This window comes from Spinacia oleracea, chromosome 3, assembly GCF_020520425.1.
Source record: "Spinacia oleracea cultivar Varoflay chromosome 3, BTI_SOV_V1, whole genome shotgun sequence".
NCBI classification, from domain to species: Eukaryota; Viridiplantae; Streptophyta; class Magnoliopsida; order Caryophyllales; family Amaranthaceae; genus Spinacia; species Spinacia oleracea.
The window spans coordinates 9,549,315-9,621,090 of record NC_079489.1 but is presented as its reverse complement, the minus strand read 5'-3'; the positions used below and the strand labels follow the sequence as shown (position 1 = coordinate 9,621,090).

Genomic DNA, 71,776 nt, shown 5'->3' with positions numbered 1-71,776 from the left:
ACTGAGGTCGATGCATACTCCAGATCAATAACTGCTGGTTCATTCTGTCCTTCCATTGTACCCTTAAATTTGGCCTTGGAAAGTTACTTCAAACCTTCAATGTCACCCTGAAAAGCAAGACGAGTGAAAGGAGGTGGATTATATTTAAAAACATTTTGTGACCCACTGCCATACTGAACGCATATTGAGCAAAGGAATGCACTACTTTGTTGATTTTGAGTTCTATCCATATTAATATGGTTGTTTTGAGGACAATTTAATGATATATTTACTTATTCTAATAGTTACATATTGACATCATATATTTATGTTTTTTTGATGTTGACATCAACAACCTTATGCGTAAGACTGTCTGGAGACCTACTCGTGATATAATATGACCATTACGATATAAAAATGAATTTTTTTTCCTAAAACTAATATTGTAGGTGATTTATACTAAATTAGATACCGTAACAAAGCAACTTTTAAAGGGGTACAAAAATGGTTTTGAGCAAGAAAATTTTCTTCGAGAAGCTAAAACGTGTTTAAACATGATGCTTGGCGGCTGTCAAAAGTTGATCAGATCCGAACGACATTCAACAAAAATCGAAGTGTGTCGGAAAAAAAAAAGTGCATGCATATTCAATTCGTATAATACAATGATCCCAAGTAGTATGCCAAATACAACTACTAATTTTTCCTCTCACGGCTCTCCTCCCTCTCCTCCAAACCCTAGCCTGCATTGGTAATTTTTGGGGGGCTTCTGTCGGTTTTTACCGGTGGAAAGCCTAAATTACTTTAATTTCTTGTGTTCTTTCCTTTAATTTTTGTTTTTGTAGGTCTGATAATGCGTCCTCTTCCCGAGAGGAACGATTCTCCCTTGAAAGACAGGGTTTTTTCTCCTTTCTTTTCGAAAGGTTTTCTGCTTTTTTGTGGGTGTCGAGTCGAGGGGTGTTGTTTGTGTATTTCATGGTGGAAATTGTGTTGTTTCTATGATGTATGCACTTTGAAGATCAAGACCAATCCGGGATATGAAGCAGATTCAATTTTCAAGATGACTATAACGTTTATAACGAGGTCCTCCATACAACGAAAAGATGCTTTGACATCGAAGTTATTTCATGGCTATACGCCTATACATATACCATGATTCCGGAGCCGTTCTTCAGTATTTGCTCATTTAGTTATTTGGAAAAAATAATTTGTTATTGTATTTTAGATTTGTTCTTGTTCTTGTTTAGGAAAAAATTTGATTGTAGATGCCGTATGACTTTATTTTAATGAAATTTTCTATAAAAATTACAATGACCCCATATTTTTCAATTAGAACAAAACTGATTAGTTTCGACTCGTAATCGACCGATGACCTCATTTGACAGGCATCAGCTCGAGGGGGAAAAAAAAAACCAACCAGCAAACACAAATTTGTCAAATATGGAGTAAAAAATCTTGGCCCGTTATTGACCCACTTTGGTTTTGGACTTGAGTACTTGACTCCACGACCAGAGCAGCAAAAATGCAGAGGAGATCGGCCGCCGGAAGGCCGTCGGGAACTGATGGCTCTGACTATTCCTTTCGCATGGTGGTTGATTCAAGTATGCCCCCTTTCTCCAACACATTCGATTTCTTTTTGTAAAAATTTGACCCTATTTTCTGACATTTGTGTGTTCATGTTGAAATTGATAATCAAAAGGGTACACCAAAGTGGCCAAAGGGAAGGGTCGTCTCGCTTTCTTCCTCTCAATTCAGGTATTACTTCCTTTTTTTCTGTAATTTGAGCTTCACATTCATTGGTTTTAAGGATTTGGTAGAAAATTGGGGGAAAAAGAGAGTTCTGATGATGATTTTGCTATAATTTAGGGCTAGGATGAAAAATTCAATTGCATTATGGATTTATGGAATTAATTTAGTGGTATTGAGTTAATCTGAAATATATTTCTGGGAATTTCCTGCTGCAATTTGAATTGTTGAATGTTTTTGACATTAAGATGTGAGATTAAGTGTGGTTTGTATTTGGGACCTACTTAGTTCCAAGCTAGGCTAGTAGGCTTACACATTGGTTGGAAAATCAAAGTTTTAGCTCTTTGTCTGTTATTGGAAATGTAACTTGCTTCTTGCATTTGGTCATTGCATCTTTATGGAGTGTGCGGATTCCTTAAATCAATTTATAGGACTATAGGAGTAGGGGATTTACTGCCAATTGTTAAGGTTCGGGATTTCTCGTATTAGTTCTTGGCGATTAATTTGTTGCACAATAGAACCCTTATGCAAAGAATAAAGAAAGTTAGCCTGAATGTCCATCGAAATTGTTGCATTGATTTTATATTATGTTGAAGACAAGTCTTTTCTTCTGTCTCTCTTTCAATGTTGGAGTGCCATTTTTTTGTTAGGAACAATATGAATGATATCTTGGTGAAAGTGGTAATGTCATTCGTAGTTTTGTTGCTTTCTTTTATTGTTCGAGCTTTAAGCGTTAAAACTTTATTTGCATCATCTGCTGGTAGGATCCTGGTCTCAGTGTCAGATTTAGGTTGCATATCTGCTTGGAGTAGTCTATCGTTTTCAAGTTAATCGTCAAGTTTGACATTATTTTTTTGTCAACGTAGCAATTTGGTTATTCATTTGGGTTGTCTTCTGACACAAGTCTCGATTTGGTCTTGCAGGCACTCATTTTATTAGTTGGTAGTATTCTGGTATTGTTACCAGTGGTAAAAGGAGAAGAGTATGACGTGCTTAGCCTTGCATCAGTTGTTCTCGGTTTTCTTTCTCTTGTTGCTGGTGAATTAGGTCAGTATCTCTTACTGTGAGATATGTCTCGTGTCATGTTGTTTTCATGCGTCAATTGGTGTGGGGTATAACTGTATAAGTATCTTATTGGTCTTCTGTTGCTGAATTTTTTGAAGGTCGTAGGCAAAGCCGGACAACATTCTTGAAGATTTACTTGATCATGTCAATTATCGCAATGTTCATCTCAGTAGCTTGTGCAGTGAAAAGCAATGTCATATTTGAGGTAAATTTGGTTTGTTCATAAAGTAGATAAGTTCACACACATCTCCTGATTTCCAAAACCAGGCAGTAGTACATCAACTTTACTTTTACCTTAATTCCTTTACAGCTCCATCAACCAAGTCAGTCACATTGCTATTTTCTTGTTCTAGCTTCTTTTTGAAACAGAAGAAAGAGCCTGTCATTTTGTTGTTGTTGTTGTAGAAAAGGAGCAAATATCTTGGTGGACAATATAAAGCTGTCATTTTCTGTAGTTAAGGTTGATGAATGATTTGATCCCTGTTGTTAAGTTGCACTCATAAGTTATAAATCTTAACCTCTCAGGAAAACATTTCTTTTGAGCATTCACTCAGTTCTCATTTTTGTTATTGCATACGCGTCGCACCAAAATTTTGACTAATTAGAGTTTAAAATGTAGTATTTCATGGAACTGACTTTACGAATACATTACGACTGGAAATTTGGAAATATGGCAGCTCATGGATGTTTGGGAAATGACCTTTGTTGTATTGATGGAGCATCAAGCAAAGTAGTCGCTGGATAGTTATGCTCTGTCACCATTTGGTCTAGTATGGGAAATGGGATAGAATCTGTGAAGGGTATTAGAGAAGGGAAATAAAGAAAAGTACATAGAAAAGAGGATGTCTGGAAGACACACATCTGAGAGATAGGGATTAGGGAGTTTCGTACTTCTATTTTATTTTCTATGAAAAGTTTCACAAACCACGGGCTAAATAAAGGTAATATAGAACCAAAGGATAAGCAAACTTCAATCTTTTACGTTCCAAGGGATTGTAGTGCCTCTTGACATAAATCTCATTACCAGAATATTTTTTGCTGATAAGCAGTAACTAGCAAACTAGCGCTACTATACTCAGGAACTGGAAGTCTTTTCTGTAACTTCGGGTTAGGACTTGTATATCGTTGGACAAGTAGAAAACCAAGAAAATTAGGATATTCTTATGTAGACACTGTGCCCCATGCTCATTCCAAGCACCAAAACATGTCATATTCTATACACAAATCATCTATGTATAGACTTGGATACTAGCCTTCTAGCGTCAGACCACGCTTCGGACTCAGCCACTTGATGAGAGTTTTGTGTGTTTTTCATTCAAAATGTCGCGTCAAGTTTCCACATCCATGTTATTGTTTTGAGTATGCAACGTAGGTGCTAAAGTTAAAACAAAGAGTATTAGTTACATAGGGAAATTCTACAAAACTCCACTGCCTACAAGTCTAACCAACATTTCAGTGGGGCATATAGAAGACTACAAGAGGTCTGCGTTCGTAGCAAATTTAGGTTTACAAATGTGATCCCAAGGGGGGTCCAACCTCCAGAGTCAGTCAAGTTTTTGATAGGGAAGACTGCCATTTTACATAGAATTCTCAACTCTCGACCTTACTGCCAAGGGAGGGAGAACTGGAGAAGGTGACACCTTTACCACTTAAGCAGTGAGTACCGACTGTCTGAGTGTTGTTTCAGTCTTTTCGTATAAATAACATTGGGCGCTTGTAAAGAACTGATTTTTTGAGCAGAAAATTAATGGCAGAAATTATATTAATTTGCTTGATGGGTGAAGAACACAAAAGGGGATACAAAAGTAGTGACTTGAGGTCACTAATCTCCAAGTTTTGTGACTTGAGGTCACCACTCTCCAAAACCTAAGCTTTACCAAATTCTCAACATGCCCCTCATAACCTCATGTTCCCTTATTTATAACCATTCTACTACACCTACCTAATTTATCTTCTACCTAATATTATTCACTACCTATTATGCCCTTCCCTTACACTTGGTTCATTACTGCGTTTAGCACCGGCCGGGATGGCCATAGGAATTAGCGCATCATGACCTTAGTTAAAAAAGAGCGCCCAAGGCGCAAGGCTCACCTAGGCGCAGCCTTCGGTCCTTCAGCTCTCCAGTCTCACGCCTTCGTGCTCCTTTGTGCGCCTTAGGTAAGGCCAAGGCGCAACACCTTGTGCACCTCCAGTCTTTGACGTGGATCTTTTATTTACCTTTTTTTTCTTTTTTAATGATATAAACACACCCCATGTGACCTATCAACGACCATATCTCTACTACCTAAGCTTTTTGGTTAGTAGTAGTAGCATAATATGAGTTAATTTTCATATTTCCAGCTTGTAATTACCATGGAAGGTTCTAATTTTGGCACTCCATCGACAGGATCACGCAATGCTAATGAACCGGCAAGAAAATATGGCGCTCCAACATTATTATGTTGTTTTGAGTATAAATTGTGTTAATTTTGTTCTATACCGAATATTCAGGTTTATTTGGAAATTTTGTGCGCCTCGTATCCAAAAGCCTTGCGCCTGAGCCTTGCGCCTTTTTAAACTAAGATCATGTCAGTCCTGGCCAACCCCAGTGAGTAGCTAACTGTGCAAGTCAATTGAAAGAGGTAAACTGATTCCGAGAAAGCTCACCCCTCCCTTTAGACAAGAAAGCCCCACTGTAACTGACAGAAGAAAACATTCATACACCCAAGCGGCCAGTTCCATTGTGAGATTTATTGCTCGTCACTTGAACTGTTGATTAGGCAATGCACGGAAACTGTGTCTTTTATTTCGAAAAATATTAGATTGAGTCGGCAAACTGTATAGTTTTCATTTTTCACCATTGTTCCCTTCCATCTATTCTTAATTACTCCGTAGTAAACTTTATGGTTCCCAGACCAACTGCTGATTCTTCTGTTTGTGTGATGTAAAGGTAATTCAAAGCGGGTTTGCGGACTGCTGGGAAAAACAAAGATTACAGCTCATTGAAGTTCTACATGTTTTCATTGGTAAGTTCTCTTTACTTTTCTGCCCCTCTCTACTCCTCACCTAAACAACTAGATCTGGTAATTGATAATTTTCCATAATTTAAATGCTACAGAAGTGTTGGTGAAGATTTTCGCTGCTACCACCACATTATCTCTTATTCATAACATGTCCCCTCCTAAACGATCATCTTGAGCCCCCGCCTTCCTAGGCAGATTACAGTATGGTTAGAGGAGCACTCCTAGGCAATTTTCGGAATTTGTAGGAACTTTACGAACGTAAAGATCATTGATACCAAACTCCACAAGATTTCTAAAGTTCCATTAGCAAAATTTTGAATTTTTAGCTTTAAAATCTCATCATTTTGTAACTGCATAAACTGCGCTACTATAAAAGAGATACGTTAATTTTGTAAGGTTACCATTTTGATTTGTTTCTGTGAAAATGACAAGACTCCTTTTATAAACTGATTCTGAGTTTCTGAATTTCTTGAAATCCATACTTGAATGTTCTTCACTTTCTGTTTCTTTGCATATTAAAAGTTTGTGCTTTCGCCAATCAGTAAATTATCTGCTTTTATAAGATCAAAATACTGTATAGTTTTCGAATCAATCATACATTAGAGTTTTATACATTTACATAATTATAATCATGAATACTATAAAAAAAAAATTATGGAATCTTTATCTAATACTTCCTCCATTTCTTTTTACTTGCAACACTTCCCTAAAACAGAAGCATCACAATACTTGCAACACACAATGGAAAACTATTTTGTATGCAATTACATTTATACCCTCACTTTATTCTCTTTACTACCTCCCAATTTCTCACCCACCAAATAAAATAATGGAACTTTCCATTTATGCCCTCATAATAAAGAAGTTTGATTCCTTTTTTTTAAAGTATGCCAAAAAGTGTATGTTGCAACTATATAGAAACGGAGGAAGTACAATCTTAATAATTACCAAAAACCTTGCTCTTAGAACTAAAGAAAACCATCATGAATCACTCCAAACTAATTATTGAATCTTTATCTAGCTAAATACTCCAAACTAACTAATATGACACACCAAAAAAGCTTGTTCTTAGAACGAAAAAGAAAATATCAAGAATCAAACGAAAATACCGAACTAAATATGGAATGTTTATCCAGCTAATTAACCCTGCAAGGATGAAGCATAACAGTTGATCAAAGCCAAGGAATTGCTAGTAAGATGGCAAATGTTCACAATCTTCCCTCTCACAACCTTCTTTAACTTTCCATCCATGATTTTTCCATCAAATCCAGCCATACACGTGTCCGAATCCGTCAATGCAGCACTCACCCAAGTTTCTATATCATTCATCATAATCCCAACTCTGTTGCTACCTTTCATGTGACTCATCTCCTTGATAGAACCTTGAAGTTCCCTCACTGCATCTCTCAACTCTTCCAAGCGGTCCCTTAGAGCACCTGCCTCCCTAGGCCGTATCCCGGGGGCCGGGGCCCTTTGTCATTTTAGATATAAACGCGGTGGTGGTCTTGGTGGTTGCTAAGGTCACCGAGAGCGAGGCGTTTGCCAGCATTTGAGGGCTTGTTTGGATGTCACTTGCATAAGATGAAAGGGAACTGTAGCAAAGTTGAGGGTAAAGTGTTGATTTGCATGATGTTTTTAGAAAATTTGTGTAAGTTGGAGTGGTTTCTGTTGCAAAAACTGAGTTCATTTGTGAAGTAATGCAAAATATTGTAAGAAAACCAATAAAATGTGTTGAAATTTTCGTCATTTATTTTATAATTTTTGTGAGATTTTGTTTTCCCTTGGAGATTTAGTTTTGATTTTTGGGTGATAAAAAAATTGGAGCAAGTTTATATCAATTTATAGGAGAGCTAGACAGCTTACTTTAATAATTTTGGATATTAGAATTGGGATATTTTGGTATAAGGCTCAAGTGGATGGGCCCTAATTTTTTTTGGGAGACATCGATTAATTTCGATGTATATCACTATCATATACTCCGTAATAAATTCATAAGTTTTTTTTTTTTTTTTTGGAGGGAAATTAAATAAACTCAAGTCTTAACAATGAATAATAGAGCCTTTTTCTAGCAGTGAAGGAGACAAATATCGGAGCTAGAGATATTATTTAAGTAGGCTTTGTCAGTTCACATTATTTTCAATTATTTAAGGACTAAAAGGTTTACATAAGATTAGATAAAGGTTGATAAGTTTGTATACGACCTGACAATGATTATTATTTTCACTTATTTTAGGATTAGAAGGTTTACTTGAGTTCAAATAAAGGTTGATAAGTTCATATACGAGCTGATAATGGTTATCTAAATTTAGTTCATGTATTAAATAAAATCATGTACTCCAGAATACTAACTTGATTTATTCCTCCTATTGTTGAAGTATTGAAGCCAAAATTTGAAGGAGAAAGCGATTTAATTTACCCCAAGAAATTAAGTACTTACTTTCTCGTGACTTTTGAAATCTAGAAAATATCATGCACTGATTAAACATTTTGTAGGGCTAGTCTTGACTTCGAATACTCATACCGACGTAACTCCATCTTCCGAGCAGTACGTTAACATGCAAGTATAATACATTGGTACTACACTAGTATGTTTGCCGGTAGGGTCGTAGGGATGGGCATGGTCCAGGACCCGGCCCAGACCCGGTTGGATGCGACCCATTTTAAAGGGTATGGATTTAATCATTGAGACCCAATGGATTAGGGGCGGATCTGGGTCCATATGTTTAATAACGGGCCTGGGTCTAGGTCCAATATTCTCAGATCCATACCCGATCCACATTCAACCCATGGACCCGGTCAATTATTTAAATAATAAAATATATAATTTTAAAGTTTTTTTAAAAGAAAGTTCACATATGATATTAGTTTTGTACGCACAAATCACAATTTGACCAAGCTTTGTTTTTTGATGTGTTTGTGACTTTGCATTGTAATTTGTAATGCAAGTATTAAGTATTAACTTGCTAATTGTGATATTTTATGTATTGAATGAGAATATGTGATGGTAAATGACGGTCAAATTAATGGCGCGGGAATTTTTTCGAGACAAACTAAAAACGTTAAAAAAAAGAAGCACTAGACCCATTTTTAACCCGAGACTCTGGGTGTGGGTCTGAAATTTTCAGACCCAATGGATCTGAGGCTGATTTGGATCCGCCTAAAAAATATGGGTCTGGTTTAGATCTCACCAGAACCGGCCCAGATCTAACCCATACCCATCCCTATTTGCCGGTGTGTAAGGAGAAGCGTCTTACCAAGTCATACCCATCCCTATTTGCCGGTGCGTAAGGAGAAGCGTCTTACCAAGTCAAAATATAATTGTTTACGAAGTTGTACCTATAATGTAGGAGTGTTACAGTAACATATGCTAATACCACTTGCATAACTCCTTATGGCCTGGCCGGACTTGGCACTCCTGGCGGAAAATATCGTAGTGTGTTCCACCCCCTTAAATTTGAGTATATACAATTATACTATATTCCTTAATTTTTTTATTGATCATTTTATAAATATGTTTAACATCCGTCACTAGCTATTGCAAATTAAGGCCGATGCCTTTAAGTTGTGCATCTTAATTCATTAGTGTCCTCGGGGCGGATTCAGAAATTTATATATGGGAGTCCAAAAAATTTATGATTTTCTTTTCTTTTAGTGGGTTAAAGTTGAAAGTTAAATAGTCGAAATTTTATAAACGCCATAATAAAATATGTGGAGAATTTAAGAATTTTAATTTTAGGTTATCATAACAATAAAACTCAATACCTAGTCCAAATTACAACAAAAATTTGGCATGATTTCAATTTAAAATGGAAAAAAAAAGTTTTTTCATACTTTGAAGGAGATTTACTTTATTACAATATTGTCACTGAACAAATAGCACACAAAGATACTTGTGAGGCATTATAATTCTATGGGAAGTGATAAATCCAAGGAAATTTTTACTTCTTCCAAGGAAATCCATATTTTTTCAAAGATGATTTCCTTGGAAGAAGTGAATTATTCCTTGGATTTATCATTTCCCTAATTCTATATACGAAGTAATTAATTAGACCTCTAAAAAGTTCAAAGTAACATGCAATTATAAGTCTATAAAAGTGTAGTATTACATACTTCCATTACTAAAAAATCTTATGGAAATTCCAAAAACTTTTTGAAGAAAAAATAACACAATCTCTTTTTGGTGTTTTTATAAAGCAAAATCATGAAGAATTTAGAGGATCAACGAATGACAAATATAATATAAAAAACAAAAAAACGTAATATTAATCATGAAGAATTTACAAAGTGATGAAGAATTTATAAAAAAAAACGTAATATTAATCATGAAGAATTTACAAAGTGATGAAGAAAAAAACCAATTACAAAGGTAAAAACATGAAGAATTTAGAGAATCAACGAATGACAAATATAATATAAAAAACAAAAAAAATGTAATAAATGTCTCTTGTGAGAATTTGAAACGAGGTTGTTTGGGAAGAATATAAATCAACCAACCATTAAGCCAAAGGTATTTCATTGTCAATATTGTAAGTTAATTTATATATATTTTTTAACTATTTTGAGTGCAATTAATTACCTAAATATCAGTTTTAAATTTTTTTTGGAAAATAATGGGGTTTCTGAACCCCTCCGGGGTTATGTAGATCCGCCTTTGTGGCCTACTTAGCAAGTTGAATGCTTTTGTTGTTATTTTGCCTTTTGTGACCATTACGTGTCACGTTTCGCATGAATTACAAATTATCAAAACTGATATAATCTATCTATACCTAGTCTATAAAAAGGAAAACCACAATTTATTAGATGACACGTGTTATCCATTCTTTCCTCCATCAATTTGATTTTTATTTTAGTTTTTCTTTGTTGTTTGATATATTATACAACTCCAATCGATTCTTTCACTCCATCTTCCTCATACAACATCAATTCACCAATCTATTCATTCAACATTTTCCACTACATCTTTCCGATTAACACTCAATATTAATACACTATTTAATTTATGTATTAATTCAACTTTTAAAATTTACCTCCATTTAATCATATATTCTATCTAAAATGACAAGCTCAATAAAATTTGAACTTAAAAAGATAAACTAAATACAGAGTAACCACTACACAATCGCCTGCTCTTTAAACGGGCTCAAAAACTAGTTGGTTTAATTAGTTTGTTGTTTAACCTACTAAAATTCTTTCCTGATCCATACCACGTACTATTATACTTGAATAATTTCATTCATACAAGTTATTACGTATAATACTATAAGACTGAAGTCGTTTTTTTCGTCAGATAAAATCTATGTTAGAATGTACTGAAAGTCTGAAATTGATTAGACCTGATCAAAACTGATTGACCCGGTAGATAAAAAGGAATAATTAGATTAAAAATGGGAAGCAGCAAAGCTACTGACTTCCCTCATAACTGCAACAATATCGTTGTTTGAGGGCATAGCCTCATTAGTTTGACCAATAGAACCAAAATGGGCGAAGTTAGGGTCAATAAAATAATCATTAATACAGACAGGGGAGGGGCATGGAAAATACATGTCATTGATCCTATTACAATTTTTCCGCGCACTTTTTGCCAAAGAGTCAACTACTTTGTTGGAAGATCTGGCTTCAAAAACCAAGCTTATGCCTTGATTAGCTTCTACTATTTCCTTGCAAACATCAATTAGCCATTTATGCCTCGAATTACTCAACACAGGACCATTGATCTCATTAACAACAACTAGACAATATGAGGGTTAATACTCTGTATCCCATGAAAGAGCTTCTTTGATACCCAAAACCTCACCCTCGAAAGCATCATGGGCAAACACAGACCCATATCTTCCTTCAATCCAACAAGATGAACTATCTCTGGCAACTACTGTAAAACCCGAAGGGAGGAGGGGGGAAACAAAGGAAGAGTACGGGTTGAATTTGATGAAACCCGATGGTGGGGGACACCATCTGAGTGAAGATAGTAAAGTTGAAAGAGTCAATTTATAGGACATGGTTAAAGCTTATAGGAATTTATTGGAACTTCCTGACGTGATAGGACTTGATTGCAACTAGAGCTGTCAAAAATTGACCCGACCCGAAAATCGACCCGAATCCGACCCAAAAATACTAGGTCCTGAACAAGATTTTGTGACCCGTAACCCGATTTTATCCGAACCCGAGCAACCCGAAAAGGAATGGGTCAAAACCCGACCGAACCCGTTTTGGACCCGACCGATTAAAAATCATTGTATTTATAGTAATAAATGAGATAATGAGAAAATTTAAGCATAATAGACTCGTTGTTTTTACTATTGTTGAGTGTAATATGATTTTAATTTGAATTATACGCCATTTTATGGTTCAATTTGACTAAATATAAACTTTCGTAGGAAAATTTTATTAATTTGTGCCAATATTTTGTATATTTATCACCTAAATTAATGAAAATATAATCTGCGTTTTAAAATCTCTCAACCTTTGGGTCGACCCGAACCCGAAAGTTCTGGGTCTTGAACAAGCATTTGCAAACCCGAAGCCGAAAGTGACGGAACCGACGACCCGATTCAACCCCAACCCGAAAGTAATTTTTTTACAACCCGACCCGACCGACCCGTTTGACATGTCTAATTGCAACTTATCTGAACTTATAAGACATGAAGCTTATTTTTTTAAGGTGAAGAAAACACAAACTCAATACATACATACTCCATACGTCCCACATTACTTGTTACACTTTTTTTATTTTTCGTGCGTCCCACATTACTTGTTACACTTTTAAGTTAGGAATTACCCTACAATTATTATAATGTCTCTCTCTTTCCATTATAAAAAGTTTGGTCCCCACACCCTCTCTCATTCAATTAAAAAAAACATTCCACTAACTCCTATCACATCTATTTTTTCAATAAAATAACAATTGATAACCAAACAACCACTTATCACCTAAAACTTTGTGCAAAAGTAAGTGTAACGAATAATGTGGGACGGAGGGAGTATATAATTATATGTAATATACTAATATATGTTACGAAACTAAGCGTCTATCTTGCCAATATATTAGGAATAGACATTTGAGGATGATTAATAACCAACACAAGTTGTTAATTTAAAGCTCATATAAATTTATAATTGAATCCAAAAGTTTAATTTAATTTCAGTCGTATTTAAATTAATTCATGATTTTAATTTTAGTAAAATAATTAGAATAAATAAAATTTATTATAATTACAATATTCAAAATTAAAATCCAAGAAAATAATTTAAATTATTAATTTTAAAATTAATTAAAATTACGTAAACTGAAAATTTCAAATTAAAATTTCAAAACGATCTAATCGTAACGCAACAACCCCACGCAACGTACGCCCATGGGCCACACGCACACAGCCATCGCTGGCCATGTGCGCGCAGCCCATGCGCTGCGTCGCATCGCTGCTGCTGCTTTCCTTCGCAAGGCATCACGCGAGCTGGTGCTCGCTGCGCGCGCGCCAGCGCACGATGCACGCGAGCCATCGCTCGCTGCGTTCGCTCACCAGCGCTCGCTTCATGCGAGCCAGCGCTCGCTGCGCGCGCTCGCCAGCGCTCGCTACTCGCGCTCGCCAGCGCTCGCTGCTCGCGCTCGCCAGCGCTCGCTTTGTGCGGGCCATTGCTCGCTGCGCGCGCTCGCCAGCGCTTGCTGCGCGCGCTTGCCAGCGCTCGATCCTGCGAGCCATCGCTCGCTGCGCGAGGCATCGACGCTGGGCGTAGCACTCGTGGCACGCGAGCTTGCGCTCGCTGCGCGCGAGGCTCCGCACGCTTGCGCGAGGCAGTGCGCGTTGTGGCGCAGCTCGCTTGCTGCCCACACGCGACTGCTGTGCCTGCTTTCGCCCTTGCCCATTCGTCCATTGCTCACAGCCCACGACACAAGGCAGGGCTGCTGCCTTGTGCTCGTGCACCATGGCCTTGCTCATTGCATTCGTGCCGCATGGGCGACGAGCTCCCTTGCTCATCGTCACATGCCCGCACTATACAACACCCCTTAAGTGTAACACGTAACGTCCATTGCTTTGTGCGTGCAACTTATATGAGCGAATCGCATAAAATTTAAAATTTATATTTAAAATTAATGACAAATTAATAAATAATATTAATTTCATAATTTTAGGGCGAAAAATCGAAAATTTATTATTTAATGGATTTCCGATTAACATGGATTCAAGTCTAGGTCATAAAAATTTAAAATTTAACATAAATTTACAATTTTTATGGTGGTTTTTAATCATAGGTATCTAATTAAATTATAATTAATTATGAAAATCAAATTAATTCTAAATTATTCTAATTTTCAACAAATTAATCATAATTACAAATTAGATTGCATAATTAACAAGGCTATGCATTCAAACTTGTTAAACATATACAGTAGGTCAATCAAAAATTCAAGATTTATCAACAAGAATCGCAAATATTTAATTTAACATCTTAAATTTACGAAATTTTGCATTCGAAAAACTAAAACCTCCGAAAAGTCAAAGTTAGGCTTCGAATTTGAGAATTCTGGGTTCGGCAGAAAAATACTGTTTTTGTCAAAATTTTAGAATGCCTTTTACATGCGGAATTGACACAAAAATCACTCGATTTGGATGAGTAACGAAGAAACTGCCGAAAAACTGCGTACGTATAATTAAATAAACGCAATTTGCAATTAATTAACAATTACGAAAATTAATCACCCCTTTTAATTCTTGCAAATTTGTAATATTTAACCATGTTCATGCAATTTAGATTATGAAAATAATAAGAGGTTTCTGATACCACTGTTAGGTTATGATACATATGACAATTCATAAATCATGTGGAAAAACCATAAAGCCAGGAAAACATATTATTTACACATAATCATTTAGCATAGTTTAGATGCATACTCTTTGTTGCGTGCCTTCCCTAGCTGCGCCCGAACCGAACAAGAACAAGTCTTTAGGACTCCAAGTGTCGTCCCTCCGTAGATAGTCCACAGCACGTCCGGATCCGCCTTAAGATTGACCAACTAGAATCGCCCTTAAGGTACTATTATTTTCGGCACTTTATAGGCAATTGTGTAATTGAATTTTGCTCTCAAAAACTCACTTTGAATACTTGAATGCTCGATGTAAATATGTGACCCTAGGCACCTATTTATAGAGTTATGGAAAAGGATTTGGAATCCTATTAGGATACTAATTTATTTAATTATAATCCTACTAGGACTCTAATTAAATAAACTAAATCTTTTAGGATTAGATTTAATCATATGACAAATCCCGGTAGCTTTAGGATTCGAGTAGCACACAAACACACACGCACGCACAGCAGCCCACGAGGGGCGCCATGCGCGCGCGCAGCCCATGAGCTCGCAGCCCACTGCCGCAAGCCCACACGCTGCCGCAGCCTTGGCGCGCGCTGGGCCTGCCTTGCGGTGGGCCTGGCGCAGCCTTGGCTGGTGCGTTTGTGGCGCGCTGGCTTGCTGGGCGATGGCCCGGCTTCGTGCTGGGCCTTCGTCTGGCAGGCCTCGTCCGATGCTAATTCGTACGATACGCTTCCGATTAATTTCCCGATTCCGGAATTCATTTCCGATACGAACAATATTCAATATTTCCGATTCCGGAATCAATTTCCGTTTCGAACAAATATTTAATATTTCCGTTTCCGGAATTATTTTCCGATTCCGATAATATTTCCGATTCTGACAATATTTCCGTTTCCGGCAATATTTCCGATTCCGGCAATATTTCCATTTCCGAAAATATTTTCCGATACGTACCATGTTTCCGTTTCCGGCAACATCTACGACTTGGATAATATTTATATTTCCGATACGATCCATATTTCCGTTTCCGGCAATATCATCGTTTCCGGAGTATTCATTTCTTGCCTGTGACGATCTCAGCTCCCACTGAAACCAAGATCCGTCGATTCCGAATATACATAGATAGAGTATTTAATGCCATTAAATACTTGATCCGTTTACGTACTATTTGTGTGACCCTACGGGTTCAGTCAAGAGTAAGCTGTGGATTAATATCATTAATTCCACTTGAACTGAAGCGGCCTCTAGCTAGGCATTCAGCTCACTTGATCTCACTGAATTATTAACTTGTTAATTAATACTGAACCGCATTTATTAGACTTAACATTGAATGCATACTTGGACCAAGGGCATTATTTCCTTCAGTCTCCCACTTGTCCTTAGGGACAAGTGTGCATTTCCTAATTCCTTTGTCGCTCGATGCTTGCTCTTGAACATAAGGTAAGAGTTGTCATCCTTATTATGTCCAGAGGTGTTTCTCGGTTTCAGAGTTCAACTGATCAAATAAACAGATAATCATAGCCTATGATTCATCCGAGCACGGCCATGCATTTCACAGTTTCTAGCTCTCCGAGTGGCCTTGTACATCTTTTAAGCATCTCATCCCGATTTATGGGAGGACAATCCCAATCTTGCGATCTTGAGATTAGACTTCGTTTGATAGGTGATTATCTGAGCGTTGCCTTTATAGCCTCCTTTTACGGTGCGACGGTTGGTCAACGTCAAAGCAACCAGTTCTCAAACAAGTAATCTCAAATCACTCAGGTATTGAGGATTTAGTGTCTAATAATTTTAATGAAATTTACTTATGACAGATTTTCATCTCTTACAGTAAAGTTTCATAGGTCTTGTCTGATACTAGTCTTCCCAAAGTAAGTATCTATGCAAATGATTATGACATTGCCATGTCCACATAGTTCAAGAAACAGAACTACTAGTCATCTTGCATTCTAGTCGTCTAACGTTTTCTATGCGTCCAATTTTATGGAAAACTCCGACTAGGGACCATTTTCAACCTTTGACATTCAAGTTCACTTGATAGAAATTTCTTAGTCACAGGACTGGTCCTGACAGTCTATCTTCAATATATCGTCAAATTGAAGGGACTCATCATTTAATAAACCACAAATTAAATGGAAAAATGAATTCTTTTCATTTATTGTGAATGATTAACCAATAATGTTTTACAAAGATTTAAACTCTAAAACTTTAAAACATTAAACAGGGTCATCAAAGCCATTCTCCAATATGCTTGATTCCCATAGCTGCAGTGTGCGAGTTGTGCTTCGCCTGCGGCAGAGGTTTAGTTAATGGATCTGATATGTTGTCATCAGTTCCAATCTTGTTTATCTCGACTTCTTTTCTTTCAACGAACTCTCGTAGAAGGTGAAATCTACGAAGTACATGCTTGACTCTCTGGTGGTGTCTAGGCTCCTTTGCCTGTGCAATAGCTCCGTTATTATCACAATACAGGGCTATTGGTCCTTTAATGGAGGGGACTACACTTTTCCAGCTTACTGCTCCTCCGTTGAGGCAGAAGACAAACCCAGACTATGATCTGAAATCATCTTTGTCGGTTTGGAAACTTGCGTCCGTATAGCCTTTAACAATTAATTCATCATCTCCACCATAGACCAGGAAGTCATCTTTGTGCCTTTTCAGGTACTTCAGAATATTCTTGGCAGCAGTCCAATGCGCCTCTCCTGGGTCTGACTGGTATATGCTCGTAGCACTGAGTGCGTACGCAACATCCGGGCGTGTACATATCATAGCATACATTATTGAACCAATCAATGATGCATATGGAATCCCATTCATTCGTCTACGCTCATCAAGTGTTTTTGGGCACTGATTCTTGCTTAGAGTCATTCCATGAGACATGGGTAGGTAGCCTCGCTTGGAGTCCGCCATCTTGAACCTATCAAGCACCTTATTGATATAAGTGCTTTGACTAAGTCCAATCATCCTTTTAGATCTATCTCTGTAAATCTTGATGCCCAATATGTACTGTGCTTCTCCTAGATCTTTCATCGAAAAACATTTCCCAAGCCAAATCTTGACAGAGTTCAACATAGGAATGTCATTTCCGATAAGTAATATGTCGTCGACATATAATACTAGGAAAGCAATTTTGCTCCCACTAACCTTCTTGTATACACAAGATTCGTCTGCGTTCTTGATGAAACCAAAGTCACTGACTGCTTCATCAAAACGTATATTCCAGCTCCTGGATGCCTGCTTCAATCCGTAGATTGACTTCTTTAGCTTGCATACCTTTTTAGCATTCTTTGGATCCTCAAAACCTTAAGGTTGTGTCATAAACACAGTTTCTGTTAAAACGCCGTTTAAGAAAGCAGTTTTGACATCCATCTGCCATATTTCGTAATCGTAATATGCAGCGATTGCTAACATTATCCGAATAGACTTTAGCATTGCAACTGGTGAAAAGGTTTCATCGTAATCCACACCGTGGACTTGCCTGTAACCTTTTGCAACCAATCTAGCTTTGAAAACTTCAAGTTTCCCATCCTTGTCGTTTTTCAGTTTGAAAACCCATTTGCTTCCAATGGCTTGGTAGCCATCTGGCAAATCGACCAAATCCCATACTTGGTTTTCAGACATGGAGTCTAATTCAGATTGCATGGCTTCTTGCCATCGCTTGGAGCTAGGGCTCGTCATAGCTTGTTTGTAAGTCGCAGGTTCATCACTTTCAAGTAATAGAACGTCATAGCTCTCGTTCGTCAAAATACCTAAGTACCTTTCCGGTTGAGATCTATATCTTTGTGATCTACGCGGGGTAACATTTCTAGTTTGACCATAATTCTCACCAGATTCTTCTAAAGATCTCTGAGTTTCATCCTGAATGTCAACTTGAGCATTCTCTAGAGTTTGTTGTTCGACTCGAATTTCTTCGAGGTCTACTTTTCTCCCACTTGTCATTTTGGAAATGTGGTCTTTCTCCAAAAAGACACCATCTCGAGCAACAAACACCTTGTTCTCAGATGTATTGTAGAAGTAATACCCCTTTGTTTCGTTTGGATAGCCCACAAGGATACATTTGTCAGATTTTGGATGAAGTTTGTCTGAAATCAATCGTTTGACGTATACTTCACATCCCCAAATCTTCAGAAAAGACACATTTGGAGGCTTTCCAAACCATAATTCATATGGAGTCTTTTCGACAGCTTTAGACGGAGCTCTATTTATAGTGAGTGCAGCTGTATTTAGTGCATGTCCCCAAAATTCTAATGGAAGTTTGGCCTGACCCATCATTGACCTGACCATGTCTAGCAAGGTTCTGTTCCTCCGTTCCGACACACCGTTCCATTGTGGTGTTCCAGGAGGAGTCAATTCTGATAGAATTCCACATTCTTTCAGATGGTCATCAAATTCATAGCTCAGATATTCACCGCCTCTATCAGACCGCAGTGCCTTAATCTTCTTGCCTAATTGATTCTCTACTTCACTCTGAAATTCCTTGAATTTGTCAAAGGATTCAGACTTATGCTTCATTAGGTAGACATAACCATATCTACTGAAGTCATCAGTGAAAGTGATAAAGTAGCTGAAACCACCTCTAGCATTTGTACTCATTGGTCCACATACATCTGTATGGATTAAACCCAATAGTTCATTTGCTCTTTCTCCAACTTTAGAGAAAGGTTGCTTTGTCATTTTGCCAAGTAAACATGATTCGCATTTACCATAATCCTCTAAGTCAAATGGTTCTAGAATTCCTTCCTTTTGAAGTCTTTCTAAGCGTTTCAAGTTTATATGGCCTAATCGACAATGCCACAGATAGGTGAGATCTGAATCATCCTTTTTGGCCTTTTTGGTATTTATGTTATATACTTGTTTGTCGTGATCTAATAAATAAAGTCCATTGACTAATCTAGCAGATCCATAAAACATCTCTTTAAAATAAAACGAACAACTATTGTCTTTTATTAAAAAAGGAAAATCCCTTAGCATCTAAGCAAGAAACTGAAATGATGTTTTTAGTAAGACTTGGAACATGGAAACATTCTTCCAGTTCCAAAACTAGCCCGGAGGGCAACGACAAATAATAAGTTCCTACAGCTAATGCAGCAATCCGTGCTCCATTTCCCACTCGTAGGTCGACTTCACCCTTGCTTAACTTTCTACTTCTTCTTAGTCCCTGTGGATTGGAACATAAGTGTGAGCCACAACCTGTATCTAATACCCAAGAAGTTGAATTAGCAAGTATACAGTCTATAACGAAAATACCTGAAGATGGAACGACTGTTCCGTTCTTCTGATCTTCCTTTAGCTTCAAGCAATCTCTCTTCCAATGCCCCTTCTTCTTGCAGTAGAAGCATTCGGATTCAGAAGTGGGTTGACTGACCTTCCTCTTTACAGATTTGGCGCCAGTTTGCTTAGTTGGGCTGGCCTTGTTGCCACCTTTCTTAGCATTCCTCTTCTTTCCAGATTTCTTGAACTTGCCCCCACGCACCATAAGCACATCCTGCTTATCACTTTTGAGCGTCTTTTCAGCGGTCTTCAGCATACCGTGAAGCTCAGTGAGCGTTTTGTCCAGACTATTCAAACTGTAGTTCAGCTTGAACTGATCATACCCGCTATGAAGAGAATGGAGGATGGTGTCTATAGCCATTTCCTGAGAAAATTGCTGATCCAGCCTACTCATATTCTCAATGAGTCCAATCATTTTGAGAACATGTGGACTTACGGGCTCGCCTTTCTTAAGCTTGGTCTCAAGAATTTGCCTATGAGTCTCGAATCTTTGGACTCGAGCCAGATCTTGGACATGTTCTTCAACTCACTGATGATTGTGAAAGCATCTGAGTTGATGAACGTTTTCTGCAGATCCGCACTCATGGTGGCGAGCATTAGACATTTCACATCCTTGTTGGCATCAATCCAACGATTGAGGGCTGCCTGAGTGACCCCGTCGCCTGCGGCTTCGGGCATCGCCTCTTCTAGGACATACTCCTTTTCTTCCTGCATAAGAACTATTTGCAAGTTCCTTTGCCAGTCAAGGAAGTTCTTCCCGTTCAACTTCTCCTTTTCGAGAATTGATCGAATGTTGAATGAATTGTTGTTTGCCATATTTAAAACTACAATTGAAAAGAATAAACAAATAAATAACCATTCACAGTTTCTCTTAATAAACTTAAATTCTAGCATACATGCATAATTCAATGTTTATTAAGCATTTTATTCAAGTTATGTGTTCTGGCAGGTGTGAATAAAATGATTCCAAGATCCTAAATGAAGGAAATAATGCCCTTGGTCCAAATATGCATTCTATGTTAAGTCTAATTGTTAGGTTATGATACATATGACATTACATAGATCATGCGGAAACAACCATTAACCCAGGACAACATATTATTTACACATAATCATATAGCATAATTTAGATGCATACTCTTTGTTGCGTGCCCTCCCTAGCTGCGCCCGAACCGAACAAGAACAAGTCTTTAGGACTCCAAGTGTCGTCCCTCCGTAGATAGTCCACAGCACGTCCGGATCCGCCTTAAGATTGACCAACTAGAATCGCCCTTAAGGTACTAGAAAATTTCGGCAATTTGAGCAAGATGTGTGTTTGAATTTTCTCTCAAAAACTCACTTTGAATACTTTGAAAACTTGTTATAAATTGTGAGCCCTAGCCTCATATTTATAGGGGTATGGAAAGGGAATCGAAATCCTATTCAGATACAAATTAATTAAACCTAGAATCCTACAAGAACTCTAATTTAATTAATTTATCAAATAGAAATAGGAATTTAATCATTAACCGAACTCTGCATGTTTTAGGAAACGTGCACGAACACAAACACTTGCACACACACGCACGGCTGCCACGATGGGCCCCATGCGTGCGCGCGAGCAGCAGCCCACACAGCGCCCGCGCGCGCTGTGCGCGCTGTGCAGCCTGCTGGGCCTGGCCTTGCGCTGGGCCTGGCGTGGCTGTTTGTGCGGCGCGCTTGGCTTGCTGGGCGATGGCCTGGCTTCGTGCTGGGCCTCGTCCGGCGGCCTCGTCCGATGCTTATTCGTACGATGCGCTTCCGATTAAATTTTCCGATTCCGGAATTCATTTCCGATACGAACAATATTTAATATTTCCGATTCCGGAATTAATTTCCGTTTCGAACAAATATTTAATATTTCCGTTTCCGGAATTATTTTCCGATTCCGGTAATATTTCCGATTCTGACAATATTTCCGTTTCCGGCAATATTTCCGATTCTGGCAATATTTCCATTTCCGATAATATTTTCCGATACGTACCATGTTTCCGTTTCCGGTAACATCTACGACTTGGATAATATTTATATTTCCGATACGATCCATATTTCCGTTTCCGGCAATATCATCGTTTCCGGAGTATTCATTTCTTGCCTGTGACGATCTTAGCTCCCACTGAAACCAAGATCCGTCGGTTCCGAATATTCATAGATGGAGTATTTAATGCCATTAAATACTTGATCCGTTTACGTACTATTTGTGTGACCCTACGGGTTCAGTCAAGAGTAAGCTGTGGATTAATATCATTAATTCCACTTGAACGGAAGCGGCCTCTAGCTAGGCATTCAGCTCACTTGATCTCACTGAATTATTAACTTGTTAATTAATACTGAACCGCATTTATTAGACTTAACATAGAATGCATACTTGGACCAAGGGCATTATTTCCTTCAGTCTCCCACTTGTCCTTAGGGACAAGTGTGCATTTCCTAATTCCTTTGTCGCTCGATGCTTGCTCTTGAACATAAGGTAAGAGTTGTCATCCTTATTATGTCCAGAGGTGTTCCTCGGTTTCAGAGTTCAACTGATCAAATAAACAGATAATCATAGCCTATGATTCATCCGAGCACGGCCATGCATTTCACAGTTTCTAGCTCTCCGAGTGGCCTTGTACAACTTTTAAGCATCTCATCCCGATTTATGGGAGGACAATCCCAATCTTGCGATCTTGAGATTAGACTTCGTTTGATAGGTGATTACCTGAGCGTTGCCTTTATAGCCTCCTTTTACGGTGCGACGGTTGGTCAACGTCAAAGCAACCAGTTCTCAAACAAGTAATCTCAAATCACTCAGGTATTGAGGATTTAGTGTCTAATAATTTAATGAAATTTACTCATGACAGATTTTCATCTCTTACAGTAAAGTTTCATAGGTCTTGTCCGATACTAGTCTTCCCAAAGTAAGTATCTATGCAAATGATTATGACATTGCCATGTCCACATAGTTCAAGAAACAGAACTACTAGTCATTTTGCATTCTAATCGTCTAACGTTTTCAATGCGTCCAATTTTATAGAAAACTCCGATTAGGGATCATTTTCAACCTTTGACATTCAAGTTCACTTGATAGACATTTCTTAGTCACAGGACTGGTCCTGACAGTCTATCTTGAATATATCGTCAAATTGAAGGGACTCATCATTTAATAAACCACAAATTAAATGGAAAAATGAATTCATTTCATTTATTGTGAATGATTAACCAATAATGTTTTACAAATATTTAAACTCTAAAACTTTAAAACATTAAACAGAGATATCAAAGCCATTCTCCAATATGCTTGATTCCCATAGCTGCAGTGTGCGAGTTGTGCTTCGCCTGCGGCAGAGGTTTAGTTAGTGGATCTGATATGTTGTCATCAGTTCCAATTTTGCTTATCTCGACTTCTTTTCTTTCAACGAACTCTCGTAGAAGGTGAAATCTACGAAGTACATGCTTGACTCTCTGGTGGTGTCTAGGCTCTTTTGCCTGTGCAATAGCTCCGTTATTGTCACAATACAGGGATATTGGTCCTTTAATGGAGGGGACTACACCAAGTTCACCTATGAACTTCCTTAGCCATATAGCTTCCTTTGCTGCTTCATGTGCAGCAATGTACTCCGCTTCAGTTGTAGAATCCGCAATGGTGCTTTGCTTAGCACTTTTCCAGCTTACTGCTCCTCCGTTGAGGCAGAAGACAAACCCAGACTGTGATCTAAAATCATCTTTGTCGGTTTGGAAATTTGCGTCCGTATAGCCTTTAACAATTAATTCATCATCTCCACCATAGACCAGGAAGTCATCTTTGTGCCTTTTCAGGTACTTCAGAATATTCTTGGCAGCAGTCCAATGTGCCTCTCCTGGGTCTGACTGGTATCTGCTCGTAGCACTGAGTGCGTACGCAACATCCGGGCGTGTACATATCATAGCATACATTATTGAACCAATCAATGATGCATATGGAATCCCATTCATTCGTCTACGCTCATCAAGTGTTTTTGGGCACTGAGTCTTGCTTAGAGTCATTCCATGAGACATGGGTAGGTAGCCTCGCTTGGAGTCCGCCATCTTGAACCTATCAAGTACCTTATTGATATAAGTGCTTTGACTAAGTCCAATCATCTTTTTAGATCTATCTCTGTAAATCTTGATGCCCAATATGTACTGTGCTTCTCCTAGATCCTTCATCGAAAAACATTTCCCAAGCCAAATCTTGACAAAGTTCAACATAGGAATGTCATTTCCGATAAGCAATATGTCGTCGACATATAATACTAGGAAAGCAATTTTGCTCCCACTGACCTTCTTGTATACACAAGATTCGTCTGCGTTCTTGATGAAACCAAAGTCACTGACTGCTTCATCAAAACGTATATTCCAGCTCCTGGATGCCTGCTTCAATCCGTAGATTGATTTCTTTAGCTTGCATACCTTTTTAGCATTCTTTGGATCCTCAAAACCTTCAGGCTGTGTCATAAACACAGTTTCTGTTAAAACGCCGTTTAAGAAAGCAGTTTTGACATCCATCTGCCATATTTCGTAATCGTAATATGCAGCGATTGCTAACATTATTCGAATAGACTTTAGCATTGCAACTGGTGAAAAGGTTTCATCGTAATCCACACCGTGGACTTGCCTGTAACCTTTTGCGACCAATCTAGCTTTGAAAACTTCAAGTTTCCCATCCTTGTCCTTTTTCAGTTTGAAAACCCATTTGCTTCCAATGGCTTGGTAGCCATCTGGCAAATCGACCAAATCCCATACTTGGTTTTCAGACATGGAGTCTAATTCAGATTGCATGGCTTCTTGCCACTGCTTGGAGCTAGGGCTCGTCATAGCTTGCTTGTAAGTCGCAGGTTCATCACTTTCAAGTAATAGAACGTCATAGCTCTCGTTCGTCAAAATACCTAAGTACCTTTCCGGTTGAGATCTATATCTTTGCGATCTACGCGGGGTAACATTTCTAGATTGACCATGATTCTCACCAGATTCTTCTAAAGATCTCTGAGTTTCATCCTGAATGTCATCTTGAGCATTCTCTAGAGTTTGTTGTTCGACTCGAATTTCTTCGAGGTCTACTTTTCTCCCACTTGTCATTTTGGAAATGTGATCCTTCTCCAAAAAGACACCATCTCGAGCAACAAACACTTTGTTCTCAGATGTATTGTAGAAGTAATACCCCTTTGTTTCCTTTGGATAGCCCACAAGGATACATTTGTCAGATTTTGGATGAAGTTTGTCTGAAATTAATCGTTTGACGTATACTTCACATCCCCAAATCTTAAGAAAAGACACATTTGGAGGCTTTCCAAACCATAATTCGTATGGAGTCTTTTCGACAGCTTTAGACGGAGCTCTATTTATAGTGAGTGCAGCTGTATTTAGTGCATGTCCCCAAAATTCTAATGGAAGTTCGGCCTGACCCATCATTGACCTGACCATGTCTAGCAAGGTTCTGTTCCTCCGTTCTGACACACCGTTCCATTGTGGTGTTCCAGGAGGAGTCAATTCTGATAGAATTCCACATTCTTTCAGATGGTCATCAAATTCATAGCTCAGATATTCACCGCCTCTATCAGACCGCAGTGCCTTAATCTTCTTGCCTAATTGATTCTCTACTTCACTCTGAAATTCCTTGAATTTGTCAAAGGATTCAGACTTATGCTTCATTAGGTAGACATAACCATACCTACTGAAGTCATCAGTGAAAGTGATAAAGTAGCTGAAACCACCTCTAGCATTTGTACTCATTGGTCCACATACATCTGTATGGATTAAACCCAATAGTTCATTTGCTCTTTCTCCAACTTTAGAGAAAGGTTGCTTTGTCATTTTGCCAAGTAAACATGATTCGCATTTACCATAATCCTCTAAGTCAAATGGTTCTAGAATTCCTTCCCTTTGAAGTCTTTCTAAGCGTTTCAAGTTTATATGGCCTAATCGACAATGCCACAGATAGGTGAGATCTGAATCATTCTTTTTGGCCTTTTTGGTATTTATGTTATATACTTGTTTGTCGTGATCTAATAAATAAAGTCCATTGACTAATCTAGCAGATCCATAAAACATCTCTTTAAAATAAAACGAACAACTATTGTCTTTTATTATAAAGGAAAATCCCTTAGCATCTAAGCAAGAAACTGAAATGATGTTTTTAGTAAGACTTGGAACATGGAAACATTCTTCCAGTTCCAAAACTAGCCCGGAGGGCAACGACAAATAGTAAGTTCCTACGGCTAATGCAGCAATCCGTGCTCCATTTCCCACTCGTAGGTCGACTTCACCCTTGCTTAACTTTCTACTTCTTCTTAGTCCCTGTGGATTGGAACATAAGTGTGAGCCACAACCTGTATCTAATACCCAAGAAGTTGAATTAGCAAGTATACAGTCTATAACGAAAATACCTGAAGATGGAACGACTGTTCCGTTCTTCTGATCTTCCTTTAGCTTCAAGCAATCTCTCTTCCAATGCCCCTTCTTCTTGCAGTAGAAGCATTCGGATTCAGAAGTGGGTTGACTGACCTTCCTCTTTGCAGATTTGGCGCCAGTTTGCTTAGTTGGGCTGGCCTTGTTGCCACCTTTCTTAGCATTCCTCTTCTTTCCAGATTTCTTGAACTTGCCCCCACGCACCATAAGCACATCCTGCTTATCACTTTTGAGCGTCTTTTCAGCGGTCTTCAGCATACCGTGAAGCTCAGTGAGCGTTTTGTCCAGACTATTCATACTGTAGTTCAGTTTGAACTGATCATACCCGCTATGAAGAGAATGGAGGATGGTGTCTATAGCCATTTCCTGAGAAAATTGCTGATCCAGCCGACTCATATTCTCAATGAGTCCAATCATTTTGAGAGCATGTGGACTTACGGGCTCGCCTTTCTTAAGCTTGGTCTCAAGAATTTGCCTATGAGTCTCGAATCTTTCGACTCGAGCCAGATCTTGGAACATGTTCTTCAACTCACTGATGATTGTGAAAGCATCTGAGTTGATGAACGTTTTCTGCAGATCCGCACTCATGGTGGCGAGCATTAGACATTTCACATCCTTGTTGGCATCAATCCAACGATTGAGGGCTGCCTGAGTGACCCCGTCGCCTGCAGCTTCGGGCATCGCCTCATCTAGGACATACTCCTTTTCTTCCTGCATAAGAACTATTTGCAAGTTCCTTTGCCAGTCAAGGAAGTTTTTCCCGTTCAACTTCTCCTTTTCGAGAATTGATCGAATGTTGAATGAATTGTTGTTTGCCATATTAAAAACAACAATTGAAAAGAATAAACAAATAAATAACCATTCACAGTTTCTCTTAATAAACTTAAATTCTAGCATACATGCATAATTCAATGTTTATTAAGCATTTTATTCAAATTATGTGTTCCGGCAAGTGTGAATAAAATGATTCCAAGATCCTAAAATCATTGAAGAACTAAGCACAGTTTGTCGACTTAATCCTAGAACATCTTAGGTAAGCAAAAGCCTTTTGCTAATAGTCTAAAAACTATTCTTGGTTGATAGGTACGTCTAAGAACTTATTAGGTAAACCTATCGAATTTGCCACGACATAAAAGGACTCCTTACTTATATCGTTGAGTTTCACCAAAACTAACATGTACTCACAATTATTTGTGTACCTTGCCCCTTTAGGACCAATAAGTAACACCTCGCTGAGCGAAAACTATTACTAGATTGATGTAAAGGATATCCAAGCAAGTGTATATTTTGGCATGGCACCTTTTAACTCAATTTTTAAGTTTGGAACTTAAGGCTCTTACTATGTTGGTTAGATTTTAAGTGAACTAAAATCCTTAATCATACAACATAATCAAGCTTTTGATCTCATGCAATTTAAGACATATTTAAAAGCAATAAATAACTTAAAACATGCATAAGATATTTGTGATCTAGTATGGCCCGACTTCATCTTGAAGCTTTGACTTCAAAGTCCGTCTTGAAAATCTCCGTGGGAGGCACCATTTTCTTCAAATAGGATAAGCTATAACTAATTACAACTATTTGATGGTTCGCAGACCATATTTGAATTGAAAAATAACTTTGGTACTTTAGACCAATTACATTCAAATTAATGGTACGCAGACCATATTTTCTATCCTATTTGGGCCATACTAGTCACTTCATAACCTGCAAAACAGTACATATACAATATATACCATTCACCCATTCATTATCATGAATGGCCTACATAGCTGGTTAGTAAAACACATTATGCATCACGTAAACATTTGCAGCAATTAATCAAGGGCACCAATAATCTACCAATTATTCAGTCCTTATTAATTCTAATCAAGTTGTTTTAACCTTAAGGATTTGTAGACCTAATCAAGAGTTTATGACTAAAAAGCGCTCCCACTTAAACCAATAAATTCATATGCTTTACTAATTTTAAACATAAAAATGTATTTCTAGTCTAACCGGAAACATACAAATTTAATTATAATTTAAAGCTCATATAAATTTATAATTGAATCCAAAAAGTTTAATTTAATTTCAGTCGTATTGAAATTAATTCATGATTTTAATTTTAGTAAAATAATTAGAATAAATAACATTTATTATAATTACAATATTCAAAATTAAAATCCAAGAAAATAATTTAAATTATTAATTTTAAAATTAATTAAAATTACGTGAACTGAAATTTTCAAATTAAACATTCAAAACGATCTAATCGTAACGCAAACACCCTACGCATTGCACGCCCATGGGCCGCTCGCACACAGCCATCACTGGCCATGTGCGCGCAGCCCATGCGCTCGTCGCATAGCTGCTGCATTTCCATCGCAAGCCCTCGCACGCTGCGCGCGCGCCAGCGCTCGTCGCACGCGAGCCATCGCTGGCAGTGCGCGCGAGCCATCGCTCGCTGTGCGCGCGACATCGCTCGCTGGGCGCGCGACATCGCTCGCTGGGCGCGCGACATCGCTCGCTGTGCGTGCGACATCGCTCGCTGGGCGCGCGACATCGCTCGCTGGGCGCGCGACATCGCTCGCTGTGCGCGCGAGCAACGCTGGGCGCAGCGCTCGTGGCACGCGAGCTTGCGCTCGCTGCGCGCGAGGTTGCGCGCTCTTGCGCGAGGCAGCGCGCGTTGTGGCGCAGCTCACTTGCTGCCCACACGCGACTGCCTTGGCTCGCCCTTCGCCCATGCCCATTCGTCCATTGCTCGTGCACTACGCCCTTGCTCATTGCATTCGTGCCGCACGGGCGACGAGCTCCCTTGCTCGTCGTCGCATGCCCGCATTATACAACACCCCTTAAGGGTAACACGAAGCGTCCATTGCTTCGTGCGTGCAAGTTTTATGAACGAATCGCATAAAAATTTAAAATTTATATTTAAAATTAATGACAAATTAATAAATAATATTAATTTCATAATTTTAGGGCGAAAAAATCGAAAATTTATTATCCAATTGATTTCCGATTGTTATGGATTCAAGTCTAGGTCATAAAAATTTAAAATTTATCATAAATTTACAATTTTTATGGTGGTTTTTAATCATAGGTTTCTAATTAAATTACAATTAATTATGAAAATCAAATTAATTCTAAATTATTCTAATTTTCAACAAATTAATCATAATTACAAATTAGATTGCATAATTAACAAGACTAGGCATTCAAACTTGTTAAACATATGCAGTAGGTCAATCAAAAATTCAAGATTTATCAACAAGAATCGCAAATATTTAATTTAACATCTTAAATTTACGAAATTTTGCATTCGAAAAACTAAAACCTTCGAAAAGTCATAGTTAGGCAGAAAAAAACTATTTTTGTCAAAATTTTAGAATGCCTTTTACATGCGGAATTGACACAAAAATCACATAATTCGGATGAGTAACGAAGAAACTGCCGAAAAACTGCGTACGTATAATTAAATAAACGCAATTTGCAATTAATTAACAATTACGAAAATTAATCACCCCTTTTAATTCTTGCAAATTTGTAATATTTAACCATGTTCATGCAATTTAGATTATGAAAATAATAAGGGGCTCGTGATACCACTGTTAGGTTATGATACATATGACATTACATAGATCATGCGGAAACAACCATTAACCCAGGACAACGTATTATTTACACATAATCATATAGCATAATTTAGATGCATACTCTTTGTTGCGTGCCCTCCCTAGCTGCGCCCGAACCGAACAAGAACAAGTCTTTAGGACTCCAAGTGTCGTCCCTCCGTAGATAGTCCACAGCACGTCCGGATCTGCCTTAAGATTGACCAACTAGAATCGCCCTTAAGGTACTAGAAAATTTCGGCAATTTGAGCAAGATGTGTGTTTGAATTTTCTCTCAAAAACTCACTTTGAATACTTTGAAAACTTGTTATAAATTGTGAGCCCTAGCCTCATATTTATAGGGGTATGGAAAGGGAATCGAAATCCTATTCAGATACAAATTAATTAAACCTAGAATCCTACAAGAACTCTAATTTAATTAATTTATCAAATAGAAATAGGAATTTAATCATTAACCGAACTCTGCATGTTTTAGGAAACGTGCACGAACACAAACACTTGCACACACACGCACGGCTGCCACGATGGGCCCCATGCGTGCGCGCGAGCAGCAGCCCACACAGCGCCCGCGCGCGCTGCGCGCTGCGCGTGCTGTGCGCGCTGTGCGCGCTGTGCAGCCTGCTGGGCCTGGCCTTGCGCTGGGCCTGGCGTGGCTGTTTGTGCGGCGCGCTTGGCTTGCTGGGCGATGGCCTGGCTTCGTGCTGGGCCTCGTCCGGCAGGCCTCGTCCGATGCTTATTCGTACGATGCGCTTCCGATTAAATTTTCCGATTCCGGAATTCATTTCCGATACGAACAATATTTAATATTTCCGATTCCGGAATTAATTTCCGTTTCGAACAAATATTTAATATTTCCGTTTCCGGAATTATTTTCCGATTCCGGTAATATTTCCGATTCTGACAATATTTCCGTTTCCGGCAATATTTTCGATTCTGGCAATATTTCCATTTCCGATAATATTTTCCGATACGTACCATGTTTCCGTTTCCGGTAACATCTACGTCTTGGATAATATTTATATTTCCGATACGATCCATATTTCCGTTTCCGGCAATATCATCGTTTCCGGAGTATTCATTTCTTGCCTGTGACGATCTGAGCTCCCACTGAAACCAAGATCCGTCGGTTCCGAATATTCATAGATGGAGTATTTAATGCCATTAAATACTTGATCCGTTTACGTACTATTTGTGTGACCCTACGGGTTCAGTCAAGAGTAAGCAATTTCGTAACTATGACTTGATCCGTTTACGTACTAACTATGACTTTTCGAAGGTTTTAGTTTTTCGAATGCAAAATTTCGTAAATTTAAGATGTTAAATTAAATATTTGCGATTCTTGTTGATAAATCTTGAATTTTTGATTGACCTACTGTATATGTTTAACAAGTTTGAATGCCTAGCCTTGTTAATTATGCAATCTAATTTGTAATTATGATTAATTTGTTGAAAATTAGAATAATTTAGAATTAATTTGATTTTCATAATTAATTATAATCTAATTAGAAACCTATGATTAAAAACCACCATAAAAATTTTAAATTTATGATAAATTTTAAATTTTTATGACCTAGGCTTGAATCCATGATAATCGGAAATCAATTGAATAATAAATTTTCGATTTTTCGCCCTAAAATTGTGAAATTAATATTAATTTATTAATTTGTCATTAATTTTAAATATAAATTTTAAATTTTTTATGCGATTCGTTCATATAACTTGCACGCACAAAGCAATGGACGCTTCGTGTTACCCTTAAGGGGTGTTGTATAGTGCGGGCATGCGACGACGAGCAAGGAAGCTCGTCGCCCGTGCGGCACGAATGCAATGAGCAAGGGCATGGTGCATGAGCACAAGGCAGCAGCCCTGCCTTGTGTCGTGGGCCACGAGCTATGGACGAATGGGCATGGGCGAAGGCAAGGCACGACAGTCGCGTGTGGGCAGCAAGCGAGCTGCGCCACAACGCGCACTGCCTCGCGTGCAGCGAGCGCAAGCTCGCGTGCCACGAGCGCTGCGCCCAGCGTCGATCGCGCGCAGCGAGCAATTGCTCGCGCACAGCGAGCGATGGCTCGCGCACAGCGAGCGATGGCTCGCGCACAGCGAGCGATGGCTCGCGTGCATCGAGCGCTGGAGCGCGCGCAGCAAGCGCTGGCGAGCGCGCACAGCGAGCGATGGCTCGCGTGCATCGAGCGCTGGCGCGTGCGCAGCGAGCACCACTTGTGCGATGGCTTGCGATGGGAAGATGCAGCAGCTATGCGACGAGCGCATGGGCTGCGCGCACATGGCCAGCGATGGCTGTGTGCGTGTGGCCCATGGGCGTGCGATGCGTAGGGTGTTTGCATTACGATTAGATCGTTTTGAATGTTTAATTTGAAATTTTCAGTTCACGTAATTTTAATTAATTTTAAAATTAATAATTTAAATTATTTTCTTGGATTTTAATTTTGAATATTGTAATTATAATAAATTTTATTTATTCTAATTATTTTACTAAAATTAAAATCATGAATTAATTTAAATACGACTGAAATCAAATTAAAATTTTTGGATTCAATTATAAATTTATATGGGCTTTAAATTTTAATTAAATTTGTATGTTTCCGGTTAGACTTGAAATACATTTTTATGTTTAAAATTAGTAAAGCATATGAATTTATTGGTTTAAGTGGGAGCGTTTTTTAGTCATAAACTCTTGATTAGGTCTACGAATCCTTAAGGTTAAAACAACTTGATTAGAATTAATAAGGACTGAATAATTGGTAGATTATTGGTGCCCTTGATTAATTGCTGCAAATGTTTACGTGATGCATGATGTGTTTTACTAACCAGCAATGTGGGCCATTCATGATAATGAATGGGTGAATGGTATATATTGTATATGTACTGTTTTGCAGGTTATGAAGTGACTAGTATGGCCCAAATAGGATAGAAAATATGGTCTGCGTACCATTAATTTGAATGTAATTGGTCTAAAGTACCAAAGTCGTTTTTCAATTCAAATATGGTCTGCGTACCATCAAATAGTTGTAATTAGTTTTAATTATAGCTTATCCTATTTGAAGAAAATGGTGCCTCCCACGGAGATTTTCAAGATAGACTTTGAAGTTAAAGCTTCAAGATGAAGTCGGGCCATACTAGATCACATTTATCTTATGCATGCTTTAAGTTATTTATTGCTTTAAATATGTCTTAATTATGCATGAGATTGTGGCTTGATTATGTTGCATGATTAAGGATTTTAGTTCACTTAAAATCTAACCAACATAGTAAGAGCCTTAAGTTCCAAACTTAAAAATTGAGTTAAAAGGTGCCATGCCAAAATATACACTTGCTTGGATATCCTTTACATCAATCTAGTAATAGTTTTCGCTCAGCGAGGTGTTACTTATTGGTCCTAAAGGGGCAAGGTACACAAATAATTGTGAGTACATGTTAGTTTTGGTGAAACTCAACGATATAAGTAAGGAGTCCTTTTATGTCGTGGCAAAATCGATAGGTTTACATAATAAGTTCTTAGACGTACCTATCAACCAAGAATAGTTTCTAGACTATTAGCAAAAGGCTTTTGCTTACCTAAGATGTTTTAGGATTAAGTCGACAAACTGTGCTTAGTTCTTCAATGATTTTAGGATCTTGGAATCATTTTATTCACACCTGCCGGAACACATAACTTGAATAAAATGCTTAATAAACATTGAATTATGCATATATGCTAGAATTTAAGTTTATTAAGAGAAACTGTGAATGGTTATTTATTTGTTTATTCTTTTCAATTGTAGTTTTTAAAATGGCAAACAACAATTCATTCAACATTCGATCAATTCTCAAAAAGGAGAAGTTGAACGGGAAAAACTTCCTTGACTGGCAAAGGAACTTGCAAATAGTTCTTATGCAGGAAGAAAAGGAGTATGTCCTAGATGAGGCGATGCCCGAAGCCGCAGGCGACGGGGTCACTCAGGCAGCCCTCAATCGTTGGATTGATGCCAACAAGGATGTTAAATGTCTAATGCTCGCCACCATGAGTGCGGATCTGCAGAAAACGTTCATCAACTCAGATGCTTTCACAATCATCAGTGAGTTGAAGAACATGTTCCAAGATCTGGCTCGAGTCGAAAGATTCGAGACTCATAGGCAAATTCTTGAGACCAAACTTAAGAAAGGCGAGCCCGTAAGTCCACATGTTCTCAAAATGATTAGACTCATTGAGAATATGAGTAGGCTGGATCAGCAATTTTCTCAGGAAATGGCTATAGACACCATCCTCCATTCTCTTCATAGCGGGTATGATCAGTTCAAACTGAACTACAGTATGAATAGTCTGGACAAAACGCTCACTGAGCTTCACGGTATGCTGAAGACCGCTGAAAAGACGCTCAAAAGTGATAAGCAGGATGTGCTTATGGTGCGTGGGGGCAAGTTCAAGAAATCTGGAAAGAAGAGGAATGCTAAGAAAGGTGGCAACAAGGCCAGCCCAACTAAGCAAACTGGCGCCAAATCTGTAAAGAGGAAGGTCAGTCAACCCACTTCTGAATCCGAATGCTTCTACTGCAAGAAGAAGGGGCATTGGAAGAGAGATTGCTTGAAGCTAAAGGAAGATCAGAAGAACGGAACAGTCGTTCCATCTTCAGGTATTTTCGTTATAGACTGTATACTTGCTAATTCAACTTCTTGGGTATTAGATACAGGTTGTGGCTCACACTTATGTTCCAATCCACAGGGACTAAGAAGAAGTAGAAAGTTAAGCAAGGGTGAAGTCGACCTACGAGTGGGAAATGGAGCACGGATTGCTGCATTAGCTGTAGGAACTTATTATTTGTCGTTGCCCTCCGGGCTAGTTTTGGAACTGGAAGAATGTTTCCATGTTCCAAGTCTTACTAAAAACATCATTTCAGTTTCTTGCTTAGATGCTAAGGGATTTTCCTTTTTTAATAAAAGACAATAGTTGTTCGTTTTATTTTAAAGAGATGTTTTATGGATCTGCTAGATTAGTCAATGGACTTTATTTATTAGATCACGACAAACAAGTATATAACATAAATACCAAAAAGGCCAAAAAGGATGATTCAGATCTCACCTATCTGTGGCATTGTCGATTAGGCCATATAAACTTGAAACGCTTAGAAAGACTTCAAAAGGAAGGAATTCTAGAACCATTTGACTTAGAGGATTATGGTAAATGCGAATCATGTTTACTTGGCAAAATGACAAAGCAACCTTTCTCTAAAGTTGGAGAAAGAGCAAATGAACTATTGGGTTTAATCCATACAGATGTATGTGGACCAATGAGTACAAATGCTAGAGGTGGTTTCAGCTACTTTATCACTTTCACTGATGACTTCAGTAGATATGGTTATGTCTACCTAATGAAGCATAAGTCTGAATCCTTTGACAAATTCAAGGAATTTCAGAGTGAAGTAGAGAATCAATTAGGCAAGAAGATTAAGGCACTGCGGTCTGATAGAGGCGGTGAATATCTGAGCTATGAATTTGATGACCATCTGAAAGAATGTGGAATTCTATCAGAATTGACTCCTCCAGGAACACCACAATGGAACGGTGTGTCAGAACGGAGGAACAGAACCTTGCTAGACATGGTCAGGTCAATGATGGGTCAGGCCGAACTTCCATTAGAATTTTGGGGACATGCACTAAATACAGCTGCACTCACTATAAATAAAGCTCCGTCTAAAGCTGTCGAAAAGACTCCATACGAATTATGGTTTGGAAAGCCTCCAAATGTGTCTTTTCTTAAGATTTGGGGATGTGAAGTATACGTCAAACGATTAATTTCAGACAAACTTCATCCAAAATCTGACAAATGTATCCTTGTGGGCTATCCAAAGGAAACAAAGGGGTATTACTTCTACAATACATCTGAGAACAAGGTGTTTGTTGCTCGAGATGGTGTCTTTTTGGAGAAAGATCACATTTCCAAAATGACAAGTGGGAGAAAAGTAGACCTCGAAGAAATTCGAGTCGAACAACAAACTCTAGAGAATGCTCAAGATGACATTCAGGATGAAACTCAGAGATCTTTAGAAGAATCTGGTGAGAATCATGGTCAAACTAGAAATGTTACCCCGCGTAGATCGCAGAGATATAGATCTCAACCGGAAAGGTACTTAGGTATTTTGACGAACGAGAGCTATGACGTTCTATTACTTGAAAGTGATGAACCTGCGACTTACAAACAAGCTATGACGAGCCCTAGCTCCAAGCAGTGGCAAGAAGCCATGCAATCTGAATTAGACTCCATGTCTGAAAACCAAGTATGGGATTTGGTCGATTTGCCAGATGGCTACCAAGCCATTGGAAGCAAATGGGTTTTCAAACTGAAAAAGGACAAGGATGGGAAACTTGAAGTTTTCAAAGCTAGATTGGTTGCAAAAGGTTACAGGCAAGTCCACGGTGTGGATTACGATGAAACTTTTTCACCAGTTGCAATGCTAAAGTCTATTCGGATAATGTTAGCAATCGCTGCATATTACGATTACGAAATATGGCAGATGGATGTCAAAACTGCTTTCTTAAACGGCGTTTTAACAGAAACTGTGTTTATGACACAGCCTGAAGGTTTTGAGGATCCAAAGAATGCTAAAAAGGTATGCAAGCTAAAGAAGTCAATCTACGGATTGAAGCATGCATCCAGGAGCTGGAATATACGTTTTGATGAAGCAGTCAGTGACTTTGGTTTCATCAAGAACGCAGACGAATCTTGTGTATACAAGAAGGTCAGTGGGAGAAAAATTGCTTTCCTAGTATTATATGTCGATGACATATTACTTATCGGAAATGACATTCCTATGTTGAACTCTGTCAAGATTTGGCTTGGGAAATGTTTTTCGATGAAAGATCTAGGAGAAGCACAGTACATATTGGGCATCAAGATTTACAGAGATAGATCTAAAAAGATGATTGGACTTAGTCAAAGCACTTATATCAATAAGGTGCTTGATAGGTTCAAGATGGCAGACTCCAAGCGAGGCTACCTACCCATGTCTCATGGAATGACTCTAAGCAAGACTCAGTGCCCAAAAACACTTGATGAGCGTAGACGAATGAATGAGATTCCATATGCATCATTGATTGGTTCAATAATGTATGCTATGATATGTACACGCCCGGATGTTGCGTACGCACTCAGTGCTACGAGCAGATACCAGTCAGACCCAGGAGAGGCGCATTGGACTGCTGCCAAGAATATTCTAAAGTACCTGAAAAGGCACAAAGATGACTTCCTGGTCTATGGTGGAGATGATGAATTAATTGTTAAAGGCTATACGGACGCAAGTTTCCAAACCGACAAAGATGATTTCAGATCACAGTCTGGGTTTGTCTTCTGCCTCAACGGAGGAGCAGTAAGCTGGAAAAGTGCTAAGCAAAGCACCATTGCGGATTCTACAACTGAAGCGGAGTACATTGCTGCACATGAAGCAGCAAAGGAAGCTATATGGCTAAGGAAGTTCATAGGTGAACTTGGTGTAGTCCCCTCCATTAAAGGACCAATAGCCCTGTATTGTGATAATAAAGGAGCTATTGCACAGGCAAAGGAGCCTAGACACCACCAGAGAGTCAAGCATGTACTTCGTAGATTTCACCTTCTACGAGAGTTCGTTGAAAGAAAAGAAGTCGAGATAAACAAGATTGGAACTGATGACAACATATCAGATCCATTAACTAAACCTCTGCCGCAGGCGAAGCACAACTCGCACACTGCAGCTATGGGAATCAAGCATATTGGAGAATGGCTTTGATGACCCTGTTTAATGTTTTAAAGTTTTAGAGTTTAAATCTTTGTAAAACATTATTGGTTAATCATTCACAATAAATGAAAAGAATTCATTTTTCCATTTAATTTGTGGTTTATTAAATGATGAGTCCCTTCAATTTGACGATATATTGAAGATAGACTGTCAGGACCAGTCCTGTGACTAAGAAATGTCTATCAAGTGAACTTGAATGTCAAAGGTTGAAAATGGTCCCTAGTCGGAGTTTTCCATAAAATTGGACGCATAGAAAACGTTAGACGACTAGAATGCAAGATGACTAGTAGTTCTGTTTCTTGAACTATGTGGACATGGCAATGTCATAATCATTTGCATAGATACTTACTTTGGGAAGACTAGTATCGGACAAGACCTATGAAACTTTACTGTAAGAGATGAAAATCTGTCATAAGTAAATTTCATTAAAATTATTAGACACTAAATCCTCAATACCTGAGTGATTTGAGATTACTTGTTTGAGAACTGGTTGCTTTGACGTTGACCAACCGTCGCACCGTAAAAGGAGGCTATAAAGGCAACGCTCAGGTAATCACCTATCAAACGAAATCTAATCTCAAGATCGCAAGATTGGGATTGTCCTCCCATAAATCGGGATGAGATGCTTAAAAGATGTACAAGGCCACTCGGAGAGCTAGAAACTGTGAAATGCATGGCCGTGCTCGGATGAATCATAGGCTATGATTATCTGTTTATTTGATCAGTTGAACTCTGAAACCGAGAAACACCTCTGGACATAATAAGGATGACAACTCTTACCTTATGTTCAAGAGCAAGCATCGAGCGACAAAGGAATTAGGAAATGCACACTTGTCCCTAAGGACAAGTGGGAGACTGAAGGAAATAATGCCCTTGGTCCAAGTATGCATTCAATGTTAAGTCTAATAAATGCGGTTCAGTATTAATTAACAAGTTAATAATTCAGTGAGATCAAGTGAGCTGAATGCCTAGCTAGAGGCCGCTTCAGTTCAAGTGGAATTAATGATATTAATCCACAGCTTACTCTTGACTGAACCCGTAGGGTCACACAAATAGTACGTAAACGGATCAAGTATTTAATGGCATTAAATACTCCATCTATGGATATTCGGAATCGACGGATCTTGGTTTCAGTGGGAGCTGAGATCGTCACAGGCAAGAAATGAATACTCCGGAAACGATGATATTGCCGGAAACGGAAATATGGATCGTATCGGAAATATAAATATTATCCAAGTCGTAGATGTTGCCGGAAACGGAAACATGGTACGTATCGGAAAATATTATCGGAAATGGAAATATTGCCAGAATCGGAAATATTGCCGGAAACGGAAATATTGTCAGAATCGGAAATATTATCGGAATCGGAAAATAATTCCGGAAACGGAAATATTAAATATTGTTCGAAACGGAAATTGATTCCGGAATCGGAAATATTAAATATTGTTCGTATCGGAAATGAATTCCGGAATCGGGAATTTAATCGGAAGCGTATCGTACGAATTAGCATCGGACGAGGCCCGCTCGACGAAGGCCCAGCACGAAGCCAGGCCGTCGCCCAGCGAGCCAACGCGCACCATCGCACGCCAAGCCTCGACCAGGCCCAGCGCAAGGCCAGGCCCAGCCAAAGCCTTGGGCGCGCGCGCGAGAGCACAGCAGTGGGCCGAGCGCTGTGCGCCTAGCGTGGGCCGCAAGGCTTGCGCGGGTGTACAGTGCTCGTGCAATGCTTGTGCGGGAATCCTGAAGCAATCGGGATTCGAAGTGTGATTAAATCCTAAAACTATTAGATAATGATTATTTAATTAGACTCCTAGTAGGGTTATAATTAAATAAATTAGTATCCTAATAGGATTCCAAAACCCTTTCCATAACTCTATAAATAGGTGCCTAGGGTCACATATTTTAAAAGATTATTCAAGTATTCAAAGTGAGTTTTTGAGAGAAAATTCAGACACATTCCTTGACTAAAAGTGCCGAAAATCTTTAGTACCTTAAGGGCGATTCTAGTTGGTCAATCTTAAGGCGGATCCGGACGTGCTGTGGACTATCTACGGAGGGACGACACTTGGAGTCCTAAAGACTTGTTCTTGTTCGGTTCGGGCGCAGCTAGGGAAGGCACGCAACAAAGAGTATGCATCTAAACTATGCTATATGATTATGTGTAAATAATATGTATTCCTGGCTTAATGGTTGTTTCCGCATGATTTATGAATTGTCATATGTATCATAACCTAACACTAAAATCATTGAAGAACTAAGCACAGTTTGTCGACTTAATCCTAAAACATCTTAGGTAAGCAAAAGCCTTTTGCTAATAGTCTAGAAACTATTCTTGGTTGATAGGTACGTCTAAGAACTTATTAGGTAAACCTATCGATTTTGCCACGACATAAAAGGACTCCTTACTTATATCGTTGAGTTTCACCAAAACTAACATGTACTCACAATTATTTGTGTACCTTGCCCCTTTAGGACCAATAAGTAACACCTCGCTGAGCGAAAACTATTACTAGATTGATGTAAAGGATATCCAAGCAAGTGTATATTTTGGCATGGCACCTTTTAACTCAATTTTTAAGTTTGAAACTTAAGGCTCTTACTATGTTGGTTAGATTTTAAGTGAACTAAAATCCTTAATCATGCAACATAATCAAGCTTTTGATCTCATGCATTTTAAGACATATTTAAAAGCAATAAATAACTTAAAACATGCATAAGATAAATGTGATCTAGTATGGCCCGACTTCATCTTGAAGCTTTAACTTCAAAGTCCGTCTTGAAAATCTCCGTGGGAGGCACCATTTTCTTCAAATAGGATAAGCTATAATTAAAACTAATTACAACTATTTGATGGTACGCAGACCATATTTGAATTGAAAAACAACTTTGGTACTTTAGACCAATTACATTCAAATTAATGGTACGCAGACCATATTTTCTATCCTATTTGGGCCATACTAGTCACTTCATAACCTGCAAAACAGTACATATACAATATATACCATTCACCCATTCATTATCATGAATGGCCCACATAGCTGGTTAGTAAAACACATTATGCATCACGTAAACATTTGCAGCAATTAATCAAGGGCACCAATAATCTACCAATTATTCAGTCCTTATTAATTCTAATCAAGTTGTTTTAACCTTAAGGATTTGTAGACCTAATCAAGAGTTTATGACTAAAAGGGCTCCCACTTAAACCAATAAATTCATATGCTTTACTAATTTTAAACATAAAAATGTATTTCTAGTCTAACCGGAAACATACAAATTTAATTAAAATTTAAAGCTCATATAAATTTATAATTGAATCCAAAAGTTTAGTTTAATTTCAGTCGTATTTAAATTAATTCATGATTTTAATTTTAGTAAAATAATTAGAATAAATAAAATTTATTATAATTACAATATTCAAAATTAAAATCCAAGAAAATAATTTAAATTATTAATTTTAAAATTAATTAAAATTACGTAAACTGAAAATTTCAAATTAAAATTTCAAAACGATCTAATCGCAACGCAACAACCCCACGCAACGTACGCCCATGGGCCACACGCACACAGCCATCGCTGGCCATGTGCGCGCAGCCCATGCGCTGCGTCGCATCGCTGCTGCTGCTTTCCTTCGCAAGGCATCACGCGAGCTGGTGCTCGCTGCGCGCGCACCAACGCTCGATGCACGCGAGCCATCGCTCGCTGCGTTCGCTCACCAGCGCTCGCTTCATGCGAGCCAGCGCTCGCTTTGTGCGGGCCATTGCTCGCTGCGCGCGCTTGCCAGCGCTCGATCCTGCGAGCCATCGCTCGCTGCGCGAGCCATCGACGCTGGGCGTAGCACTCGTGGCACGCGAGCTTGCGCTCGCTGCGCGCGAGGCTCCGCACGCTTGCGCGAGGCAGTGCGCGTTGTGGCGCAGCTCGCTTGCTGCCCACACGCGACTGTTGTGCCTGCTTTCGCCCTTGCCCATTCGTCCATTGCTCACAGCCCACGACACAAGGCAGGGCTGCTGCCTTGTGCTCGTGCACCATGGCCTTGCTCATTGCATTCGTGCCGCATGGGCGACGAGCTCCCTTGCTCGTCGTCACATGCCCGCACTATACAACACCCCTTAAGGGTAACACGTAGCGTCCATTGCTTTGTGCGTGCAAGTTATATGAGCGAATCGCATAAAATTTAAAATTTATATTTAAAATTAATGACAAATTAATAAATAATATTAATTTCATAATTTTAGGGAGAAAAATCGAAAATTTATTATTCATTTGATTTCCGATTAACATGGATTCAAGTCTAGGTCATAAAAATTTAAAATTTAACATAAATTTACAATTTTTATGGTGGTTTTTAATCATAGGTATCTAATTAAATTATAATTAATTATGAAAATCAAATTAATTCTAAATTATTCTAATTTTCAACAAATTAATCATAATTACAAATTAGATTGCATAATTAACAAGGCTAGGCATTCAAACTTGTTAAACATATACAGTAGGTCAATCAAAAATTCAAGATTTATCAACAAGAATCGCAAATATTTAATTTAACATCTTAAATTTACGAAATTTTGCATTCGAAAAACTAAAACCTCCGAAAAGTCATAGTTAGGCTTCGAATTTGAGAATGCCTTTTACATGCGGAATTGACACAAAAATCACTCGATTTGGATGAGTAACGAAGAAACTGCCGAAAAACTGCTTACGTATAATTAAATAAACGCAATTTGCAATTAATTAACAATTACGAAAATTAATCACCCCTTTTAATTCTTGCAAATTTGTAATATTTAACCATGTTCATGCAATTTAGATTATGAAAATAATAAGAGGTTTCTGATACCACTGTTAGGTTATGATACATATGACAATTCATAAATCATGCGGAAAAACCATAAAGCCAGGAAAACATATTATTTACACATAATAATTTAGCATAGTTTAGATGCATACTCTTTGTTGCGTGCCTTCTCTAGCTGCGCCCGAACCGAACAAGAACAAGTCTTTAGGACTCCAAGTGTCGTCCCTCTGTAGATAGTCCACAGCACGTCCGGATCCGCCTTAAGATTGACCAACTAGAATCACCCTTAAGGTACTATTATTTTCGGCACTTTATAGGCAATTGTGTAATTGAATTTTGCTCTCAAAAACTCACTTTGAATACTTGAATGCTCGATGTAAATATGTGACCCTAGGCACCTATTTATAGAGTTATGGAAAAGGATTTGGAATCCTATTAGGATACTAATTTATTTAATTATAATCCTACTAGGACTCTAATTAAATAAACTAAATCTTTTAGGATTAGATTTAATCATATGACAAATCCCGGTAGCTTTAGGATTCGAGTAGCACACAAACACACACGCACGCACAGCAGCCCACGAGGGGCGCCATGCGCGCGCGCAGCCCATGAGCTCGCAGCCCACTGCCGCAAGCCCACACGCTGCCGCAGCCTTGGCGCGCGCTGGGCCTGCCTTGCGGTGGGCCTGGCGCAGCCTTGGCTGGTGCGTTTGTGACGCGCTGGCTTGCTGGGCGATGGCCCGGCTTCGTGCTGGGCCTTCGTCCGGCAGGCCTCGTCCGATGCTAATTCGTACGATACGCTTCCGATTAATTTCCCGATTCCGGAATTCATTTCCGATACGAACAATATTCAATATTTCCGATTCCGGAATCAATTTCCGTTTCGAACAAATATTTAATATTTCCGTTTCCGGAATTATTTTCCGATTCCGATAATATTTCCGATTCTGACAATATTTCCGTTTCCGGCAATATTTCCGATTCCGGCAATATTTCCATTTCCGATAATATTTTCCGATACGTACCATGTTTCCTTTTCCGGCAACATCTACGACTTGGATAATATTTATATTTCCGATACGATCCATATTTCCGTTTCCAGCAATATCATCGTTTCCGGAGTATTCATTTCTTGCCTGTGACGATCTCAGCTCCCACTGAAACCAAGATCCGTCGATTCCGAATATCCATAGATCACTAGTGGAAAAAGGGTCATTTGCATCGCACTTTTAAGCACATTTGCGTCGCACATCGTGCGTGGCAAAAGCTCTCGACGCAAATGACTAAAAGTCATTTGCGTCGCACATTTGTGCGACGCAAATGAACCTTATTTGCGTCGCACATTTAGCAAATGTGCGTTGCAAATGACTTTTCAGCACCATGCCTGAAAAGTCATTTGCAACGCACATTAGCTAAATGTGCGACGCAAATGACTTTTCAGCACCATGCCTAAAAAGTCATTTGCAACGCACATTAGCTAAATGTGCGACGCAAATGACTTTTAGGCGAAAAAAAAAAGTCATTTGCCACGCACATTAGCTAAATGTGCGTTGCAAATGACTTTTTTTTTTAAAAAAAAATTCGTTTTTTAATATTTTAGTTACAACCCAATAAAAGGCAAATTCACCATAGATCACCCAACATGTTGATAACCTAACTACACTTTTAACATAAAAGTTTAAGTGAACCATAAACGAATGAGGCCCAAGATATCATTCAAGCAGATGAAAAAAACTCCATTGTCAGACCAAAATCAAACAAATTACAATATGAAATAAAAATAAAAATTTGAACCGAGAAAAAAAAAGCCGAGAAATTAAAATTGAAGCACACTAAATTATGAATTTACAGCGTTCGTGCGACACTAAGACAAACAGGGAGGACTTCTCCTGGACGCTTCAAAATTTCAATTACCAAATCAATTTGAGAGTTGAGATCATGCTTGGATAAGCAACTTCCCATGACACACGTAGCACGCAGCGTCAGCGTCAGCGTATTCAAAGACAAATGAGGGAACCATTCAAGAGTCCCAAGAGCAAGATCAAAGGCGACAATTCTCACAAGTTTAGCGGATTGAAGAGCAATTGTTACCGAGTTTGTTTCCCTTTCTCAAGTTTTAACTTTTCAGTTCTCCTACAATAAAAATTTAGAAATTCATTAATTATCTGAACAGCTTGTTTTCAGTCTCAAGAAATGATTCAAACCTACCCAGATCAACAAAAAAACTAACATTAGGTTCATATTTCTCACTAACTGCGCCACCTTTTTGTTTCTGGAATTGGATGTACCGCAATGTGCTTGCAAAGAAAGCTTCAGCAGCAGAATCTGTTGCCGCATTATCACTTTGCATCTCTGTAGTAATTAATTCCATTAGATCCTGGATTGTATTGACGGTGATTTGGTTGTTTCCCTTCTCAAAAAAATAGAGATACCTAAATATGATGGCAAACTCCAAACTTAAATATGCTGTGAATTATCATGGAAATTCAAACATCCAACACGGTCAGAAAACAAACTTTTCTAGCAAGTAGAGAGCTTACTTATTGATGATTTCAATGAACAGCATAACTAAACCACCACTACCCCGAGTAGCATTAGCCATCTGTTGAGCGGCATTTGCGATTTTTAGAGCCCGCTTTAAGCAAAGTAGAACCCTGCATAAAGGAAAACCAATTAAATACACGATAAGGAATTCCAAACCTACCCAGATCAACAAAAAACTAACAACTTAAAAAAAAATCAAAATCCTCAATTAAAAAGTTCAAAATACTCGAATTGACAAACTAACCAACACGATCAAACCCTATATTTATAATAAAACAACTTCAATCCTGCTGTGAGAAACCGGTTACAGTAATTGGCTAAGCTGAAACTGTCATTCGACAGACCGATAGTAATGCGTTGAATAGAAAAAACATTTCCTTATTTTACTAATTGAATAGAGGCCTCACCTTGGGAGAAAACCAATGGCACTGACCCTCACTCAGTGGAGTATCCGAACTACTATAACTGCAGTTGAAGAATACACATTGGTTGTATCCTCCTACATTCACTAAATCATATTAGAACAACACAACAAGCATCAAACTGATGTTTAAATTTGTGTGAGCACAATGTAAGCAACAAAAATATCAAAACAACTAAAAATATGAAAGAAAATAGTTTAACTTCCAAAGAACTATTGATTTTAAAAATTGAATACTCACCAAGACCAGGACTATCTCTGAGCTCATACTTGATATGAGGCTGCCTCCCAACAAACCCATCACCCTCTACAATATCAGGCACCATCTGAAATCAAAATCCTCAATCAAAAGTTCAAACAATTGCTAAAAATGTTCGAATTTACAAACTAACTAACACAATTCATCAAAACAATATAAAAAGTAAAAATTAATTGAAGTTGGATTCATGGTAAAGAGGGGGGAAATACCTAAGAAATAAGGTAATCAATGACGGCGGCGACGTTAACCGAAGATCCAGCTCCAACGGTTTGGCGTTTCACCCAACCTTAAAAACCCTAGAAATAGGCTGATAAACAAGAACCCTTGAAATCTTCTATACACCGTAGGCTGATAAACAAGAACCCTAATTAACATAAATTGCACTGTACCTAAATCGCCGACGAACTAATTCGCAGAATTGGATCGGAGACTCGCTAGCAATCGAGCTGCACTGCTTTGAAATGTCTCCTTCTTCGCGGCGGAATCTAGGATTTTTCTCTTCGAGCCGTGTTTTCGCAAATCTTGATTTTTCCGGGTAAATTAAAGGCAAAATACGTATAGTGGTTAGAGGAGATTTCAAATGAATGAAAGATTGAGAGGTATTGACATCTCATGAATGGAGTTCTGGAAAGAAGAAGAGAGAGAAAAAGAGGGGAGAAGGAATAATTAAAAACTTCCGAATTTTTTTTACCTCCTCTGCGTCGCAGAATTACTAATCTGCGACGCAGGTGACTTAAAGAGTCATTTGCGTCGCAGATTAGTAATTCTGCGACGCAAAGGAGGTAATATTTTGCGTCGCATTATTACTAATCTGCGACGCAAATGACTCTGAGAACATTTTAGAGTCATTTGCGTCGCAGATTAATAATTCTGCGACGCAAATGACTAATTTTAAAGCTTAGAACTGTCAATTGCGTCACATGTTTAAATGTGCGAGGCAAATGTGGTGATGCAAATGATTGTTTTTCCACTAGTGGATGGAGTATTTAATGCCATTAAATACTTGATCCGTTTACGTACTATTTGTGTGACCCTACGGGTTCAGTCAAGAGTAAGCTGTGGATTGATATCATTAATTCCACTTGAACTGAAGCGGCCTCTAGCTAGGCATTCAGCTCACTTGATCTCACTGAATTATTAACTTGTTAATTAATACTGAACCGCATTTATTAGACTTAACATAGAATGCATACTTGGACCAAGGGCATTATTTCCTTCAACTTCCTGGTAAAATAAAAAATAATCTTTCATTTAATAACATATGCCAATTTTTTCCCTTTCTTTCATTTATTTATTTCAATAATCTTTTATGGAAAATATTTGGTGACTTGTGTGTAGCATTGAAATGGGGATAGTCGACCTTGGAAAATCAAAGGATTGTGACTTTGTGTTTGACTATATACTAAATATTTTCCATAAAAGATTATTGAAATAATAAATGATAGAAAGGGAAAAAATTGGCATATGTTATTAAATGAAAGATTATTTTTTATTTTACCAGGAAGTGACATACGGAGTATGTTATTTCTAGTGTATGTTTTAGTGAAAAATAATAGTCTAATATATAATTCATTAATTTGTTACTCCGTATTCACTTATTCTTACAATATAAAAGTCGTTGGGTAGTAAAGGTGAGATTATTAAAAAATATGTTGTAGGTGGGATTAATAAAAGAAAATTGGCCAAAAGTTGGATTAATATTACCAAATTTTCCATGTATATACCAATTTTATATATACTTCGTATTAGATTAGATTAGTTTTTGATTTTGCATTGAATTTTATTTTAGATTTTTTTTTAATTATGAGAGTGTTGCTTTTTGGATGAAATTGTATATGCGTAATATTAATAATTAATTAATAAAAATATCTATGTGGCACTTATTATTTATCTACGTGGAACTAGACTTTTTTATATGATATAATGATTAATTAATTAATCATTATTTTTCATTATAATGATATATGGAGTAATAATTAATTAATAAAAATATCTACGTGGCACCTAATTAGTTATTACGTGGCATTCGACTTTTTAATTCAAAATTTTTTGAAATCTTATTTTTCATTGGCCGAAACCATTAGATTTCCTACATGGCGCTCTAATATTGGATTAATGTTTGATTTTGGATTTAATTTAATTTTAGATTAGTGTTTGATTTTGGATGAATTTTATTTTAGATTTATTTTTTAATTATTAGAGCGTTTGATTTTAGATGGAATTGTATATATTAGTAATTAATTAATTTAAATATCTACGTGACACCTAATTAATTATCTACGTGTCACTCAATTTTTTTAATTTAAAAATAAATTAGAAATTTATATTTTTTATTGCCCGGAACCATTAGTAATCCTAGGTGGCGCTCTAATAGTTCAGCAAACATACCTCCTTTTTATATATAATACATTAGATTAGATTTTTCGAGAAACGTCCTAAATAGTTTAAATAGGTCAAATCTTAAATGCTACCGTCAAACACGCCCAAATCAATTTTTATTTTTTTTATGTACGCTGCTTACTCCGTACTGAACAAAAGTCATAAAAATGGACCGGGTTCATTATACGGAGATGCTCCGACGATAGCCGTATAACAAAAGTCAGTCAAAATCAAAATAATAATTCTGGCAACGGTGGAACACGGTGGTCGGCTAAATCAATTCAAACTCTCTTCTTTCTTCTTCTTCTTCTTTCTTCTTCTTCTTCTCCAATTTTCATTCATCAAATCAAACTCTCGAATTAATTATCATTGATCTCGAGGTTTTACTTCACTAATTCGGATCCTTATCCTACACCCGAATCCAATTCTACACCGATCCATCAATTCCGATCAATTAATCGCCGCCTAATCCTAGCGTAAACTATCGGTGATTCAAAAGGTGGTGCATTTGTTTTTATTTCGACGAATTCGTATCGGTTTTCGACGTTTTCGGGTTGTGGAATGAGGATGGGGTTACAGTCTTCTGGCTTAATGAATTCTTAACCAGGTTTTGGAATTCAATTGGAGGTGAAGGAGGATGATTGATTTCTGCATTTGACTTTTGGGGAATTAATTATTACTAGTAGTGTTCTCCATGATGGATGAAGAAGTCAGCCGCAGAGGCGGCGGCGAGGTTGCGGATGATTTTCCGTCGTCTTCGTTGTCGATTGCTTCAGGGTTTCGTCCTCGGTTGCTGGCTTTCCGTCCTTATGTAGAGACCAGTATAAAGCCTAAAGCTTTGAGAGTCGTGGTTAGAAGACCTGTAAGTTTCTGAATTGGTTAATCTTGTTTTAATTTGAAGATGCCCAATTTTTTGATTGAATTGTGTTAGTGTTAATTTTTGTTTTATATTTAGATGATTAGTTAAAATTTGTTTGTTATGATAGTATTTAAGGGAATTCTAAGTAGTTGACTAGCATGCTAATTTGTGTGTATATATGTATGTGTGTGTGTTTTTTTTTGGTTCGTTTATAGTTGGTGGCAAAACTTACAAAGCACATAGTTGAAACCTATCAAGAATGCAATCCCGAATTCAGGTATACCGATGAATTGCACCTCAAGAGGTTTTTAACGAGTCCATCGGATGGAGTGTTCAATGATGGACATGACAATGCGAATTCGGATCTTATTCTTTCCGTAAATTATGTCTTGGTCAATTCTCAGACGCAACAAAGGTCTGATTTCTTCTTATTCTCTTGTATATTTAGCTCCCTCCCCCCTCTTCCGGCCCAATTGTGATTTTACTGTAGAATTTTTGTAGAAGTACTGTTAATGAAACTTGGCGAGAAGTTTTGAGCACAATCCGGTTTGAGATTTTCCAGATATTGTTTACATAAATATCGCAGCTTTTTTAGAATTGAGTTTACTGGAGGGAAAAGGTCTTAATGATTATTGTGTTAGTTAGTATGGGACGGTATATCACGTATATGCGTGGAGTTCTTAGGTTGGTATTGATCTTATGTAAATAGTTTTTCTCTTGAGAAGGGTGTTGGATGGTATTGCTCCATGTCAGGTGTTGACTTGCAGGTTAGTTACAAGAAAGTGGTTTGGATGTAGGGTTTGCATCAAGTTAAAAGGGCTCTTATTCGATTGGTCAATATAGCATCAAATTAATAGCCCAATAATTTTGTAAATTAAAGTGGTTATGAACTTATGATATAAAAATTATATGTATAGCTTTGTATTTACTTGTATTCGCCTCTGTCTCTCTCCCTCTATCGACCAACTATTGACCTGCGACCGGCTTTGACCCACTTTAAAGTCATGATCCGACCTGTTGTTGATCCGCACCAACCCTCCGCACTAACCCTGACCCGACCTGACCAATAACTAGGTCTATGGTGGGTAGAAGTCTGCTAATGCAATGACAATTTCCAGCAACTAGTTTGAGTCCTGTGCATCACATGACTGATTTGAGTGAGGCATGTGAGAAGCATGTGGAAAATGCTACCAAAATTGGTCCAGAAAAAATGAATTTTAGAAGGGATATCGATCTTTTCTTTTGTTCTTTTGAGGGCAGGTTGAATGTAGTTTGCACTTTTCAAGGACATGGAAAGCTGCCAATTAGTCATTGCCAGTTTCTTGACCATAATGAGATTGTTCCGCTTGTCAATCAAGGGGAGAACTCAAGCCTGTGTGAGTACTAGAGGCATTGGGATCCGGGATAAGGACCATAAGGTTGTAAAGCAGAAAGGCAGCACTTAGATTCATAAGTGTTTCTACTACAGAGTATAAATTATGAGTACCGCGTCCAAAAGAAAATGCAGAAGGGACAATTAGTGAGGTGGTTACCTCAATTAGCCCCCCTCCAAAAAAAATGCAGGTGACCCTAAATAAAAGGGAGGGTCGAAGTCATTTTAAAGGGTATATTTTCGGAGGAAGGTTAGTTTGCGAAGCTTCTGACAGAAATCTCTCATTTGACATGCCAATGGTGGTTTTATAATGTGTGCAGACTTGCAATGGGAATGAGTTAGGACTTATAATAAGAAAGGATCCTAGACTGATGATGAAGATGAGCGTTTTTTGTGGAAAAGATGAATATTTGGATGAAGGTTATGCTGTGGAAATTTTTACGTGAAGCTCTCATTTCTTGGACACGCTAGTGGTGGATTAAAAAAGTGTGCAGATGTGCAATGATGATGAGTTTAGACTCACCACCAGGAAAGCATTGTGGAGTTTTAGATCTTGTGAACGCAGTACTTTTGAGGTATGATCCAATGAGTTGTCTGGAGAGGGTATCTTAATAAGCTTGGTCTTTACCAATTAATTAGGTCAATGAATGGCAATATGAGAAATGGAGTTAGTTAACATGAGGAGAAGAGCACTGTAGGCATGTAAAAACCAACTCTAGGGAGGAATCTGGTTTAAGGAGTTGAAGATCTTGGGTCATGTTAGCCTGACTACTCCAGCTTCCACGCAAACCAACCACAATGTCCCCTGAGACATTAGGCTGCAGTTCTGGAAGTGTTTTTCCCCCCCCATGTTATATAGCAACTTTCTACCTGTTCATTATACGGTTGAAGATAAGTTAATTTCTTGCTAATTCTTTTGTGTGTAGCTAGAGAGAAATGTTTGTCTCTGGGAAACGATTTAAGGTTTACTTTTACGCTGATTTAGTGACATTGCATTGTCTACCTAATCTATTGTAGTTTTAGCGTCATCAACTTTTAGCAAAGTTGAAAGTGTTTCCTTTTCTTAGACAAAAAAATCAATTTAGATTATAGTGACCTGTTATAACGTGATCAAGAAAGATAAAGGAATCAACAAACAATAACACACATATTCACATGGTTCACTACCAGTTTGTTAGCTATGTGGCCTATGTCACTATCAAAGGAGAGGAAGTTTAATTGATCTTGATGAGTTCAAATTTCAGAATTTGGGTAGGTTAAGAACAAGGGAGTTAATATGTTATTCCCCTAATAAGTCTAGACAGAATAAAATGCCCCATTAAACATCTTTCCAGTAAGGGTGTAATGCGACTTACATGTTGTGTGCCTAAGGTTGCATAGAACAAAGCCTTTGAAGAGGCACCAGGACCATTGTGTTATATGGTGTATCTTCTTAAAGGTCATAGATTTCTTAATCTTTAGAGGGTTCTCTTTCGATAGGTATGATCTCAGTTCTTTTATAGTTTTGCACTTCCCCCATTTCTTTTTAGTTTCAACACTTTGCTCTTCATGCTTTCCAATGCATAACTTGAACAACTAATATTTTTAATTATCGATAAGTAAAAATTATAAAAAATTGATATTCAGAAAATATATATTACAACGAATCTAACAGGATCCCACGTGAATATGTTTTTCCTTAAGTATAGGTCATAAAAAATAACAAAGTAGAGTATGTAAATAGTGCAAAAAACAAAGAGTTGCAACTGAAAATAAATGGAGGAAGTATTATTCAAGTTACTTGCGTGTCAATAAACTTTTTCTCATTCCTCAAATGGAACGAGGATCCACTATTAAATTTATATGGTCAAGTAACAGCTGGCAATTAATCATAATAGAGTAATGACTATTAGCTCAAAGAAACACACGGGCAATGCTTTCATTATGTATGCTCAACACTTATGGCAACCTAGAACAAGACTTAGCAGGCTTAAATGCCTTCACTTAAGCACCAAGCTTCTCTTTTAATGAAGTTATGCTGGAATTACAGGATACGGATTTGAGAGGAGAATTTAGTTTTCTTAGCCTATGATCTCATGTGGATGTTGTAGAAACATGGGTTAAAATTATTTTCATCACCATATGTAGCTTTCTTTGAATGAAATAGATAAGAATTACGATTTTAGGTAAGGAATAAGTTAGAATGACCCTATTGTTTCTTTTAGAAGAGATGTGCTGTTTTGAAGCATTTGATCCAAGTAAAGATTATGCATACTGTCCTTATGTCTCATCTTGAATTTTCACAACCCTTTGTCTCAACATGATTGAAAGAGAGAGGAATAAATACTAAGAGAGTTGTATCTCCTTTCTTCCTCCTGTAAGAGAATTTCTTTTTCCAAGAACAATCACATATTAATTGAAAAACCACATAGGCTGCATTTCTTTTCCTTGAACTTATGAAGTTTCCTTCCATTTAACAGAACAATTTAAAGACCAAATCTGGAAAATTGTTCTTTTCAAGACAGGATTTTTTCCAAATAATTTTAAGGTGGTATTAACATCTCCAAACAAGTGAATAGATATGAAATACTAGCACCTTGGTGGATTCATGCACATAAACTATGGCATTTGAACAAAAGAAATTTTGCAAATATTCATGTCACATATCGATATCCCGAAATGTCAAGCCAACTATAAGAAAACTAGCTTCTGTGGAAAGGTAGCTACCCGTTACCTTTGGTCCATTGACTCCATTCAACCAATACCGCTGATTATCTGAATCCCAGAGTGTTTAGCTACCCATTACCGTTGCTCCTTTGACTCTATTCAACTAATGTCGCTGATTATCTGGAAACCCGGAGTGTTTAGCTCTCGTTTGTTCATTACATGAGAGTTATATGAGTATTTGATATACATATCTGTGCTAGTAACTCTAAAGTTATGATTTTATTGCCTTAAGTCGTCCATCTCCTTATTTACCTAGGGTATCATGCTGCTGTGTACTAGTGGGGGTATTACAGTATTTTCTAATCTTTTCAACAGATACATTGTGAAAGATATTCTTGGACAAGGGACATTTGGACAGGTTGCAAAATGTTGGGTGCCTGAAACAAACAGTTTTGTAGCAGTCAAGATCATAAAAAACCAACCTGCTTACTATCAACAGGCATGGGTTGAAGTCTCAATCTTGACAACGGTACCTTCACTGTTAAATTTTCCGGTTGTGAATATACTATCCTGAACTTGAATAACTTTTTCTTATTCCTATTTGCAGTTAAACAAGAAGCTTGACCCTGAGGATAAGCATCATATTGTTCGCATTCATGATTACTTTGTATTTCAGCGTCATCTGTGTATTTCTTTTGAATTGCTGGACACAAATTTGTAAGTTAGGCCTGTCCTTGACTCAGTAATGGAGCTGTTATGGTTGTTAACTATGTGATTTGGTGTCTATACCTTTTGTGACAGATATGAGCTGATAAAACTTAACAATTTTAGAGGGCTATCATTGAGCATTGTACAGTTGTTCTCAAAGCAGGTAGAACTTGTTGATATATATATATAGTACTTTCTACAGCACCTTTAGTCATTTCTTTTGGATCTCTAAATATTTTATTTAATAGATTTTGCGTGGGTTGGGACTGATGAAAGATGCTGGTATAATTCATTGTGATCTGAAACCGGAGAACATTCTTCTGTGCCCAAGGTGAGCTTTCTTCTTATGAGCACAAGGAAAAGTGGAAACAAATTGATAAGGAGGTTTTCTGAAATGCTTCATAGCAACGTATGACAATATTATGATATTGACAGTATGAAACCGGCAGCAATTAAAATTATCGACTTTGGATCTGCCTGCATGGAGGATAAGACTGTTTACTCTTATATTCAGGTCACATCTTCTTCATGGTCGTAACAGCTATTTTTCTATTGATAATGATGAATTTTACCTGAAGTCTTTACTTTTCCTGCAGAGTCGTTACTATAGGTCCCCAGAAGTTCTTCTTGGCTATCAGTATCCTTTGTCTCTTGCTTATTTTATGGTTACCTTAGGCAAAGTAATATTGATGATTAGAAGGTGAATTCTCAAGGAAGAAGATTTCGTACCAGGAATTTTCTGAATCTCCAAATCACCCATCTTGCTACTTACGTCACATCTGCTGGTGTTTATTGCACAACCAGAGTATCAAACACGTATAGAATTATAGATACTGATTGAGCTGACCAGTTTCAGTTGCTATCTTTAAATATACATATATGCCTGATTGCCTGTTCTTCGTCCAATCAAACATGAAAGGCGCATTTAAATTACATGTGTTCCTTAACTGTGTTTTAAAGATATACTACCTCCATTGATATGTGGTCATTTGGATGCATTGTTGCCGAGTTGTTTCTAGGCCTCCCTTTATTCCCTGGAGCTTCAGAGTTTGATCTTTTGAAAAGGATGATCCGCATACTTGGGTATGCTTCTCTCCTTCAGAGTCTTTTGTGTATATCCAATTAAAGTGTAGGCATGACTGACTGCTGGGTCAAATAACATGAAGCTGATTTTTGTCCGCTTTTGTAGTAAATAATCTGATATATTTTGTTAATTTGCTGAAATTTATTTATTAAATCCTTTTCTTTGAATGCTTTCAGCGGCTCGATGTTGGCATTTCTGTATTGAATTTGGATAAGCTTGCCAAGATATTAGTGTAGTAAACTTTTTCCATTTCTCACAATAAAAAAAAATGGAATCTTAGTACTTAAAACGAAAATGTGTCATATTTCCTTCCTTACTGTAACATTCCATTTTTACTACTACCTTGCTTTGCTTACCAATTGTAGATTCGCAAACTTAGGCTTTGTTCTGTTCGACGTATTTTGACTTATTTCAGACAAAATAACTTAAAATAAGTTCAGATAAGTTAAAATAAGATAAATAAAAAAAAGAAGACATTTTCACATGCAAATAAGTTAATTTCAGAAAAATAAGGTTTTTTCAGATAAATAAGTTCAAATACAATAAGATAAGTTCAGAAAAAATAAGTCGAATAGATGGAGCCTTAAGAAAAATCTGATTTTATATATAAGTGTAAAAAAGGTGGATAATGTAAGAGAGTTTGAATAAAAAGGTGGGTGGGGTAAGGAAAAAGGTGGATAAAGTTAGAGAGAGGGAGAGTGAAAAGGTGAATAAATTGTGGGGTTAGAGAGGTAAGACCGAAAGATGGTAACAGATATTTGCCAAACTGGGTGTTTTCACTTGAACCTTCCCTTATTAGGCTCGAATGAGAAGGTGCCTAAAGCGAGAAGGCGAGGAGGATTCATGTGCATCTTTTCTTATAACTAAATGGCATATTTTATTCAACTGAAACTGCAACTTTTTTGAATTACAAAGTCATCTCTGATCCAACGCTTTTGAATCGATGTACATTTTAGGATCTGTTTTGCATATTTTTTAAACTGAGTGTGCACGTAGTATTTCTCTGACAAAAGGTGCATATTATTTAAAGTTAAAATATTATATGCAAATTTTTAACAGAATGTGCATCTTTTTTCATATTTTTTTTATCAAGCTATTTTCTTTTGTTCAAGAAAACCCACTTCATTTCGGAAAATTAGATATGCACAATTTTCTCTTTTCTGATATAATAACTGCACTTTAATGTTATCTTAGCCGATGCATCTTTAGATAGTCCAAAGAGAAGATCAATACGATGTTTCCTTTTATTAGATCTTTACTCAGTGTTACTTTTTGAATTTGTAGAGGTCAACCCCCTGATTGTCTACTAAAGGAGGCAAAAAGCACGAACAAGTTCTTTAAGTTTGTTGGAAATGTTGATCATGTAGATGCTGGACATGCTTCCATGGGGGTCAGAAGTGCTTATCAAGTATTAGCCGAAGAAGAATATGAAGCAGTATGTGCTTGTATTCCTTTAATACTGTCATTGTTTTTAGTGAGTAGAAGATATTTTGAATTTTATTGTTGGTGATGGCAGTCATGGCACTTCTGTTAACGTAAAAAGGTTGGTTAAGTCCTGGTATTTCTAGTTGAGGCTTTGCCTCTTTTGACACTACTTAACATACTATTTTGTTGACAATAAAAAGTACAACTCCGACTTGAGGGTGCTACCTTTGTAAAAGAGAATGCAAGGAACATAAGGCTATTCTTGCAGGAAGCTAATGGATCATTCACTAAACTATCCCAAAATTCTTGAAAAGACAAGTGCCTTTCAATGAAGTGATTTGCTTATATCTTGAAAAGCTTTATCTTCCAAAAGCCATAGGTTTCTTCTTTTTAAACACCAATTTTCAGATTCATTTTCAAAGTATCAGAACAGGAGGTTGAAGCCACCTATTCTTCAAAGTTTCATTTAGAACAAGAGGTCTAACATAGGGTTTGAAATCTCAGGTGTGATCATGATCACAGTTGCAGAACCATGTTCACGGGGAATGCAAATGGTTTGTGGCTTTTGTGGCCTAATCTTGGTTTCAATTAGCTCAAAGAACTTTACAATGTGTCAATGTGGCCAATGTTTATACCCTGGCCTAGCACCTGCTCTTTGGTCCATCTAGTGAAAAACCTCTACCTGATTTACTAGATGAGACACTTTGTTTGAACCTTTCCTTGTGGAATCTATCAATTTGCTTCAATTTATCAGTCACATTTGCTAGAATAATGAAGATGCGCCTGAAGCAAACAGAATACATTGAGTCGTTGACAATTTTTCATGACATGTTTATCCCTCAGTTATTACCTATACTTTCTGCAAGCATCTAGACAGTTGGGTACACTCTTATTCTTATAGATCCTAGATAACTGCTGCAGATTGGGTGAGTTTTCAATTCGAGTAATTTTCAAGAAAAAAGTTATCAAACTTGTCACCTTTTCGTGGAAAAGCATTGCGTTTAAACATCTTAAATTCTCCCATCTGGATACAGAGCATTGTACTCCATATTATGGACCGTGTTGAACAACCACCACCACCACTCAGTATGTAATTCACCAAAGATGGATTTTGGGGAGTTCATCTGTACAGCCATATAGGCCGGTCCCAAGAAGAACAATGTTCTTTTTGTTTCAATTATGGAGATATATGTGCCTTTTGATTGGCCCTTTTATTAAAGAACTTTGATTTACTGTTTCATATCTTCATTCAAGTTTTTCTGCCATTTTGAGACAGAGGGAGAAGAAGAAACCTGTGATTGGAAAAGAATATTTTAATTATATGAATCTTGAAGGAATTGTTGCAGCCTATCCTTACAAGAAAAATTTAACAGAAGAAGACATAATTAAAGGTCTGTAGTCTCTGGACCCTGTTTGAATCCTTTTAAATAGGCTTCCTTATGGAAAAATTATATCCAGATGTGCTTATACTTTCAAAAATTGTGGTATGCTTTACCATGGAATATTGCAGAGAGGCAAGTACGGTTAGCTCTTATTGATTTTCTAAGGGGACTTGTGGAGTTTGATCCTGCAAAGCGATGGTCTCCATTTCAGGTTCATCCATCTTCTGTCAAAGCAGCAGTTAGTCTGATGTAATTGATATGGATTATAAATCTAGTTGATTGACATCTATATGCAGGCTTTAAAACACCCTTTTGTGACTGGAGAGCCATTCACAAGCCCTTATAAACCTGCTCCTGAGACTCCTCGTGTGGTGAGTAGTTTTCTACACCATTTTTTTTATTTTTAAATAATTTTGTTGTAGAAATTTGTAGCTATTAAAATTCAATTGATAACAGCTGCTGCGCTGCTGCTAGATCTGTTTAAAGCTGCTTTGTTCGCGGTATTGGTAGTGCTGGCTGAATTAATTTCTTCCAAAAGACCATTTCGAATCCAATTTCAATTGTATAAGCAATTTCTCTTTCACTACTGCCCCCCTCCCCTTCTATTACTTTCTATTCATATATTCATGTCGCCTTATAAACCGGTCTTGAGACTCCTCGTGTGGTGAGTAGTTTTCCACACCAATTCTTTTCTTTTTAGTAATTTTTCGTGGAAATTTGAAGCTGCTAAATTTAATTTATGATAACAGCTCTTGATAGATCTGTTTAAAGTTGCTTTGTTCACGTTGTTGGTAGTGCTGGCTGAATTAATTTCTTCCAAAAAACCTTTGGAATCCAATTTCAATTACATGAGCAGTTTCTCTTTCACTACTGCCCCTCCCCCTCCCCTTCAATTACGTTTTATTCATTTCTTCTATGGCATATCCTTGAATATTTGATTTAACATACTTTGCTGAAATTTTATGTTGCTGACTGATGAACAATTAAACTCACTGCGAAATGTTAAGAAATTGGAACTCTGTACCGCCACTCCAACTCCTATCATGATCCTTATACAAGAAAAAAATTTAATGGACAACCCCTCAAAACTATGCATCCACTGGAAGTATACCTAGAACATAATTCACTGGTGTGTTCCCATATAGCTTGATACTGAAAAGTAAAAAGTTTTCTTCCTAGCTTGATATTTAGTATGTAGGGCTATGTTGAGCCGTGATTGGATTGTGGTACATATGTGATGTTTGCTTGGATTCGTGGTTCGTTTTAGTAAGAGTAAAGTTATGAACAACAGAAAGTGCTCAGCCATTCCTCTATAACTGATTAGTCTCATACGTGCTCAAGGAATGACTATCTACCAAGACTTCTGCATACTTCTGATCCATTTGCCATGTACCAAAATATAAAATATGTTGCTGTTTAGTAAAGTTTCTGGGACACAAATATTGCTTTATCTACTCAGAATCCTTGAAGTGTGTCACTTGCAAAAATTAGTAATTCTATACGAAATGGTGCATCAAATGAGAACCAATAAGGCAAATGGCTGGTTCCACTACTACGAAAAGAAAGACATTATACTGATTCCTTACATTTGAAAATTTCATGGTCTTCCTTCTTAGATTTTTTGTAGACTTCTATTATGATTATTCATAATTACCCAAAGTACTGATTTTCAACGGAGCTCAGGCCTCCTAATAGAGAAACACTGGGAAAAAGGTTGTAAGTAGAGCCAACTTACAATAGAAAGCAAGCAGCAACTTTGTCGAACCACCCAAATGAACTTTGTGCAGAAATTAGGATCCCTTAACTGATAAGTCTGTTTCGAGAAGCCGGCTCTGATATATTGACTATTGAGTATTAATTGATCTTTATTTTCTAATTGCAAATATTCATCAATTTATTTAGCTGCAAATTTATTGTTTCCATATACACATGCTCCGCTGTACTCTTTAGTTTACTGTTAGTGTCATTTTATCTTTTGAAGCTATTGTTTCCTTCTCTCTCTCCTCTCTTTTATCCCTTCAATCAAAGTTTCTAAAGCCTTTTATTTTATCTTGTTCTTGTGAATCTGTATTGGGAAGCCGGTTAGCTCAGTTTCACAAAACTTCAAGGTGGACCATCATCCTGGTGGGGGGCACTGGTTTGCAGCTGGTCTCTCCCCTAACGTGAGCTTGCAGCCTCTTCAGATACTTCTGTTTTCGTTCCCTAGATGATGATATCAAAAGTACCATTGCCGCCATACTTTGTTTTCTAAGTGTGGGTTTGGGGCAAGTGTACTGGTGTCACTGTTCTGTGACTAATGTTTGACATCATTTATGCAGGTTGCAGGACATCCTGTATCGATGAATACTTCTCAACACCTTCAGATGCCAACATATGCACACAGCAGTAGTTTTGGTAGTTTAGGAAGCCATAATAGTTATAATGATGGTAATGTACTTGGAAGTAGCTATGGTAGCTATGGGGATAATTTTAATACATTTACGTACTTTTCACCCGTTGGTCCCTCTGCAATGAATTTTCACACCCAAGGTGGTATTCCAATGGTCGGAACTAGCCCTGATGCAAGGTGGAGAATTTTCCACCGGCCACCAGGACTTGGTGTTAGTCCATCTGCAGGAAATTTCGCACCATTACCTCTTGGAACTAGTCCTTCGCAGTTTACCCCGCCAAGCAGTTTTACTCAGAATTCTGGTTCTCCTGGACATTATAGTTCTGCATCCCCTGCAAGAGGAAATTGTCAGGGATCGCCACTTGGAAAAGGTATTGCTGTTAGTAATTTCAGCCGGAGAAAAAGTTGGGGATATTCCGGAAATATGCAGTCTCAAGAAGGTACCTCCTCTTCGCATTGTCAAGGACAATCGAACGGAAATGTGTGCTTCAGTCAAGGTGAGGGTAACTCACAGGTACCTGGTGGTCCACTGCATATGCCTATAAACTCTAACGCGTCGAGCTGGAAGCCACCATCTGGTAGTAGTAATTTCAGTAATGATCACTCCTTTTCCCATGTGCCAAGTTCTGGTTTGCATGGTTCAAGTCTTCAATTTTCACAAATCAAAGGACATGTGGATGAGAAGCTTGATGCAACAACATTGCCTGATCCTGGTGATTGGGATCCAAACTATAGGTATGTACGCTCAATGCCTCCCTTGGGTAAGAAAATTTAGACTCCTTGTGTTGATTTCTAGATGATATACAGTATTCACTGAGTTTTTCTAAATTACGAACAGTTATTTTTCTTTTTTGGTTCATCCTAATCAAATTCCCTATTCCAAGAATACTACTCCCTTCGTTTCATAATAAGTGTCTCATTTGAAGAAAAACACGGGTATTAAGAAATGTGAAAAGTGTGTAAGAAAAACAATGATTGAAAGTGTTTTTATGGAGAAGGGGGAAAAGTAGATGATTGTTTATTGATAAAGCACAAATAAAAGTGGATATGGGGATGGAAAAGTGTAGAGTGTAAGAAAAAACAATCATGATTTATGGAAAAGTGGAAAAAGTGAATGTCCAAAAATAGAAACAGGACAATTAAATAGGAACGCTCGATTAGGAATACAGGACACTTATTATGAAAAACAGGGAGTACTTTTTGTTATAGTCTTTTTGGCTTCCTTTTGTGTCCTTCCTAGTTTTTCTTTTTACGTTCCTTTTGCCTTCAGAAAACTGCACTATGGACTTTAGTTTCTGATTACTTCACATTGCACCAGTTATTCAGTTAGCATAGATACTAGTTATTCATTTATTCCTGCTTACTTCATGCATTGTATTGGAACTTTAACTCACAATCAGGTACTCTGAATTGTCACTTGAGCTTACCCATTATGTCCCAACTGACTTAGCAATAGATATCCTCCATATTAAGAATCTGCCAATGCCTCAAAATGTGTCTACATATACCTGGGGTATTTAATTAGGCTGAAATTGATAGTAGCAGTCAACAGACTGTTAGGCACTGCTACTTTCCCTTCACACGGTCTCTAAATTTGCGGGGCATTGAACAAGGAGACATTTCCTTGCAGGTTCTTTTTTTTCTCTCAGAAGATATATTTTATATACAAAGATGCCAACGGTTGTTTTTCTGATCAGTTTTGATGGCTCTGTTTGGACAGACAGAGGGTATGTGTGCTTTGTTTAGAGCGGTGTGCGTGGAGAAAGTCCAAAATACATCAATAGTTTATTCTGTCTGCAACAATTTTTAGTGTTTCTTTAGAGTGCATATCCTAAATATTTAGCCTCCCTTATTGAGTTTCTACATAATATACTTGCATGTTTGTCCTTGATTTTTTTGATTTTTCTTTTGTGTTCCGTTAATTGACTGAGAGTGAATGAAAGGGGTTCTATGAATGATTTTTACATGAGTAACATGACGACAAGGTCATGCTCTATAAAAAGCGATTATTGCTGAATAACCAAAGGGGGGTGGGGAGAGGGTTGTAAACCTAGAAACTATGATTTGGTGTTATTAGACACTGCGTAATTGTCGATAAAAGTTGCCTCTATATTTGAAGGAAGCTGATATAAAACAATCCACTTAACCATTGGGCTTTTATATCACTTGTTTTCTTGTCTTGACAAAGTTTGAACTTTGCTTCTTACATTTGTAATATAAAACCTCTTTATTTTTGCTCTGCTACCTTGATTTGAAGCAGCTTGATTGTTTGATGTGTTTGTGTCATCTTCTTTCCCATGGTGTAAAGGGTCCAAAAAGGGGAAAAGTAGGCACCTATACATGACAGTGTGAGTGGGGGAAGACAACTAGTTCCCATCAAAGTTTAGCTTATAAAAGTGGTGCTCTGACTTACCATATTTAGGATCTACCTTTTTGAGAGAATCCCTTTATGCTGTTGGTCAATTCAAACAGAAAACAGTTGCATATTACGTATTCTTGATATAGCTTTATTTATTAAGTAGTTCTATATTTGTCCTGGTCTTTACCTGTTTATAAACTATAATGGCATATAGTAGTAGGAATGATAATAATTACGTGGTATATAATAGACACAAAGAATAAGGAGATTGGAGGAAGGTACCCAATTATGTTGGTAGTTCTACTTTTTCAGAGGAGAGAGAAAGGCTATGGTATTATTAAAAAGCTTACCCTTATAGAGGGCCTAAGAGGGAAATGCCTTTACTTAAAAAGGAATAAAGTGAATGAGCAGAACTTAAAAGAACGTACAAAGATGGAAAGTGAGTAGAACAGAAAAGAATGGAGTATTTACTTCTATTTTTTTGTTTTTGGGGGAGTGGCGGTGGGGAATGTCATTTTTATGTGATTATGTTACTACATTCCATGCAATCTTGTGAACTCGCCTTTTCTTTTTCAGTGATGAACTACTGCTCCAAGAGGACAGTTCCGATATGAGCAGCATCACTTCCGAGTTTGGTAAAGTGGTGACTATAGATAAAGCTACGGGATCACCACAAACTTTTGGTTTTGGAACATACAGCCATGATTCAAATACAATTTCCAATTCATTGTGGAGGTAACTAATATTCTAGCCTTTCTTAGAACTTAAGGCATGCATGTTGATGAGATCATTCATCTCCATTTGATTTATCTGTTATTCATTTGTATATGGGTCAATTTGTTGTCTAAGTGGCTGTACTGAGAATTGCCCTTAGTCTTTAGATAATGTATTTAAAGCATTCTATCAGAGTTTAGATGAGATTGAATTGCCTGTATATGTTACTTCGTATTAAACAAAATCATCCTGTCAAGAGTTTAGATGTCATATAGAAGATTGAATTAAATATTATTAATTAGGTATCAATCAAATTGAATCGGTTGCATTGTTGAAAAGCTTGACATTATTGATGTGGACTTGGTTATTGGTGTTGTGCTCTCCGCTGTATTGATTTTTCTATGGTCATACAACATGGGGCATGAGTGTCGGGTTCAGTGTCCGTACCTATCTTTATTTGGTGCTTAATGAACTGGTGTAAGATCGGTTTGCCAACCAATGAACATGCGATCCGAGCGTAGTGACCAGCCAATCAACCCTACCTCACTTAAGAGTTGCCTTTTCGATGAGTCTCGGCTCTCCTCACTGTTCCAGGTATGCCTTGACGTTATAAGCTTGGGTTTTTTGCAAAAGACTTTAGTCCATTGCGGATGTCCAGTTGGTGATTCCCGTTGCATCTAGTGGCTGCTCGGTAGATAACTGACCTTGATGGCAGTAGAACCAGAGAGTTTCCTTAGATTACTTTCGAGAGGATGGCTTTGTGCTCTTACCAACGAGCCAAGTATGATATTTGTTTTTTTAATGAATTAAGCCCTTACTACCCCTTGGTATTCGGGTTTCAAGTGAAGTTGTAAGCGAGCCTTATGTATTGAGGGATTGCTATTGGAGTCCTTCCTGAGTGATAATTTCTCAAGTACTGAGAGAAAATTGTTTGGGGTCATGATATCTGGCCAACACTAATAATATACTTGGCCGGTTCAGGGATGTGAATGACTTCCCTAGATGTACCCAAGGAAGATAAGTAAGGATATGTTTGGCCAAGCTTCTAGAAAAAAATTTAATGTTTCCTAGAAATAGTTTCTGTAGACTGTTTCTAGAGAAACACTTTTGAGAAAACATAATTGTTTGGCCATAAATTTAAGAAGTAATTCTAAGAAACAAAATTAGTTTACATTGTTTGGCCCATTTATACTTTTAGAGTTTTTAACTTATGATTTGTCTTTTATAAATAAAAGTTGTAGTAATCATAACTAGTAAGATGTATTGTTATTATTAGTTTTTTAAAATAATTTTTAGTAGTTAAATAAAAATAACTTTGACAACAAAGTCTGTTACAACACTAGAATTAAAAAAAAAAGAAACCAAAAAATCAATAGTCATCCATTAATGATTCTTCCAGCCCATGCTTCATGAAATCTTTCTTACTACCTTCATCATCATTAACACCAACCATGATTTGTCATGTTTTCTAACATGTTTCTGATCTTTTTGTTCCTACCTTCAATCCTAATACTCATTCCAGCAGATCTCAGCCACCTGCCATGCAAAAAGTTAATTTTGATTTTATGAAAACCCCAAGTCCATATTTTATTTGTTGCTAAGAACCCAGATAAAATATTGTGAAAATTTATTGTTCTTCGTCACCTTTTTCTTCCTCTCACCTTCTTTGTCTCTCTCCTTGTCCTCCTTTTAACCCATCAGCCTTCTTCCTGTTTTGGGCGCCCATCGGTGATGAAATCATGGCCGGCTTATGAAATTAAAATCTGCAAATCAATCGAGATGGAGAATTAGAGGGTCTTAAAATGGCTCAAATTGATGTGAGGTTGGAGAGGGATTGCTCAATTTAGATCCAAAAATATGTGTACTAGAGGATGAGAGTATGTTTTGTTTGAAGATAAGTATGGTCTTTAATGGATTTTGTAGGGGCAAATAGGTGAATAGGTCATGGTGAATTATCATCAACTGTTTCAGACTTTCAGCAGCTCCCCAAGAAACAAAAGTGAGAAGCTTGAAATTAGAGTTTCTCCTTCTAGCCTTTTTCTGTCCAACGGGCATCTAAAGGAGCTAATTTTTTTTTATAAACTTCACCTGTTTGTCCCAATTTCTGCTTCTCACTCCAAGAAGCTTGCCCAGAAGCTAGGCCAAACAGGCACTTAGTTAGCTGTCAAGCGACCACTGGATGGATGTTCTATAACTATCTCAAGTCTGCTATGTATACCTCGGAGGCTTTGGCTTGTCTTGTCAAAGTCCTAGCTGGAACAGTGGTAAATAGTGAGGAACAGAACCAAGGTAGAGTTGATCAGCTGGTCATTGGTTTGGCACAACCTTCCTGCTATATTTCGTGAGAACTACAAGTAACGACCTCAAATGATACTCATGTCCAAGTATCAAGTATGGGATGAGTTTAAGATATTTGCAAATCTTGGAGCTACAAAGCTTACTGAGCTTGTTCTAATGTGTTTGTTTATGGTTCAATTCAGGCCAAGTGGACCTATTCAAGGATTTGCAAAACCAGATATGAACAGCCCACCTGTTCACAATCTACCTCTTGGGTATGGCCGTTCCATGCCAAGGACACCACAATTTATATCACAATTGTCACCAACCTCTCTAAGCCGTTTGGGACAGCCACCTATTCAGCGTACTAACCATGGGAGATCATCTGGTTTTCATGGGAACGAGGGGATTCATATGAAGCCACAGCACAGTTCTTATAGCTATGATCCAGGAAATTCAAATTCTCTTGGAGGAAACTCTTTCAATAACAGCACGCCTTGGGGTATGCACAAACTTGATCCCGGTTTTTGGATTTTTTTTCAATCAGTTCTGAATTAAGTCTTCTTGTATATTGGAAATAATTGTTTGTGTTCCTTCACTTTTGTTGTTTATTTCCTTTTTTGAAGGTCAACATTGGGGGGGAAGAAGATAGATACAATATGTTCATTTTGATAGCCCTTGCCCTTGTTTGGTAGGTCACAGAACCGACCGACTAGTCAACATCCCACCGTCATCTCGAGGAAGAAAAGACTTTGGAAGGATATCATATTCATGACCTTGCATCTGCCAGCAATTCACATCCATCATCATCTCCGGAGCCGGCAAGAAAGCTCCGCGTTATTTCCTTCCTCTTTGTGAGCTTGTGCTGTAGAATTTCCCATCCTGAACATGCTCATTCATTGTCTTTGGCTATTATCTGTGTCATTTATTTGAATTTTGAAAGTAAATCTTCTGGTTTGCTTTAATGGTGTTCCATTCTATTGTTATCTCTAACGAAACGTGCATCATTTTGAGTGAAGGCCGAGTAATTATGAATGTCTCTCTTCAATTCTCAATACTTGATGAACATTGATGGTACTGTCAACTTGTTAGCTATCAGTGATTCACAGTCAGTTGATCATAGAATACACTATTCAGCTTCGTCTCAGAATTCAAAACATCTCTCTGCTTTATTCATGCCGGTTTGGATTGTTGCAGAGCTTAAAGACTGAAATGTAAGAAGATTGAAACCATTGCATTTAAACTGACATACAGAGTAGTTGTATGGCTTCGTACCTCCTCAGTACTCACTACCGAGTTCCAATGTCTAAGACCTCGGAAATTGGCAGTACTCTGCTCTTTAAGTTCTATAGGAGTAGGCATTACTGTCATTGAAAGCATGATATTTCAGATTATTCTGTTTAAAACTTGCAAGTAAGCTAAACTTTGAAATGAAATTGATGTCAATTATCTTTACTCTTTAGTAATGGCTGGAAAATGTACAATTATAATTAGTGTGCGCGAAGATTGAATTTTGACCATTTATTAGATTCGAAGTTATTTGTGTTGATATATGAATATGTAATCCATCACAAGCTCTATGTGTGTGTTTTTAGTTTGAGCATTGTACTTTTCCTCAAGAAAAACATTTTTGTCCTAAATGAGGGGAAGGGGGTTACTAAGGTTTTATTGCGTTCAACTTATTTTCATTTATTAGAAAAAATAAGTATGACATAAAGTTATGGAAACTAAGGGCTATCTAAATACTGCATTTATCCGTCCAAAAAAAAAGTACTTCATTTGTAAGTTCAGTTAAGATCATACATGGTGTACGATAAGTTCAAAAAACGTAAGTGAAATTTAGGTGAATAGAATGAACCATAAAGTAACCTATTCCTTCACTTTGTTATAAGTGGTTGAAATCTTGAAATGCATCATATGAATTTAAGTTGGTAAATGGCCGAATGGTAAATGCCAAAAAATTTAGATAAATACCTGAGAGCAAGTGGATTGAAAGAAGTCTAATCCAATCCAGTTCAAAATTGTTGGACTGGATTGAATTTTAAAATAGATCAAACCATTAAATTTTTAAGTCTAACATTTTTCAGACTGGAATGTAGCTCAAACTATTGGACTCCAAAAATTCAATGAAGTCCAAATTTATTTAATTTAAATTATATATAGACATGGTAATTTAAATAATATTGTGAAATTTGTATTTATTTACCTTTATCTATTATGGATCATACAAAAAGAAAATGTTACACTCCATATCAAATCTCTATCCCGAAATTGTTCTCATCCTCTTTCTCTCTCGCCTTTCTCAGCGACCATGATGATTGGTTATTGAGCTTTACTCAATTTTCCAGTTTATGTCTCCCGAGAATTGTAAGATACAATGCTATTTGCATAACTTTTTGGTTAATGGTTGGCTTTTCCTCCTGCCTCGTAAGTTTTCAAAAGGATTATATATTATTGTACGTGTTAAAGAGTTAGACGATAAGGGTATTGTTTGCATTTATTTATGTTCGGATCACATATGTTTAACTTTTTCTTATTAAAATAAAATTTTCATTTTAAAAAAAAAGGATCGAGTTAGACTGAATTTGGACTCAAGACAATTTAGTTAGATAGGACTGGATTGAGCTCGAGAAAAATTTAGATCTTACTTGGACTCAAATATCCTAATCTAAAAAAATTGACGATATCATTGTAGATAAAACAACAAAAAGAAGATGATCTATCTCAGGCCATAGCTTCGGAATTTTCTCAGATTAACACGGCCCTAGGCACCTACTTCTTCACCACACGCAAAAATATCATTTATCTTCGCGATCGACTGTAAGTTCTCCAACAATTATGGGTTTTGCCGGTAATTTTGTTAAATAAATCAGTAGTTGTGAGTCAGAATTGTCAAGGTTAAAGAATTGATTGATTTTGGCCAGGGTTGTCTTGTTCATTTTGGGGGCATGTGCTACTTATAGAATTAATTCAATTGAATATTTATTCCTAATTTTTTAAAGTCATAAAAAAAAACCATTACGTATTAAAAAATCTAAGAAAATATGTATGCATCACAAGTATAGGCAACTTTTGCGTAAGACCGTCTTACTGAAAAGACTGTTTTGATTGCTTAACTAATTGGTTTTATTGCTTAACTAATTGGTTCCAATGTTTAACTAATTACTTCCATTGATTAACTAATTAGTTCCAGTGCTTAACTAATTAGCTACAGGGTTTAATTAATTAGTTACAGTGCTTAACTAATTAGTTACAGTGCTTAACTAATTGGTTCTATTGCTTTGACTACTTGGTTTCATTGCTTAACTTATATGACACCAAAGTGGTCTTTTGTATAAGACCGCCTTTTGTACACAAGTATATTGTCTAGTAACTTACGTCCGAATGTTACTAAATCTATTAAAGGAATATTATTAATTACTCGTAAACAATAATTTATAGTTGAGAAATATTTTTATTGAAATAAAACATTTATTCGTATTTGTTATGTGTGGTTGACAAAATATGAGATACAAACCAAAGGAGGAGGGGAGGAAAAGAAAATTGACGGGTGCACTATTTGTAGTGCGGTAGATTGACTATCATTTAGAACTTTACTCAATTGTTAATTATAGAAATTATTTTATGCAAGGTAGTTGTAAATGAATTGGGTTTTTTTTTGACATCTTTCTGTTGGTTATTGCAGGATATTTACGCTTTACTTGTTCGATACTATTGTGTTACTTACAGGGCTTTTTATTCAGTTCACTGCGGGTCGATACTTTATCTCCTTCTTCTGGTTGGATATCTTACACATTTTTCTTTCATGTGTTAAAGTCGGGTCTGGTGTTTTGGGTTAATGTGGTATCTTAATGGGTTTTCCCCCATTAACACTCTGGTGAACCTTTATATCATGTTAACTTTATTATTTACATCTGGTTTAATATATCAAGATAATGCATAAAAGATTATTTTATGTTGCTAATTGTAATTTTCGGAAATGCATTGTTGATTAAAAGCCACATAGTAATGTCTTGCAAGAAAATAATGTAAATGAGTTTACGAGTAAACCACATCGCAATAGAGTGTTAAAAAATAAAAATAAAAATCCTAATGTAACTAAATTTAACACCTTAAATATCGTCTACAACACCTTAATATCTTCGGTTTTAAAAAACTTTTTTGTTAGATCGTTAAGAAAATTTGTTGATAGTTAAGAAAATTTGTTAAAAACAAATGTGTCACTTCACGAAACGAGTTGTTATTGGGAATATGAACCAGAAAACACATGAGTTTTTTCATCTATCATGATCGATATGTAGGAGATCGATGTTAATTCTCAGTTCATGATTATAATGCCCAAATAATGAATTACGTATCAGTTGCTCTCCAAGCAAGTTGATCATTCATTATTTTTGGTCATAAGAAATAGGTATGTTTTGATGTGGATCTATTAATGTGTAACCAATTCATCATCGTTCACCTAAATAATCGATGGACAACGATGATGAACTACACATGATTATTGCAAACTGAGTATTATTATTTTTACGCAATTGATACTATCGTTGGTAATGGTAATTTCGTTTGTTGGAAAAAATTTGAACCAGTATCCGAATACTTTGACGAACCACCGGAATATATTGTGAAAACCTATACAAACGACTAAAATCAATAATCAATACTTTTTGCAAGATGATGGCAGCATCAAGCCCTCAACTGGTACCCATGTCCATTCTTCGGAAAAACTATTTGGAACCCATATTGTTTACCTTTCGGAAAATATTTTTGGCACCCGTGTTTAGCCTCCGGAAAAGTTATTCGTGACCATGTTTTTCTTCTAGAAGAAATTTAGAAATAAATCAATAAAACTTTAATTTTAAGGGCTCGTTTAGCACTAGTGTCAATTTTTAGTTTTTGGTTGTGTTGTTGTAAGACATGTGACTTGGATTGAATCATGAACTAAAAACAAGCATACTGATAATTAATTTTGAAAACTGGCAACAAAAAACTGGAAACTACTTTATGTGATTTTCAAACAGGCTCTTAAGTTTTTTAGGCCCTGTTCTTCTGAGCTTTATTTAATTGAAATGAAATGCACTGAACTGAATGAATGGTCTTGAACCGAACTTAGTGAAACTAAATGAATAGTACTACGTAAATAATAAATAATAAAAAATTATAATAAACAATAAACAATAAACAAACAATAAATAACTAATACAAATACATAATGATGAAGATTGCAATATAATAATACTAATTTTTAACATTATAACAATAAATAAATTACTCCATTCGTCCCTTAATACTCTCCCCGCTTTTCCTATAAAGTTGTCTCTTAATACTCGCCCCGCTTTCCTTATAAAGTTGTCTCTTAATACTCGCCCCGCTTTCCTTATAAAGTTGTCTGTTAATACTCGCTCCGTTTCTATAAATAACATATTTTTATTAATATTATAGCATTTCTCTCACTTAACCATGGACCCACATATATCATAATTCCAAAAAAGAAAAATCAAACTCCCACCCCTACCCCTTTATTTGACACATTTCCCAATAACTATATTAAAAATAATACCCACTATCAACTATCACCTAATAAATTAATAAGTCAAATAACTTGCCTAAAACTATGTGTCGGTCAAACCCGAACGAGTATTAAGGGACGGGAGTAACAAAATAAGATTATTAAAAACGAAGATGGACATAACGACGTTCTTTTGAACTGAACTGAATGAAACATAATGGAGTTTAACTGGAATGAATTGAATTGAACTAAATGGAGCTGAACCGAACTGAATGGAGCTGAACTGAACTGAATGGAGCAAACGGATGTGAATGAAACAGAAATTAAGTGCAAAAAAACAAGGTCTTATTGTGCGGAATGCACACCGTTTCCGTTTATTACAAAAATGCCCTTTTGACTCCTTTTTCCGCCCAATTGGAGTTCTCTGAACGGCCCTCGGAGGGAGTACGTGAAAAGAAAATCGTTTCATTTTCATTCTTCATTCACGCATTCTAAAGTCTAACCTCCCACGCCCGCTCCCATGGTTGTAAGATCCATACATCCCCCCAAATTTCTCGGCATAGCGAAAGACTGAGTCGCAATTTCAGGAGAGAGAAAGGCGGAGATAATCATGGACGAAGCCAAGCAGTTAATGGCTCAGCGCCAACATCAACAACTATTGATGCAGCAACAACAACAGCAACAACAGCAGCAACAGCAACTGTATCTTCTACAACACTTCCAGCAGCAACAGCAGCAGCAGCAGCAGCAGCAACAGCAACATCAACAACAGCAGCAGCAACAACAACAGCATCATCATCAACAACAACAACAAAATCAGCAACAAAATCAACAACAAAATCAACCACAAAATCAACTACATCAGCATCAGCAGCAACGGCAGCAACAACAAGCGGCGATGGCGCGGTTTCCGTCGAACATCGACGCACATTTGCGGCCTCTCGGAGGTGCTAATCGGCCCTTAGGTCAACCGCAAAATC

General features: G+C 37.4%; 5 protein-coding genes across 13 annotated transcripts in view; 3 read left to right on the top strand and 2 right to left on the bottom strand.

Moving 5' to 3' along the window:
- The first annotated feature begins 1,352 nt into the window (after positions 1-1,352).
- On the top strand, positions 1,353-6,257 carry LOC110793102 (uncharacterized). The gene is made up of 6 exons (XM_021997937.2): positions 1,353-1,577; positions 1,676-1,731; positions 2,646-2,769; positions 2,886-2,992; positions 5,720-5,795; positions 5,888-6,257. Exons 1-6 carry the CDS (start codon positions 1,499-1,501, stop codon positions 5,965-5,967), a joined length of 522 nt encoding a protein of 173 aa, XP_021853629.1. The 5' UTR covers positions 1,353-1,498; the 3' UTR covers positions 5,968-6,257.
- A 675-nt stretch (positions 6,258-6,932) lies between these two features.
- LOC130469460 (21 kDa protein-like) lies at positions 6,933-11,788 on the bottom strand. Its single transcript, XM_056838792.1, has 2 exons — positions 11,544-11,788; positions 6,933-7,263 (listed from the first exon to the last, which is right to left on the bottom strand). The coding sequence occupies exons 1-2, from the start codon at positions 11,786-11,788 to the stop codon at positions 6,933-6,935; spliced, it is 576 nt and encodes a 191-aa protein (XP_056694770.1).
- Positions 11,789-44,179: 32,391 nt separating this feature from the next.
- Positions 44,180-46,656, bottom strand: LOC110777005 (vacuolar protein sorting-associated protein 35B-like). 8 transcript variants are annotated; one of them, XR_008931374.1, is made up of 7 exons: positions 46,083-46,656; positions 45,903-46,000; positions 45,676-45,760; positions 45,421-45,512; positions 45,010-45,123; positions 44,700-44,821; positions 44,180-44,602 (listed from the first exon to the last, which is right to left on the bottom strand). XR_008931374.1 is itself a non-coding variant. In XM_056841168.1 (5 exons), exons 3-5 carry the CDS (start codon positions 45,069-45,071, stop codon positions 44,586-44,588), a joined length of 303 nt encoding a protein of 100 aa, XP_056697146.1. In that variant the 5' UTR covers positions 45,072-45,123; positions 45,421-45,521; positions 45,676-45,873; the 3' UTR covers positions 44,180-44,585. The 8 variants fall into 8 exon arrangements, 2 of the variants coding, with proteins under 2 accessions (XP_056697146.1, XP_056697145.1); XR_008931370.1 differs by having other exon boundaries at positions 44,700-44,901; positions 45,421-45,521; positions 46,083-46,652; XR_008931371.1 differs by having other exon boundaries at positions 44,700-44,901; positions 45,676-45,741; positions 46,083-46,652.
- Positions 46,657-48,183: 1,527 nt separating this feature from the next.
- LOC110793116 (dual specificity protein kinase YAK1 homolog) lies at positions 48,184-66,742 on the top strand. Of its 2 annotated transcripts, none has more exons than XM_021997956.2 (18): positions 48,184-48,934; positions 49,147-49,346; positions 53,325-53,478; positions 53,557-53,666; positions 53,751-53,820; positions 53,906-53,988; positions 54,093-54,171; positions 54,254-54,294; positions 54,618-54,740; positions 56,026-56,176; positions 57,443-57,557; positions 57,677-57,759; positions 57,845-57,919; positions 59,627-59,710; positions 59,867-60,672; positions 62,873-63,031; positions 65,491-65,789; positions 65,983-66,742. In XM_021997956.2, the coding sequence occupies exons 1-18, from the start codon at positions 48,767-48,769 to the stop codon at positions 66,060-66,062; spliced, it is 2,880 nt and encodes a 959-aa protein (XP_021853648.2). In that variant the 5' UTR covers positions 48,184-48,766; the 3' UTR covers positions 66,063-66,742. The 2 variants fall into 2 exon arrangements, with proteins under 2 accessions (XP_021853648.2, XP_021853649.1); XM_021997957.2 differs by having other exon boundaries at positions 65,914-66,742.
- A 4,484-nt stretch (positions 66,743-71,226) lies between these two features.
- Positions 71,227-71,776, top strand: part of LOC110793114 (uncharacterized) — an 8,513-nt gene continuing 7,963 nt past the window's right edge. Inside the window, exon 1 of the mRNA XM_021997955.2 lies at positions 71,227-71,776. This exon is cut by the window's right edge and continues 274 nt beyond it. Within this exon, the coding sequence (XP_021853647.1) occupies positions 71,407-71,776 (370 nt within the window). The 5' untranslated portion in view covers positions 71,227-71,406.

Coding starts and splice junctions, on each gene's coding strand:
- LOC110777005 (XM_056841168.1), bottom strand. CDS start 45,071: ATGGCTAATGCTACTCGGGGTAGTGGTGGTTTAGTTATGCTGTTCATT. Junction 44,902..45,009: donor TTCATTGAAATCATCAATAA/GTAAGCTCTCTA, acceptor CATCATATTTAG/GTATCTCTATTTTTTTGAGA.
- LOC110793116 (XM_021997956.2), top strand. CDS start 48,767: ATGATGGATGAAGAAGTCAGCCGCAGAGGCGGCGGCGAGGTTGCGGAT. Junction 53,821..53,905: donor TACAGTTGTTCTCAAAGCAG/GTAGAACTTGTT, acceptor TTTATTTAATAG/ATTTTGCGTGGGTTGGGACT. Junction 65,790..65,982: donor CAATAACAGCACGCCTTGGG/GTATGCACAAAC, acceptor CTTGTTTGGTAG/GTCACAGAACCGACCGACTA.
- LOC130469460 (XM_056838792.1), bottom strand. CDS start 11,788: ATGTCCTATAAATTGACTCTTTCAACTTTACTATCTTCACTCAGATGG. Junction 7,264..11,543: donor GCTCTTTCATGGGATACAGA/GTATTAACCCTC, acceptor AAAATGACAAAG/GGCCCCGGCCCCCGGGATAC.
- LOC110793102 (XM_021997937.2), top strand. CDS start 1,499: ATGCAGAGGAGATCGGCCGCCGGAAGGCCGTCGGGAACTGATGGCTCT. Junction 1,732..2,645: donor CTTTCTTCCTCTCAATTCAG/GTATTACTTCCT, acceptor TTGGTCTTGCAG/GCACTCATTTTATTAGTTGG. Junction 5,796..5,887: donor AGTTCTACATGTTTTCATTG/GTAAGTTCTCTT, acceptor TAAATGCTACAG/AAGTGTTGGTGAAGATTTTC.